The sequence below is a fragment of the Ailuropoda melanoleuca genome, chromosome 10 (assembly GCF_002007445.2).
Source record: "Ailuropoda melanoleuca isolate Jingjing chromosome 10, ASM200744v2, whole genome shotgun sequence".
NCBI classification, from domain to species: Eukaryota; Metazoa; Chordata; class Mammalia; order Carnivora; family Ursidae; genus Ailuropoda; species Ailuropoda melanoleuca.
In genome coordinates, this window is record NC_048227.1 from 62,775,293 (window position 1) to 62,847,381 (window position 72,089).

General features: G+C 40.1%; 2 long non-coding RNA genes across 6 annotated transcripts; one reads left to right on the forward strand and one right to left on the reverse strand.

Annotated features, from left to right (window-relative positions):
* The first annotated feature begins 7,642 nt into the window (after positions 1–7,642).
* Positions 7,643–31,004, forward strand: LOC117803966. Of its 3 annotated transcripts, XR_004628096.1 has the most exons (6): positions 7,643–7,782; positions 12,934–13,158; positions 19,636–19,793; positions 26,503–26,553; positions 28,903–29,137; positions 29,229–31,004. It is a non-coding gene; the product is annotated as an uncharacterized LOC117803966 (long non-coding RNA). The 3 variants fall into 3 exon arrangements; XR_004628094.1 differs by lacking the exon at positions 19,636–19,793; XR_004628095.1 differs by lacking the exons at positions 12,934–13,158; positions 19,636–19,793.
* Positions 17,892–42,298, reverse strand: LOC117803967. 3 transcript variants are annotated; one of them, XR_004628100.1, is made up of 6 exons: positions 42,224–42,298; positions 39,012–39,216; positions 27,562–27,621; positions 26,501–27,061; positions 21,103–21,815; positions 17,892–18,952 (listed from the first exon to the last, which is right to left on the reverse strand). It is a non-coding gene; the product is annotated as an uncharacterized LOC117803967 (long non-coding RNA). The 3 variants fall into 3 exon arrangements; XR_004628098.1 differs by having other exon boundaries at positions 26,501–27,621; XR_004628097.1 differs by having other exon boundaries at positions 26,501–27,621; positions 39,008–39,216.
* Positions 42,299–72,089: the final 29,791 nt, after the last annotated feature.

Consider the following 72,089-nt stretch of genomic DNA (forward strand, 5'->3'; position numbering starts at 1 on the left):
GTTGCACCCCCAGAGTTTCTGCTACAGTTGGGCAGATTTAGAGTCCAGGAATCTGCATTTCTAACAAGTTCCCAAGTGATGCTGTTGATACCGATCTGGAGACTGTGTTTGGCTGTTCTGCTGGGAACGTAAACTCACGTACTGTGCACAGATGAAGCTGGCTTTGCTCCATCAGTCCACCCATCCTTAGACTCCAGGCGGAGAAAGAGGACGGATGGACCATTCCCCTTCTGGGAGAGAGTAGAGAATGACACCTCCCACCAGTCCCAGTGAGATGGAGGAATTGGGTTGGCCTTCTCTGAGCAATTCTGCTCTGGAGTGATATGTACTACACAGGCTGGAGTATATGTCTGTTACTTACTCCCAGCCATCTGGAAAAGAGAGCCCTAGGAAACTCCTTTTAATGGCTTTTATGAAAAATAAGGGGCTGGTTTCCCAAGCACAAATAATAGAACAAATTTTCTAAATTATATTACCGTAAGTCAATCATAATCTTGTATTTCAAACATTTGCACATAAACTCAAATTTCTAGATTATAACTAAATTATTAGCATCTTGCTTGTATCTTAAAGCCTATAAGTTCTAACTGATTTAGGAGACAGTCTGTTGATCAAAGAGACAAAGTCTAGTTATCAAATGGCATTTGCATAATAGATCCAAACCCCAGAAGAGGGTTATGCAAGGGGCCTCTTCCTATACTGGAAGAAAAGAACATCAGCCCCAAACACTATTACGTATATAGCTCACGTATATAAGTATGCCTTATTATTCATATGCAATCTGATCTGATACCAGATACTCAACTATTTTCTAGGTCCAAAGACATATTCATTTGTCACTATCCAGAGCCATCGAATCATTTATTAAGCCAATCTTGAACTAAGCAGCATGAATAGAGCCCTGATGGCCATTCTAATCCACGCCCTCATCATTTCATTATGCCAGGATTCATGCAAAATTCCCTTCGTAGACTTTAACTGGCCAAGATTACTCCTATTTTAAAAGTCTTTCCATGATTCCTGAACTTCATAATATGGCCTCCCCATATATTTCCAGCATCATCTCTCACTACCCACCCAACCACTGCCCAAGAATACGCATCCCAACAACACAGCAATTCTCCCCAATATTAATCCAGATTAATATTCCTAAAGCAACAATTTTTTTTTTGTCATGTCAGTAATGACCTTACTGAAAAATCTACAGTGATCCCTCATGGCCTCTGGGGCTAAGCTCAAATTCCTCTGTTTCTGATGAAGAGAAAGCTCACTGTTTGACCTGATTCACCTTATCTCATTTGTTCCCTAGCCTCCCACTGCCCCCACCACACACACACACACACACCACACACACACAAACACATGCTTGTGTTCCTATACGGAACCTAGAGTGACAGGGTACTCCTGTAGGAGCGCCTGACGTTCAGGGCATAGCTCAATCTGAGCTTGCCTGGCTGAATAACACATGGGGATTTTCCTGCTAATCTGACCTCCTGGAGCAGCTCCACGTGCAGAGGGATCTGCAGGAGAGTAGCACACCGTAACCTCGAACTGGTCTGCAATGAGAGAAGTATAGAAATTAAGAGGAAGCCTTTAGAAATTTTTTTTATGTTTTTTTTTATTATATTATGTTAGTCACCATACAGTACATCCCCAGATTCCGATTCAAAGTTCCATGCTTCATTAGTTGCGTATAACACCCAGTGCACCATGCAATACGTGCCCTCCTTACTACCCATCACCAGTCTATCCCATTCCCCCACCCCCTCCCCTCTGAAATCTTCAGTTTGTTTCTCATAGTCCATAGTCTCTCATGTTTCATTCCCCCTTCTGATCACCCCCCCTTTCTTTATCCTTTTCTTCCCCTACCGATCATCCTAGTTCTTATGTTCCATAGATGAGAGAAATCATATGATAATTGTCTTTCTCTGCTTGACTTATTTCACTTAGCATTATCTCCTCCAGTGCCGTCCATGTTGCAGCAAATGTTGAGAATTCGTTCTTTCTGATAGCTGAGTAATATTCCATTGTATATATGGACCACAGCTTCTTAATCCAGTCATCTGTTGAAGGGCATCTCGGCTCCTTCCATGATTTGGCTATTGTGGACAATGCAGCTATGAACATTGGGGTGCATATGGCCCTTCTCTTTACTACGTCTGTATCTTTGGGGTAAACACCCAGTAGTGCAATGGCTGGGTCATAGGGTAGTTCAATTTTTAACTTTTTAAGGGACCTCCACACTGTTTTCCAGAGTGGGCTGTACCAACTTGCATTCCCACCAACAATGTAGGAGGGATCCCCTTTCTCCACATCCTCTCCAACAATTGTTGAAGCCTTTAGAAATTTTTACCACAATGTGACCAAGAAAACGCATGCCTTCAAATCTAATGAAAAAAATGGGGATTTGAATTTTATATGCCTCTGTGAGTCAGGGTCCTCCAGAGAAACAGAGCCAATAGGACATGTACACACATATAGAAAGAGATTTATTATAAGAAACTGGCTCAGGTGATTATGGAGTTTGGCAAGTCTAAACCTGTAGTGTAAGCTGGCAGGCTCCAGACCCAGGAGAGCTAATGGTGCAGTTCTAGTTCACAGTGGTCTGGTGGAGAACTCCTGCTTTTTCGGAGAGGCCAATCTTTGTTCCTGCCAGGACTTCAACTGATTACATGAGGCCCACCCACATTATGGAGAGCAATCTGCTTTACTGAAAGTTCACCAGATTGAATGTTAATATCATATATAAACACCCCCCAACTACATAAAATTAAGCATTACAATGCCTTTGGGTTTTTTTCCCCCTAGTAATTAATTTTTATTGGATTCTATAAAAATATCTGTTGGAGTTGGATTGGGAGGTAAACACCATTCACAAATGGTTAAAGAGGAGGTATAGGGCTGTGTCGGTAGCCTACAGTCTATAAGCCAAAGCTGGGCTGTGCCCTGTGTTTGTTTGACCAGAAAGCTAAGAATGCTTTTTACATTTTTAAAAGATCATACAAAAAGATGAAGAAGTAGAGAAAGAAGAAGAAATAGGAGGAGAAGAAGGAGGAGGAAGAGGAGAAGGAGGAGGAGGAAAAGGAGTAGGAGAAACAGAGACCATATGTGGCCCACAAGCTTAAAGTAGACCCTGTGTGGCTTTTACTTCTACAGCAAGTTGGCCGACTCTGTTCCCATGTGGTCTCTCTATACCAGTTTAAGTGCTGCATATTAATGTGAACTCTTATACTATCATTTCATTTCTATCTGTCTCACCTTCCTAAATCGACGTGCACTTTCTGTGTGAGTGGAGACCAGAAGACAACTTCACACAGAACAGAGACTATCCTACACATTAGGCCTTGATAAATGCTGATTTAATGGAACTGGCTCAGCTGCTGTTGGTGTTCTCAGAAGCAAATTTCTCAGAAATTGGTCTTCTCACATGTACCTCCCATTGTTTACTTTTTTCTGCTTAGGAAAAGACAAATTAGCTCTGCTTTAGAATTACCAACAGCATTCTTTTGATCTCACCAAGTAGTTAATTTAGGGAACCTAAATGTCTGTTTGTATTTAGTGATCAAGAGTACCCACAGACAGGAAGGTTTCTGTGTTGGACTGGTGGTCAGTAGCCTCTAAGACAGTCCCCCAGTGAACCCTCCTGTAGTCAACCCTCGAGCAATCCTGCTCCTTGAACGTGGACTGATACTAGTAACCCACTTCTTTGCTTTTTTTTTTTAATTCCAGTATAGTTAATGAACACTGTTATATTAGTTTCAGGTGTGCAATATAGTGAGTCAACACCTCCATACATTCCCTGGTGCTTGTCACAAGTGCTCTCCTTAATCCCCATCACCTAGTTAACCCATCCCCTCACCCACCTCCCCTCTGGTAACCATCAGTTTGTTCTCTATAGTTGAGAATCTGGTTCTTGGTTTGTCTCTCTTTTTTCTCTGCTCATTTGTTTTGCTTCATGAGTGAAATCATATGGTATTTGTCTTTCTCTGACTGACTTATTTCACTTAGCATAATACTCTCTAGCTCTATCTGTGTTGTTGCAAATGGTGAGATTTCATTCTTTTTATGGCTGAGTAATATTCCATTCTATATATACACACACACACACATACACCCCACATCGTCTTTATCCATTCATCAATCAATGGACACTTGGGCTGCTTTCCATAATTTGGCTATTGTAAACAATGCTACAATAAAATAGGGTGCATGGACCTCTTTGAGTTAGCGTTTTTGTATTTTTTGGGTAAATATCCAGTAGTGGGACTGCTGGATCATAGGGTAGTTCTATTTTTAACTTTTTGAGGAAGCTCTGAACTACTTTCCACAATGGCTGCGCCAGACTGTGTTCTCACCAACATTGCCCAAGGATTCCTTTCTCCACATCCTTGTCAACACTTGTTGTTTCTTGCGTAGTGGATTTTAGCCATTTTGACAGGACCTAGTAACTCACTTCTCATGAACAGAATATAGCAGAAGTCATGGGTGTCATTCCTGAGATCAGGGGATAAAATGTTTGCCCTCCGTCTTGGAGGCTTTCCCCTCTCTTGGATCACATGCTCAGGGAAGCCGACTGCCTTTGTAAGGCAGCCCTGTTGAGAGGTCCACATAAGTGAGCTGGGAAGCGGATCTTCTCAGGCCTCTCAATAGTCACAGAAATAAGCTTGGTTGGAGATCCTCCCCCAGCTGAGCCTTGGGAGGACTGAGGCTCTGGCCAAGGTTTTAACTGTAGCCTTTCAGAGCTGCTGAGCCAGAATCCTCAGCTAAGCCATTTCTGGACAGAAATTTTGGGATAATAAATGTTTACTGTTTTAATCCTCTTAAGTTTTTGAGAGTTATTAGTTATATAGTTCTAGATAACCAATACAGGGCTATAATTTGTGCCTCAGACTAAAAATTGTATATTGCCTGCTAGAACACATAAAAACTTAATTTTTGCAGGAACCCACTTAAAATAATAGTGGTGGGCACTAGACTTCTTTTTGATAGACTAAATTGTTAAAAGAGGTCACATTTAGTCTCATATCTGAATGTAATAACCACAAAGGAGGGCTGGGTTTTTTAAGGATGGCCTAGATATGCCTGGAATTTTCTCTTGGTAACTCTAAAATAATTGTGGAAGAAGAACTTTTCTAAGGCTAACCTGGGGTCAAGAGAAACAACAACTGTTTAAATAAAGGTTGTCCAGCTCCTCACACTGCTAAAAGATAGCTTAGCAACAGAGCCCTCAACTCTGGAGGGAACTGATACCTCCCCGCGGAATAATTTTTCTAAAACTCTACCCTGGTGTCACACACACACACACACACACACACACACACACACACCCATTCTGTTTCACATAATCTCAGGCCCAAACAAATACACTCACACCCACCATTAAATCAGGAATCCACAAACAAAAAGGCTGTGCTCTCAGCTTCTAGGGGCTGGGCCTGTCCAGGAAGCCTCGGTGCATGGGTGTCCTCATCTGTTCACCATCAAGCTCCCTGGTTAGAACCTACTCTCCCACCACAACTTCACACCCAGAAATGTCACTACCAAGCAATACTAACGTTTCAAAAGCAAGTATTCTTCTTATTGATGTTCTCTCCAGGGAGGTCCAGGTCTGCTGCACCACTCTCTAGCTACCAGCCCTCTGAAACCTCAAACCCTCATTTTGGGGCCTGCTAGGTGGGTCCCCCGCAGAAATGAATCCGGACAAACCATGTCGGGCAGGAAGTGAGCTGCAAGAACACAAGCTCTAGATCCACCCAGAGCTGCAGCGAGAACTAAATGATATGATGTGTTCAGTGCCAACCACCAAGGACCAAACACCAAAAACCTTCTACGCCGATGTTGGTGATGTCACCATTCCCTTCAGAGACGTGACCTCCCTCCTCCTCCCTTCCCACCCCCTTCTCTTTCTCTCTCTCCTTCCTGTCCTCCTCCTCTTCTTCCTCCACTCACTGCCACCTTAGTGCTGGCTTCTTGCTCTTTACTTCCTACGCTCTGGAAAAATGTGTTCTCACATCCTTTGGCCAAACTCAAGTGATTGAAAGACAATGTTAAGTACATTTCCCCAAAAACATTGATGCAGTAATGGGTATTAATTGGGCATTCTCTCCCAGACATCGGGAGCCATGTATGTGTCCTGGTGTTATCTGCAGCCTCAGGAGTCAGACTACCTCAACTCAAATTCCGCCTCTTCCACTTATTACTCTGAGACCTGAGGCAAAGGAATTAGCACCTCTACCTTTATACCCTCCTCATCTATAAAATAAAGCCATTCTCCCAGCACTGTGATAAAAATAAGAGAAAATCTGAGTGAGTTCCTTAGAGAAGCTCTGGACACTTGAATGGAAGCTTCGTGAAGGCAGAGAATGTCTGCTGGGGTCATGGTTCTGCCTATGACCTGGTACAAAGTGCAGTGTAAAGTAGAGCCTCAAATACTTGTTGAATGAATGAATGGGCACAGGGCTACGCCTGCAGATACTATGATATTTATTAGGCTTTTTAATACAAAGATATGCCAAAAAGAAAACAGATTGTCTAGTTGCCTTTTTAAAAATGAAAACAATTCATTCATAAAGTTAGAAAGTTCAACCTATTATGCTTCAATTTTAAGTTTATTTTGAAAGTCCAACCTGCAGAACCAACAAAATAAAAAATAAGAGCCAACCATTCATTCCATTTTTCCAGACCTTTGCCCCAGCGGATACTATGATACTAAGTTTCTTGTAAATGCCTTATGCATATATGATAAACAACCATGGAGATGTAAAGACAAAGATTGAAGCTCTGATGGAAAATTTCAGGAGTCAGAGAACACAGAGTAGAATTTGGGAGAGAAGGATTTGAAGATTTGGGAAAATACTGTAGGGTTTTCCATGGCCCCTGAGATCAGACAGTATTGATACTTGGTGCAAGCAAGTGGCAAGTTGATCCCCTAGGCATACTTCTTTTTTTTCTTTTTCCCTGACCAAAAAGGTACTAGAACTGGAATAGGTTCATTTTATATACCACCCCATCTTCTTGGAGTGCATGATGTGGCCCCTTCCAACACGCCGAGCTCACCATACCGAAGGATTAGTAATGTCTATGGTGGGCCCAAGAAAAATGATATTGCAGATACTGCTCCAGAGTCTATTTTCTGAAATGAATAATGAAGTCATTTGATTGACTCTGGGATCCTTGGGATACACTTAGAATGCCTCTGTGATTTATTATCCTTCTCTTTGTCAAATAAGACTTGACTCAGTTGCAAGTGAGAGAAATGCATTGCAAAGAGACATAAGAGAAAAAACACAATTTTGGTTCACATAATTCAGAAGTCCAGGGCAAAGTCATGGCTGGATCTACACTCTCAGACAGTTTCATTAGGACTATGTCTCCATCGTCAGTTCTGATTAACTCAGGACTTTCACAGTGAGATCACCCCTGCAGTGGCAAGATTGTCCTCAACAGTTTTAGGCCTATGTCCTACTCTCTTAGCAACCAGAAGAAAGGCTATCTCTTCCCCAGTTATGCCAGTAAATGATGTAGAGCAAACATATTGGTATCTTGGATCATCCATCTCTCGAGCGTCACCAGTGCCAGACAGATGAACCACACAGGATGTCCAGATGTGAGACATAGGCCCAACCCTGACCAGGAAGTGAGATCTGCATTTTCTGAACAACATGGTCTAGGACAAGGGTGACTCCCCAAAGAACAATCTGGATGTGGCTACCAGAAGAAAGAAGAGTGGATATCGGGCAGCAAAATAATAGATACACACAACTGGGTCCTGCGACTAAAGAGGTAAGAAGAAGCAGTAGCGGGGGCACGTGGCTCAGCCCCAGTTTGCATAGATGCTTCATTGGATGGGCTGACCCAACCTAGGGAGCAAAAATTCACGGCAATGTGAGGTCAGTAGCACTGGCATGATGGGGTATTTGGAAAGAAGTCAACTTCTTTGTTTTAAAAGAGGAAGTTGCTGCCATTCAAATGCCCAGAAATAGAACACATCTATCTCTGGGTATACTCTGCACTGTACTTGTTAAAGCTTATTATAGATTGAAAGAGAAAAGCAAAGCAAAGACACACAAATGTCAACCTTATATAGAAAAGATGATATGTAGGAATTGATTTTTAAATAAATAAATACAAAAATAAATGTCGTCAAGTTAAAATATGTAAGGCAATAGGTGTTTATTCAAGGTAAATAAATTTATTTAGATCTATCTGGTAAAGATGGCTTTGGAAGAGACCAGATATTTACTTCCATGTTGCGTTATTCTCTCTTTACTCTGGCTGTAAAATGTCAAAGTCCAAACGGCCCAAGACTTCCCATCTTAAAGAGTCCTTGGGTCACTCTCAGAAACTTCTACCACAGAGTTTACAGAGATTGTCAAAACCAAGAGGACTTGAACCACCATGTAAAACACCATAGCAAATGTCCTAGGTGGCATCACCTTTCATGCATCAGTGCTGTAAATTAGAAAAGTGAGCAGCTAGCAACAGAGGGCCTGGATGTTAGGCCTTATATAATGAATATTGGGACTAGAAATTTTTTTAAATAAGATAGTTGACTTTTTCTAATAGTTTTAGCTTTATTTTGATAGGAGGGTGCCTCTGTACCTGAAAGAAACCATCTTAGTTCTCATGGTCAGGGCTGAGGAAGATGGCAGTGCCCATCAAAAGTGATCATGTAATAATTGAATCTTGAGGAGTCAATAGGCCCCTCCTCCAATTTCAGAATCGGCCTTCGTTTAAGAATCACAGATAGCTAGAGAACCCATGCTGTTTTTAAAGTACTCTTGGCGGTGCCTGGGTGGCTCAGTTGGTTAAGTGTCTGACTCCTGATCTCAGCTCAGGTCATGACCTCAGGGCGGTGAGTTGGAGCCCTGAGCTGGGCGTAGAGACTGCTAAAAAAAACACTCTTAAATGAAGAGGTAATTCATGATTACCTTTAGTGTTCTGTTACAGTATTTAACAACCTTTTTTCTTAGAGAAGAAAAGTTGTTTGATGTCTACGTATTTATTAATCTTTTACTTATTCAGACTTCAGACATAATGTTCAGGAATTCCCACTGTGGAAAGGAAGAGACTTTATTACATAAATATTTGTGCAAAACAAGAAGTTTTGCAATAATTTCAACCCTCTAACTACTTTCCCCATTCTCCTCTGGCCACGCTGTGATCTGCTTTCTGGCCTGAACGCTCCCTCGCCGTGTGCAGTGTCTCAGGTGTGGGAGCATCAGGAACGTTGTCCCCTACAATTTGCCTCTTGAGAAGGTAACTCCAGTGTCATGGTAATGAAAGTACAGCGAGTTCTTGGAATCCTTTTTAGAGTGTCCTTTGTTTAGTCAATATTTACCTTCTTTGTTTTTCCTGTGTACATAGAACAATAGAGAGACAGTGAAATAATGAGAGTGGTGAACTGGGTGTGTGGGTCTGAGATTTAGCAACGGCCTTTGTCACACACACTAGATACTAACTTACCTTGTAATTGAACCTCCTCATTCTGGAATGCACCGTACCTTTTCTTGTCACAATGTTGAACCCAAGGCCTTTTTCATTGTCAGCAAATACCTCATGACAGAGGTTCTGCTTACGTATTTTCAATTTTCATCTCTTGCTTTTCAAACTCATTGGTGGTGGAACACTATAGCATAGTCCCATCAACTGTGTATTTTCTACTATCATTCACAAACTGGGTTCTATTAAGAAGAGTACACTGTGCACGATATTGAAGACCAAAGATGAATTAATAGCCCAGAGGCTGGAAAGAAAAATAAAGGAAGAAAGTGCACTTATCCCCGTGTGCTGAGAGAAATGTCAGTTCTCTCTCCTGGCTACTAAGAAAGCAGCATGGCATGGAGGAAGGTAAGGTAGATAGATCAGCAATGACATCTTTTTTTTTTTTTTATGATTTTGTTTATTTATTTGACAGAGAAAGACAGCCAGCGAGAGAGGGAACACAAAGCAGGGGGAGTGGGAGAGGAAGAAGCAGGCTCCCAGCGGAGGAGCCTGATGTGGGGCTTGATCCCAGAATGCCGGGATCACACCCTGAGCCGAAGGCAGACGCTTAACAACGGAGCCACCCAGGCGCCCCAATCAGCAATGACATCTTGGCTCCAACTCTTAAGAAGTTGTGTGACCATAAACAAGTCACTTAACCTCTCTGTACTAGTTTTCCATTGCTGCCAGAACAAGTTTCCACAAACTTAGTAATTTAAACAATACAGATCTATTACCTCACAGCTCAGGTCTCTGGTGAGACTCAGGCTAAAATTAAATTGTTGACAGGTCTGTGTTCCTTCTGGAAGCTCTAGTGAAGAATCTGTTTCCTTCTCTTTTCCAGCTTCTAGGGTTGCCTGCATTTTTTTCCTTGTAGTCTCTTCCTTGATTCCAAAGCTAGCAACTTTCCTCTTCATCACATTTCTCTCTAACCCAGCCAGGAAAGGTTTTCTGTCTCTAAGGATTCATGTGATTAGATTGGACCCACCCAGATAACCCTTCAAAGATCTCCCCCTCTCAAGGTCCAAACCTTAATGGCAGCCACAAAGTCCCTTTTACCATGTAAGGTAAAACATGTTTCGTGTTCTGGAGATTAGTGTGGACGCCTTTGGGGGCCGTGATTTGGCCAACTACTCTGTCTTAGCTTCAGTTTCCTATCTGTAAAACTTGTAGGTTGTTGTAAATCCAGTACAAGCCATAGAGACAGGGCCTAAAACTCTGTCCAGAATGAGGTCTTGATAAGACATGTTAAGATAACAGGGAGGAGGAGATGAAGGAGACAGTAGGAATAGACTATTGTCAAATGGGCAAGAAAAACCTAAAATTACCAACATAGGACTGCAAATGTATAGAAAGCAATCCACAGGCCACTCAGAAAACAGGAATGTATTGTGAAAACTGAAATTAGAATTTAAGATGCTTTGACTTGATAAGAGACAATGAGAGATTTTAGTTCCCTTGAATTTTTTTTTTCTGAAACTACAACAAAAAAAAATTTAAGAAGACAAATACAAAGAATCATGCTATGGGAAATGTTTATGGTTTAATAATAAAGAAGCAAACATTCTTCAGGATCTAGTCAAGGAAGAGACTATCTTCCCAGGCATTTGACATAGGCAGGCAAAGAGAGAGAAGAAAAGAAAGAATTTTGGTGTGATAAAAACACCCGTGTTTCAATTTTTAGCTGAAAACTTATACAGTGGATTATTCTAAGAAATACATGACTTTCCATGAAAGTGATTTGGAAAACAACAGAAATGGTAAAGGAGGGCAGGAAAATTGTCCGTTTCTTTCTTTCATCAAAGAATATAAAATATCACGTTTCTTCTGTTATTATAACTTGCATGAAAGTATGTTAGTTCAGTAGATCCTGAAGATTTTCAACCTCTTTTACTCCCATTTCCTCTCCACCCAATATGCCCTATTTGAATCTAAGTCCAATACCAAAGCATTTCAAGGAATTCTTAAAAGCTAAACCACCCACATAATTTAAACTGCTCACCACAATTTATGTATTTAAGGTAAGTGTTACAGGAACCGCTTTCCTGTTTCCTGCAAGCTAAAGTCCCCAAAGAGGTCTGTAAGTGGATTCTTATCACGCCCCGGCATCAACATCAATGTGAAAATTGAAGTCACTGGGGACCGGGATTCAGGAGGAAACAAGCGTGTCATTTACCTAAGAATTGTGTCAGTTCTTAAACACTGTTCTATACATTATCAAATATTAAAACAAACTGTAGAGATAGCATCTAAGCAAAGTTTAAAATAGATAAATGTAAACAATGGCAAATGATGAGAGAGCATTGCATTAGAATAGATTGAGTCACATTAGTTGACCTTTCTGAACTTATAATGAAAAGTGCTATAGAAAGGTGTCCTCAAAACTGGTTGAACCATGAAAATTTCAGTCAAACGACTTACTGTGACTGTCACATAGGTCAAATTCACCAACCTGGCTGCTTTAAAACCATTGTACTTGTTTTGCTTCATTTCTACTAAATTCAGTGGGATGCGAATTTAGGTAAGTAAGTGTGTGGAAAAAGCTGAAATGTCATTTGTATGTTTAAACATCAAGTTCATGTGTTGAAAACGTAGCAGATTTCCTCAAGACAGAAAGCAAGAGTGGGCTAAGGTCTACAGCGAGGAGGTGCTTGCCTCAAGGTGGTCACCTGGTAACTCAGACGTCCACCTGCCACAGCACTGGATATGGAGAGCAGGACCGGATTCCTGGAAAACTGCTAAGAAAAGCACATTCAACCCCAGGGAATATTTTATTTGTGAATTCTGGAAATACAACAATCAAAAGAGCATCCGAACTTGGAGAATAACAGCAAAGTCCCTTCAACAGCACACTTAAAAATGAGTCAAAGAGACCCCCTCACTCCCCGCTTTAATTTTAATGAAAATCATGTCACCAAAATGGAGTTACTTGATGACTTAACAAATCGTGCCATTAGGGGAGATTGAAAGTTTACTCGGCGTTTTAGAAAAAATATAAATCATTGAAAATGAACATAAAAAAGAAAACAAACATTATTAAAAATTTTAAGAAATGCACAGGGGTTAAACAACCATCTCTGAGTGGAAGATTCACAATTTTAGGAAACTTGCCATGTCTGTTAAAGCCAATAGAGCCCAATTGAACCAATTAAAATATCCATCCATATTTTAAACAATATGGATTCCAGAAGTAAAGCAGTTGAGGAGTATACTGTTTCTCAAAGCGAGCAATAATACAGTTGACACAACAAAGGAAACCATGAGACAATCCAGTTATTTCAGTTACTTAAACATCTGAATCATTCTGGCCACACAGCCATCTGAGTGATGTCATGGCACCTGGCATCCTGCTGCCTTTGAAACCTGTGTTCAAACGAAAATGTCTCTACTGATTGACTCAAATGCTGGATCTGTACCCCCATTTTTTAAAAAAGAATTTATTTATTTCAGACAGAGTGAGTGAGAGAGAGAGAGGATGAGCTGGGGCAGAGGGAGAGGGAGAAGCAGACTCCCTGCTGAGTGGGGAGCCTGACATGGTGCTGGATCCCAGGACCGGGAGATCATGACCTGAGCCAAAGGCAGACGCGTAAGGGACTGAGCCACCCAGGTGCCCCTGGATGTGTATGCTTTGACAAAGACAAGCCAATAACACAAAGCACCTGAATACAATTGACGGTAAGTGCTCTAGCTGTAAAAACTTTTGTTGTTGTTGTTGACAAATGCTGAATGTAATTGAGTAAAAGGCACTGAGCCAGCACAATGTCATTGCTAATCAAAGACATACAACTATAAATAAAACCCCCAACTAATATATATTTGTCAGGTATCTATTAAGCTCTGGAAGACCTCGCCCGTATGCAGTCTAAGTCTTGTTTCATACAAATCATCTAAAACAATTTGAACAACAATGTAAGCTAATGCTCAATAAGTTGGCGCATCCAAGGGGTGCAGCCACGATTCAGAGAAGGCTGACATAGCGGTGACCTGATGTCTTCAGGGACGTCCACAGACAAGGTGAAACCTGAGTCCGGGGCAGAATCCCCCCGGGTGGAATAAGAGGGGCTTGAGAGTCAGGAAGGGAAAAGGAGGTAAAGTGAGTGTGCTGAGTAAGGAAAGAGATGCTGAAGAAGGAGAAAATCAGTCTGAATAAAGTGCTGCCTTCTTGTAGAAGAGCTGAGAGGCGAGCTTGAATACGTGAAGAATCGTCCTCTCCCCTGCTGGTTTGTTCTGTTACGAGGGCTGGGAAGCACACTTCCAAGAACCAAGTTGCCCTCTCTCTGAAAACCTCTGTCTTTGAATTAAAACTACCCCTGGGACCAAAAAAAATTCGTATGACTTGCCTTTGTGGAGGGATGGGAATGAACAAACATAATGGAAGATTTGTCCTAAAAGAAGGGTGCTTTGTTTTGCTTTTTTAAAGATTTATTTATTTATTTGAAAGAGAGAGCTCACGCGCGCACACACACACACACACACACACACACATGAACAAGTGGGGGAGGGGCAGAGGGAGAGAGAGAATCCTAAACAGACTCCCTGCTGAGCACAGAACCCCACGCGGGGCGGGGCTGGATCCCACAACCCCAAACCCATGACCTGAACTGAAACCAAGAGTCAGAAGCTCAACCAGCTGAGCCACCCGAGTGCCCCTAGAAAGGTGTTTGGTTTTTTGTTTTGTTTTTTTAAAGATTTTATGTATTTGTTCATGAAAGCCAGAGAGAGAGGCAGTGGCAGAGAGAGAAGCAGGCTTCCCAATGCAAGACTTGATCCCAGGACCCTGGGATCATGACCTGAGCTGAAGGCAGACTCTTAACCAACTGAGCCACCCAGGCGCCCTAGAAAGGTTTTTAATAATCAAATTTCTTATATGTGATGTAGTGTGTTTGTGTAGGAAAATGCTCTGATGCCTGAAAGATGTATGCTGGAGCACTTAAGGGTGGAGGGTTATGATGTCTTAAATTTATTTTCAGATGGTTCAACAGAAAAGTAGATGTATACAATGAATATTAGCAATAATTATTAACCACCGATGAATGTTAACAATTGGTGAACCTGGGAAAAGAGTACATCAGTGTTTGCTGTCTATTATCTCAACTTTAATGTATATTTGAAAATTCTCAAATTAAAAAGTTGAAGTGTAGTGCTTCTACCTTACGAAGGGAGAGGAAACCCTGCAAGTAAGTTTTGGAAATTAAATTGTATGCAAAAGATAGATACATAGATAGATAAAAGTAAATGCATTTCTCTTACACTTTACGCAATGAAACTATTTCGCATCTTCCTCGAGTTGTAGAAATTTTAAGAAGAAAATGCAGAATATATTTTACATAGTAGCTGTCATTATCGAGTTCTTATATACTGTATACTGGGCATTTTCTATTCCTTAATGTAATCAGTCTTCTCAGTTGCCCTGCAAGATAGCCATTATTACCCCTCTTCTGCAGATAAAGACACAGAGGGTCAAAGAAGTTAAATAGCCCCAAATCACACAGTTCCCTCTGGCAGAACTAGAATTCAAACCAAGTTTTCAGTGATTCCCAAGTCCTTGTTCATTTCACTTTGTGCCCCTGTCTAGCAGGTTCTCAAAGCATGGCAAAGGCATTGTTTGGCTTTTTAGGTTGCATGTGCAACAGATGAATGTCTGCATCCCCTCCAAATTCATTATGTTGAAATCCTAACTCCTAATGGGAGGGTATTAGAAGAGAGGGCATTTAGGAACTGATTTGGTTTTGAGTGCAGAACCTAATAAATGAGACTGATGCCTATATATATATGTATATATATTTTTTAAAGATTTATTTATTTATTTGAGAACAGAGAGAGAGAGTGTGTGGCGGGGGGAGGGGAGAGGGAGAGATGGAATCTCACTGAGCTCGGATCCCTATGCAGGGCTTGAATTCAAGATCCTGAGATCATGACCCTGAGACCATAATCTGAGCTGAAATCAAGAGTCAGACACTTAACCAAATGAGCCACCCAGGTGCCCCTTGATTGCCCTTATAAAAGAGGCTTCAGAGAGCTTCCTTGTCCCCTTCCATCATGTGAGAACCCTGAGAATTGGAACCAGGAAGTGAGTCCTCAGGACACATGGTATCTGCAAGTGCCTTGATCTTGGATTTCCCAGCCTCTGGAACTGTGAGAAACAAATTTCTTTGGTTTAGAAGCAATCCAGTCTATGGTATTTCTGATATAGCAGATCAAACAGATGGACACCGTGTTTAACCAATGACTATTCTTTCAGCAAAGCTTGAAGTAGAAAGTGCCTGAACGGAGTATGATTCTTCCAAAGGACCTATGTCAGTGAAGATTATAATTGAGGCAGTTGCAAGAAGGCATATAGAAGAGAAAACTTTAAGAGTTACCATGAAGAAAGGCTATTAAGTTTTGCTTTAAAATAATTCTACAATGCCACAAACTTACAGGATGTACGGTATATAATTTGCTCTCAGCAACTGAAGCAGTAAGTACACTTGTTCTAAAAATAATTATACAGCATGATATTTGAACACAGCGAAATAATACTTGGCATGGAAAAGAAGACAAAAGAAAATCAACAATTCAGAGACAGTCTGAGTAACTAGAAGCCAATATAATAGGGAAAAAAAATACCACGGCTAGATAATCTACATAATTATTAAATAAAGACTGGTGTAGGGGCACCCAGCTGGCTCAGTTGGTGCAGTGTGCAACTCTTGATGTCAGGGTTGTGGGGTTTGAACCCCACGTTGGGTATAGAGATTTACTTAAAAAAAAAAAAAACCAGAAAGAAAGAAAGAAAGAAAGAAGAAAGAAAGAGAGGAAGAAAAGAAAGATGAAAGAAGAGGAAGGAAGGAAGAAAGAAAGAAAGAAAGAAAGAAAGAAAGAAAGAAAGAAAGAAAAAGAAAGAGGAAGGAAGGAAGGAAAAGAAAGAAAGAGAAAGAAAGAGAAAAAGAAAGAGGAAGAAAAGAAAGAAGAAGAAGAAAGCAAGAAAGCAAGAAAGAAAGAGGAAGGAAGGAAAAGAGAAAGAAAGAAAGAAAGAAAGAAAAGAAAGAAAAGAAAGAAAGAAAGAAAGAAAGAAAGAAAGAAAGAAAGAAAAAGAAAGAGGAAGGAAGGAAGGAAAAGAAAGAAAGAGAAAGAAAGAGAAAAAGAAAGAGGAAGAAAAGAAAGAAGAAGAAAGCAAGAAAGCAAGAAAGAAAGAGGAAGGAAGGAAGGAAAAGAGAAAGAAAGAAAGAAAGAAAGAAAGAAAGAAAGAAAGAAAGAAAGAAAGAAAAGAAAGAGAAAGAAAGAAAAAGAAAGAAAAGGAGGGAAGAAAAAGTCTGGTGTCTAGAAGTAATTGAAAAGACAACCTAAAAAGCTGAATCAACTGGCTGGAGAGGCAGACCCTGCCTACACACCCCCGGGGCACACTGGCTCAGCTTTAGGCGCAAGCAAGCACACACTTTCCAGTCCTTCTGGACCCTCACACAGCAGAACACAGGAGACCTTGGGGCTACTTGGAGCTGCCTGTCTTGCAGAGCCTGCTACTTCCTGTTTGCTTCGTGACTCCAAAGCTGATTGAGGATGTTTCCTACAGATAGAAGAATTCCTTCATCCAGCTGACTTTTATGAGCATCCACTATGTTTTAACTAGTGACAGTATCCAGACCTGCTATATAAGTTGTGGGGCCCAATGCAAAGTGAAAATGCAGAGAGGAGACGAGGGTCTTTTGTTCAGTAATTATTAAGAATTTCAAAATGACAACAATAGAGCGTTAAACCAAGCAGAGTGACCTTCCAAGGGCCGGGCTCTGTGTGAAGGCACAGGCAGCATGCCCATGAAGCTAGGGTCCTGCATCGGTTCTCTCCTCAAAGATCACACAGCTTGCTGGTCACGAGTTTGCATGGTCTCGTAAACCCCTAGTCCCAGGATCCCTCAGGCACTACATGCAGATCCACAGCGGTGATCCCCGGCCTGGATTTGTGGTAACCCTTAGATTCGACTCCCTGAGATTTCTCAAATTCCTTTGCTTCTCTCCCTCAACGCTGCCACCACCCCAATTCCAACCACCATCCTCTCTTCCTGGATGACTACAACAGCTTCTCTTTAGTCTCCCCCTCTGATCCATTATCTCTACCGCAGGCCAGAAGAATCTTTAAAAAGCACATTTGATCCCATCACTCCCCTGCTTCAATTCATACAAGAGCTCGCCATAGGTCTCATGATGAAGTCCAAACTCTAACATTGCTTTCAAGCCCCTGTGACCTACCCCAGATGATTTACAGGAATATTTCTTGTTCCGCTCACCTCTCCCTCCTCTGTGTACCAGCCTTACTGTTTGTTTACCTTTCATGCCACTTGGCAATTTTTTCCCTCTATTTTCTGTTTAGACAGTATTTCCTCTAGAAATCCAATCTTTTTCTTTTTTTTCTTTCTTTTCTTCTTCTTTCTTTTTTTTTTTTTTTTTTTTTTTTTCTTTTTTTTTTTTTTTTTTTTTTTTTTGGAAAGCCTATTTTGACCCTCTCTTCTAACCTAATCTTTATCAGGTAACCCTATCATGTGTTGTGATGGTCTCTATCACAAAGGTTGTACTTGACTGTTTATTTTACAATAACACCCACAAGGTCTTTTTTTGTGATCATTGACCTTGAATATATAGTCCAACTTCTGATAAATAGGAGAATCTTGAATATTTGTTCATTAAATGGAGACCCGTACATTAAAAATCTCCATTTAGTATACAACTACATTTCTGAAATCTTTGTGAGAATGTCATTCACTAGTAAGAAAAAAAGAGAGAGAGAGAGAAATAGTAACTTTTTTGAGCTCATATGTCCCCAGACAATTCCACCTATGAGCTATTGTACCGGTTGACCTCCCTGGGTTTCAGCTGCAGATCTTCTTGGCTTGTCCACCATGTAGCCTGAACTCAGACAGCATCCACCAAATTAGCAGCTCGTGCATATGGCTCTTAACCCAATGATCTGAGTATTTACCTGATGACTGATCACATGCATTCAAACATTTCTTCTTCCTCGGGTAATTATTAATTTTTTAAAGAAACTGGTAGGGTGCTTAAAATTTTTCTTTGGAAAAATCACTCAAAAATAGAGTTTCTTCACTCATTTATTTAATAAATATTGACTAGACACAGACCATATGCCCAACCTTATGTTAGAAAATAAAGATAAATTAATGAACAAGACAGACACTCTTTTTGCCAGGAGATAAAAACTTGAAATAAGGGTTCCTAAACAAAATAAGCAAACATTATTACCCGATTTTCAACAACTAAAGCTCCAGTTTCCACAAGGGTGAATCATCAGCTGAGGAGGTGATGTTCAGGCTGGCTTCATAAATATCATAACACTGAAACAGCAGAGTTATCAGGAGAGAAAACATAGCAACTGAAATTAAAGGCATGGCAGTTGGAGTGTCTTCATTGAAGATGATGAAAGAAGTCACACAGGCTTGTCATTGGCAATTGCTATATCCAGAGTGACTGCAAAATGTCTGGATAAAGAGAATTAACATTTATTTTCCAGCACCTGTTTATATTTCCCCATTTAATCGTCACAGCTACCAGGAGGTAGCTAGAGCAAACACACCCACAATACCCGTTGTAGAGTTTAGGAAATTAAGGCACATAGGATTCAACTGACTTGCTTTTCTTCATTTTATAAATTAGTGGCAGAATCAGAATTGGAATCCACATCTCTAGTCCCTGACTCTGGACTTTATGCCAACAAAGAAACAAAAGGGATTTGGTGAGCTGCACAGGGTCTGGTTTAAGAATAGAGCACAGGCTTCTCAGCTGCCATGACCCTGGCTTCTATGTCTTTCACAAAGCTGTAGAAAACATAGCTGGGCAAAGGTACCTAGAGTGTTTAGCCACAGTAAGTGATCTCTCCGAACTCTTTGTTTGGTTTTAATATAGATTCTAATTACTGCCATTGGAAGATATCCTTTTATTCTGGAAACCATTTTATAAAGTTTATTGAAGTACTTATGACAGAACATCTGTGATCTCGCTGGGATTATTTATTATTCTCAGCTTTACGCATGATTCTTTCACTACAATCGCTTGTCTAGGTTTCTGTGTCACTAGAGAAGTTTAAAGACCTCTCTGTTCACTGGTGTAGTTACAGAAAATAGACAAATATATATGATACAGTGGATTATTTTGCTTCCTTCAGAAGCAGAGCATGCTGCCAGCATGGCCGCCACTCCTTCCTTCTAGAGACAACTTCCTTCCTTCCTGAGGAGACAACGGCTGTACACCAGACACAGTGTCAGGACTTGTGAGAAACATCCAAAAAAATTCAGTGTTGGTCCCGAAAGAGTTCCCAGATGGGTAAGGAAGCCTTGACATGAACCAAGCACCTGTGACATTGATAATTCCTTCGACATACATTTCTATGGGCCTACTGTATACTTGCTCATTGCTAAGTGCTGCGGATAAAAAAAAAAAAATGATTGAGACACTGTCCCTACACTCTAGTAGAAAGAAATCTAAAAGCTTTACAGTTAGAATTTACAAGTATCTCTGCTTTTGTGACATTATTTCCTTTAGTCCTTATAATCACTGTGAGGTATTATCATCCCATTTCATGGGTGAGAAACCTGAGGTTCAGAAAAGACAAGTCACTTTCCTGAGATCACAAAGGTGATCACAAAAGAGTGGCCAGTCAAGACTCAAACACATCTTTAGACCCAAAGTCTCTCCATAATTCTCTCCATAATTGTGTTAAGGAAGTTTATTCTAATAATTATGCCTTCATGATATTTTATGTAAGCAAATCCTTTCAGATGAAAACAGATTGTTGATTATTTAGAAGTTATCTGATGCTAGAAAGACAACAAAAAACAGAGAGACATTCAGTACTCAAGTTTGTAAAATGGGGAGAGGATGGGAAGCGAGTCAGAGCACAAAGGCAGCCAAAACCTGTTTGTTTAGAGAAAAGGTGAGGGGAACACATTTTTAAAATTCTTTCCCCTTAATTCACTATCATGCCTTCTGTAGAACTCAACTGGAAACAGTAAATTAAAAGAACAAGGCTGAATTTTGATCATAAAAAATGTTCTCCTTGTAATGTTTCTCTCACAAGACCCTTCCTATAAAGATGCCAGGCAGGTGGCTCTAGAAATACCCCTACCAAAGGGAGAAACAAGCAAACATTTGTTTCTCAAGAATCAAGAGCATTTCTTACTTATCAATATCCGTTTCCTCTTTCTATATTCAGCCACTGATATTTATAACAGTTTTTTTAAACTGAATGACTAATGGAAAAGCAGTAAGACATTTTTCTAACTCTGCTTTAGGCACAAACATGTCCAGTACACTATGGTTTACTATCAGTCTTCTTTTGCCTTTTTCAATATGCACCCTGCTGAGCACTAAGTAAGCTAAGACAAGCCCCTCAATTAGATGGAAACAAACTAAATGTATTCCCAAGAAAGGAGTTAAATACCATTAAGTAGAATCAGTAGCAGTGAATTTCACATTATCATCTATATAATGCTAGTCTAGGTAATTATTTTCATTTGTCCAAAGTACTCAACTATATTTTCAAACAATGTAGGCTCCATACACTTTGATTAAATATTCATGACTTAAATATGATGGTCATTCCTGAACAGAGAGGAAATCAGAGTATACCAACCTGCTTGTTTTCTCCAAAATAGTTCAGACAAACCAGGGTCACTCTTCCCATCAGGAAAGTGGGCACTGGTTCTCTAAGAAGAGAGAAGTTACGTAGCAGGATAATGTTTTCCCTAGATCTTCATATTTGCCATTCTTCTACACCAAATTAGAGCCAAGAATTGAGTCGGAGACTGACGTCAGCAGCACCCAATCAGAACCAATCCTCTGGGTAGCAGTCCATAACAAATACAAATTCTAAACTCACTGTCACACTTCTTTTAAGTATCAATGAGGCTTCATCTGATTTTCTATTCCCTATCTTTACAGCAAGCCTGGATCAGAAAAGGTAACTGGAAACTCTGGAAATGAAATGCTTGCTCATCTCTTAGCCATCATGCCGTTCTATACCTCCAACCTGCCCTACAGAGCTAACACATTTCAATCAAAATATTCATCTGGGCTTTAAAATAATTTCATTCAATATACTTTAGATAAATGCAAAGAACCTTGATCATTTTTGTTAACATTACCTAACAGATCATCTTAGGATATTATCATCTGATTCAATGGTTACAAATATTACATCATCTCAGACTAAGGACAGATCTTCACATTTATTCAATATTTACTCAACAAACATTTGAGTGACTACTATGTGCCAGGCTTACCTTGAATTTGGCTCCGAGGTTCTGGTTGTGAGTCACTGTCTATCACTCCCAAGGAGCTCATAACCTAGTGAAGAAGACAGATGTGCAAAGACAAAGCTATGATCCAAGGTGGTGGGTACCTCTGAGCTATACCCAAAGTGTGCTGCTTAAAAAGAGCACAGGCAGATCAGAAAGTATTTCCTAGAGGAGCTAAGGTATAAAGATGGAGAGGCGTTCATGAGGAAAAGAAAAGGGTAACCATGTAGAGATCTCAGCAGGACCAAAGGTGTGGATGTGAGAAAGAGGATGGTATGTTTAGGGACCCCTATCTTCTACTCTGTAGTTTTTTAGCATCTATTATCTAGAACAACAATAAACATGGCTGTGGCTACATGAGGCAAGTATTTCCAACTGCACTGTGTTCTTTGGCTCAAAACACCAGTCCCCATCTGTTTTATTTGTCTAGAGTACACAAAGGACATGAAAGATAAGGTGGGAACTTGTCCGGGTGAGGCCATTAACTACCCAAACAAGGCCTTTGTCTAGAAGCCTCCCTTCAGAGTGGTAGAAAAAGGGGTTTGGAACAAAGGTTTAATGAAATAAAGAAAGAAAGAAAGAAAGAAAGAAAGAAAGAAAGAAAGAAAGAAAGAAAGAAAAAGAAAAGAAAAGAAAAGAAAAGAAAAGAAAAGAAAAGAAAAGAAAAGAAAAAAGAAAAGAAAAGAAAAGAAGGAAAATGAAGGAAAAAGGAAATGATTTGTCAGCAAAGACCCACCATCAACTCCAGTGAAACAATTAATTTTATCTCAATATATTTGGGTCTTTCTTCTGTTGTCAATCACAACTCTCAAACACAACTGCCTCAGAAATAATAATATATACTTCATTTATTGTTGTGGATAATAATATGAAATAGGCTATAAACCAACGAAATGAGCAAACCTTTGTAATCCACTTCTTTTCTTTCTCCTCACTGATTATACACGAGAAGGAAGTGGTTCATATTGGTTTGCCATTGTTAAAGGAAATAATAACATTAGCCCAAAATGTCTAATGACAACTGCATATATCAGTCAAGTGCCAGAAAATTAGACTATCATTAATTTAGATCCAGCAGTAACATGAATAAAAATTGAAATGAATACAATGTGACTCTTTTTCTACTTTATTTTCACCTCTCAGACAGGGTGTAGAATAGCATGGCATTTGGAAATCAAATCTTAGTTCGGCCCCTGTGTAAGTCTATAAGCTTGAGTAAGCCACTTCACCTCTCTAAGCAGATTTCATCATCTGTAAATAAGCTTAATAATAATATTCAACACACAGTTAAATCATACAAGGCCATGGCCCTAGAGCTCACTGATGAGCCTAGTCTCTGAACTGACCATCATTTCTTTAAATCCTTTGTCAGGAACATGCTGGCAATTGTTAATATTAATACATCTATGGAGGTGCTAAGGGAGCTCAAAGTCTGGGTACTTACCTCAGGAGAAGAAGGCAAAAGTTAGACAAATAGAGAAGGGTAGATATAGATATGAAAACAACCTGTGAAAAGAACTGAATGTCTTCCAGTCTGGCCAATTCGGAAAATTTCAGGTCATTCATTAATTCATCCATCCATCCATCCATCCATCCATCCTTTCATTCATTAACTCAACATTCATTACATAAGGAATTACTCAACATTCAACTTATTCAACATATACATATTAAGACATAGTATGTATAAGGCATATATGATATCCAGGACATATGATATCCACATGTTCCCAAGGGGCTTTCAGGCTAGTAGGCAAGCTGGTCAATTAAATAAATGAGAAAAAATGATGTAATCCATACTATGGCCATGACACGCATATATGGTGATGGGAAGCACAGAGGGAAAAAGGGCACTTAACCCAGTCTGGCTCATCAGGACGCTTCCCCAGGGCTGACTTTGAAGAAAGTCTAGGGGTTAATCAGATGAATCAGAGGAGGAGAATGAGAAGTGGCTAAGGAGTGAGAGCCATGTGTGGGCTGGTATAGAAAATAAGAAACTTTCAAGAAAATCCGAGTGTGATTTGTAGTGGGGAGTGGTAGGAGTTAACTATGAGGAGATAGTGGAGAGCCTGACCAGGAAGCACTCCACGCACCACACTATGGAGGCAGACCTGACCGTGAACTTGGCAGGCAGCCACTGAAGGATTTAAATTGGACTCAGTCAAGATTAGATTTGCATTTTGAGAACTTCATTTAGCTCTGAGTGGATCAGGGAAATTGTGATCCAGTCAATATATGATGAAGCCACGAGTATAGATGGAGGTAATGCCTTTTAGAAAATTTTAGAAGCTTGAATCAATAGCACTTTGCGCATAGTTGTATCATGGAATTTAATTATAAAGAGAAGAGGGTCTAAAACAACTCCAAGCTTCTGGCTACGGCAATTAGGAAAACATTTAGAAAAGCCTTACACATAGTAAATGTTTTCTACATACCGGGCATTGTGCTAGTTGTACATATCCATGACCTTATTTAATTCTCGTAATAACGCTGTGATATAGGTATTATTACCTCCACTTCAGAGGAAAAATAGACCAGAGATTTAATTTTCACAAGAGCACCCAAAATGGTAAAGAAGTTTTGAAGCCAGGTATGTCCAATTGCCTTGCCCATTAGACAACATCGTACCATCCATACCAACATGGGTGGATGGGTCCTGACACTGAGACAGCAAATTCTGAATGAAAAGCAGGTTTGAGAGGCAACCCAACATGGAAGGATTGAAGAAAGATGAATATCCATGAGGTGAAGAACATGAATGAATGAATGAATGAATATCCATGAGGTGAACAAACACTGAACGTTAACACGGGAGCCCGGGGATTGAGTGAGTGAGCAACAGCATTGACAGCCTGTGGACAGACAAGACACTGATTGATAGTGTTTGTTGGATTTGGCGATAAGAATGTTGGTGGTTTGTAATCTTGAAAATAAGAATTTTGGGGAAGTAACAGGGACAAAACCATATGCAACAGTTGGAAAATGGCTATGTAGAAAAAAACTAAATCCAACTTGAACTTTAAGTGCTGAGGGGGTGAAAAAGAATGAATTATTTCCAGGGGGTGAGCCTGGTCAGGGAAGGCTGCCTGTTGGACTATCCTGGGAAGCATAGATTCATGGCATCTTGACCCCTCAATAAAGTGTTGATATTAATCTTAAAGGTAATGTGGAAAGATTGCTGGTTCTATACAACTAAGGAACTACAAGTATGTCAGACATAGTAAATTTATCCCAAGAACCTGTCACCAAATATCAGCCCAAAATTCTTCCTCCTCAACTCTTATATGCGCTATACTCCATGGAATCCCAGGGAAGAAATGTGTGATCAAGTTCACAACATGTGTGTAGAGAATCACAAAAAATGCTGATTATAGAAAAAAGAAAAAGTACATAATTGCATGTCTATATATCTACATTTATGTACATAAACACCTATTTATATCTACATTTATGTACATAAACACCTATTTATTACCTTAGTTCACAGGTGACAATCCTTCAAATAAGTATTACTTTAACACTTCAAACCTCCTGTGCTATTTGGATCTCCTCCAAATATCTCTAAAGTTTTGAGTTTCCTAAACTCTGCCCAATCTAACACCAGGCACACACGAAGAAAATAAGGAAGTTGTGTGACAAGTAGTATTACTTTTGGTTCTTTTATAGACGTTAATGAAGGGACTGCTTTATAACCAAACACTAAAAGGCTTACCTTTTAACTATGAAAATTTCAAATAGGTTTACAAATAAGGATAACCATCTTATCTACTAAGGCCTATTTAAATTATGAAGGATATAAAATATCCAAATATTTCAAAACATCTTGTTCAGAAATTGAGCTCTAGAAATTGTGACAGCTTTGTCTTAAAACTGTTGTTGGTAATATGTCTTGAAATATCTCCAATTTTAATCATTTCTATTGGGTCACCTGAGATTAGTGTCTTTAATCTTAATTTTAACAAATTATACTGAGAATTTTAAACTACATTTGCTGAGATTTCACTTTAAGAACATAAAGTAACACTAAGCTCTATGGCTTGTTTTATAAGAAATGAATTGTGTGACAAACGACAATAAAGCTGGCAAGAAAAAATTTTAAGTTGGTAATATCTGATGTAAGAGGAAACCCTAATTATAGTCAGGAAAAACAATTCCATTTGTGTGACATTCCTGTTGTTAGATTGTTAAATATATGCATACTGTGAACTCTGCCATATATATAATGGGTGTTTGTATATACGTGTGTGCGTGTCTGTGTGTCTAGTGTCTATAGATATATTACACCTCACACACACATGCACACGAAGTCAGAAAAAATGACAGAATAACCAATTCCATACAATGTTTTCATAATATAAATTTTCTGATTAATTTATGAAGGACCTTTTTAGATGATAGGTAGGTTTCATACAAAGATAATAAACAGGAAAGATATTAAATTAAGATTTTCCTAGGTTTAGTCTTTATTCTAATTTTAATACTAAATCATGTTCATTTTGTCCTAAAGATATTGAGCTAGTTTTTTTGTGGGGTTTTTTGTTTGTTTTTGCTTTGTTTTTGTAATTTATTACCTCAACCTGAGCTAGTTCCTTATCCTTTCTTGAATAACTCGAAAATGTAACTGAACACTTTCCCACAGGGTACTGGGCAGACCCTATGTCCTAGTCCATTCTGGCTGCTATAACAAAAATACCAGAGACTGGGTGGTTTCAACAACAAACATTTATTTCTTACAGTTCTTCAGGCTGGGAAGCCCAAGGTCAAGGCACCAGAAGATCTGATGTCTGGTGAGAGCCCGCTCCGACTTGCAGATGGCTGTCTTCCCATATGTATCCTCCTGTGACAGAAAGCAGAGAGAAGAAGCAAGCTCTCTTCTTACACAGGACACTAATTCCATTCATGAGGGCTCCGCTTTCATGACCTGATCACCTCCCAAAGCCCCCCGCCCCCCAACACCATTCTATTGGAGATTAGGATTTCAACATATTAATTTAGGGGAATACAAACATTCAGTTCATAACACCCTACATCAATTTTGCTTTATTTTGAATGACTTTAAAAAGTGGCCTAAAGCCCCTAGGGGCCCAGCATCGTGTAGATTTGCCAGACTTGCTTAGTGACTCTCATCCAACCCTGTCACCTCAGAAAGCGCCAGGAAAGCTGAAAAGCTTTCATTCTTCGTTTTGTCACCTTAACGTCCTCTTGTGCTTGTTGGTTCCTCCAGGGAGAGGTGATTCTGAGACCTCGGTGGAGGCTGCAAGCATTCCTCTGCAGGAGAGCTAACTCTGCTGTTGTCTGAGTCAACACAGGGGACAGCCTCGTTAGACCCTGGGCTGACACCCCTTTAATTCCTTATGAGCATGAGAGGCCCAGGAGAGACTGAGATTCAGGACACTTACAAGCTAAATGGCATGCCGCCTAGCTTTCTTTGCCATAGCGTCCCAACCCCTTGTCTTTAAACTCACTCCCCCAGAGCAATGGGGATGTGACAGAGACCCCCACTCCACACTACATTCCCAGGGGGTGACTGCAGCTCTAGCCCTGAAGTGGTAACCAGGGTTCCATGGGGAGGGCTTTCTTAGTCTCATAAACACAATTTTTTAAAAATTTCTTAACTCTGTTCTTCCCAGTTTTTGAGAATTTTCTATTAATTTATCTTATTTTGTTTTTGAAAAAGAATGGAGAATGTGGCTTTCAATATTTATAAATATTGGTTCCCAGAAACCTAATGGGGATTTTAAAGATAGCTGGTCAGCTGATTTAATGATGCCCATGAGGGAGTGACCAGAACTGACCTGACACTGGAGAAGAGGTGTCTTCAAATTTCTGTTTCCAACTTGTCACTTTCCAAGCATCTAGGAGATGTGGCAATTATAGACATAACAATATAGAAAAGGATAAAAGTTCATTTGGGTCACAGACTAATCCGATCAGTTTCCAAGTGAGACAGTATATTACCACCATGTTTTTCAAATATTCATTGGTTTTCTGTATCTCAGGATGTTTTTCTTTTCCAGTTTCCAACAAGCTCAAAATGAGTAGTCATGGGCTTTTGTATTTTCCTACTGAGCTCATTTGGCACACTTTCTAAAGCACAAGTCTTCTCCCAGATTCTGACTTCTCTTTGGCATTAATAGCCACATTGCAAGAGGTTTGGTTTCCTTAACTTTTTTTATGTATTTATTTCCGTCTTCGCCTTTACTTTCTCATTTCACCCGCCTCTGGCTATCTGTGCTACTAGACCACACCCTAACCTAGCTGTAGAATGTTATCTACAAGATACACTGCCATTCACAGATTCACAATTTAATTAAACCAGTTTGCATATTGTGATTACTCAGAGTCTGGTAAGAAGTGTCTAGAACACACTGCAAAACACCAAGAGACAAGATCCCTCCCCTGAGGAGCTTAAGATCTAGGTACCAAGGTCAGACAAGAACTAGAGCGGCTAACAAGCAAAGCAGAGTTGCAGAAGATTTAACAGATTAATCTTAGAATGCTGTGAAAAAGAGACTACTGACCATGAAAACACAGCTACCTTTTCTATGAGTAATATAAAAACAAAGCATGAAGAATATATGAAAAATACTCTCCAAAGCCAACATAAGGGCAAAAAATTAGAAATGAAATAGATCAATTTGGATTTCAGATTGCTCAAAGACTGCTAACAAAATCACTGAACTCAGTTTAGAAAAAAAAAAAGTGAGTTAAAGAAGCATGTCATGGAGAACAGTAACAACATTTGACTTGTGGGGGAAATATGGCACGGTTAACATGGGGTTTTTGATCGATTTCAATGTAAAAGTTTAGAGGTTGAAAATTGACAGCTTAAATCAATTTAAAACTGCTTTTATCTCATTGTAGCATAATATAGTTTTAGATAACTTTTAATTGTCCAGATTCCATAGATTGTGGCATATATCTACAGTGGTAAATATACAAGGAAACATTAATGAAATAAAAATCACCATAAAATTTTATGATTCTATCCTATCAATGGTACAAAATTCCTTGGTAATTAAAACACCTTTCCTCATTAGGATTCTTTTTAAAAACTATTTTAGAATTGTTTTACATTGGATAGAACATATTTTACTTTTGAAATTCAGCTGTTTTTTTCTCTTTTTGTTTTACAGACTTGCAGACTTTGGCCCTTGGTTTCTTTCTTTTTAATTTCAATTATCCCACACTGAAGTTGGCAGAAAAACCAAGTCCATGGCTTCTAAACACAGATAAAGTGCCGTAGAGTAAATAACACACAATGAGAACACCCCGCAATTTACTGCTAAAATCCAGGGTTAGCCTGTGAAAGCTCGTGTCGGCTCCAGGATGACGCTCTCCTGAAGAGTTGCTTAGCTCTGTGTGTTCAAGGTGGGGCTGAAGGGGCGTGGGTCAGGTGGGACTCGGGTCCGCCCCTGGGCTGGGAAAATTACTCATTAAACGTCTGCCTCTCCCCCAGCAGAGTCTGAAAGGAGCTGTTAACTGGATTTGTCAGAGGGAAGATTTTTCTACCAATTTGCCTTTGGCAATGATGGCGGCTGCACTCCTGGCCGCTCTGTCTGTGATTTCCCAAAGTAGAAAGTCACCATTTTCTAGCCTCTTCTCTGTGGAGTGAGGAATGAGTCTCCTCTGGCCACCACAGAGAGCTGCGAAGGACAGAGAGAACGGCTGTCCTCTCGGTGCCTCAGTAACCAGTGCCAGGCTCTTCCCTGTGGGAGAGGCTCAGCAGCCATTGCTACACCTACAGAGGGGCTGAACACTTACCTGGTATCTAAGATCATCGGCCGTAAAGAAGATCTGAAAGATGGCTGTTACGAGGCTGAATTATGTCCCCTCACCCTTCTCCCAATATTCCTGTGTTGAAGTCCTAACCCCCAGTACCTTGGAATGTGACCTTACATGGAGATAAGGTCTTTACAGAGGTAATTGAGTTAGAGTGAGGCCACTGGAACAAGCCCTAACCCAGTATGATTGGTGTCCTTATCAAGAGGAAAGTTTGAGCACAGAGACATGCATAGAAGGCAGAAGACATGAAGACACACAGGGAGAAGACATCCATCCACAAGCCACAGAGAGAGGCCTGGAATGCACCCTTCCCTTGCAGCCCTCAGAGTCAACCAACCCAGCTAACACCTTGATTTCAGACTTCCAGCTTCCAAAACTGTGAGGAAATCAATTCCCGTTGTTTGAGGGGCCCGTCTGTGGTACATTGTTACAGCTGCCCTAACCAACTAATTCAACCGCTGCATAAAAGATCGCCTAATAGAACTCTCTTGATTCTAGCTAAAGGGGAGCCAGTAGGATAGAAAAATGAGCTGACGCACAATCTGTCAACATCCCTGATGCCCAACTCAGTGTGCCTTCACCTGTAAGCAACTCCACTATGAGGAGGCCACGGGCGGTCACTTCTAATGGAGCAGAGGTAATACTGAAGGACCCACGTTCACTCAACACCTCTGCACCATGATGGGGGTTGAGTGGGGCAGTCCCGAGTCTCATCTACAAGGTGGATCCTCTGGGCTCTCAGCACTTCATTCACCATCACATGGCGAGGCACCAATAGTTGAAGCCCTTTGGTGTGAATCTCGGTATGATGGAGCTATGGGGGAGGCTTTAAAAAATCAACGCGGGTATGGTTGATTTTCACACTCCTATTTCAGATGCCTCAACTCTAGGGCCAAGGACCAAGCTTCGATTAGCATAATGTGAGCAATCTCGTTTCATCCTTCCCAACTCTGTGCGGGAAGCTGTAGGGGCATTAGCTTGTTCCAGATACCTTGAGGATGAAGGGTCCAAGAGGAAAAGCTTCCTGATGGTGTCCAAATTTCCCAACTAACACGTGTCTGTATGGTGGGCAGCTAAGAGGTCTAGAAGAAGTCAAGCACCTAACACAATCCCAAGGCAAATAAGAATAGCACCTTTGTGTGTCTGCGGCTTTGCCATGTGCCGTATGCAGTAGATTTTTTCCTCTAATTCATTAGGAAGAAATTTCTTAGGAGTGACATACTTTAACTGGGAAGCAAGAGAAGTTTTCATGTGACTGCCATCTACCTCTTTGTAGAACAGAAATCTTCAGCTGGGATTTGAATTCAGGCTATACACAATTCAAGGTTAGAATTCAGGGAGCTCATGAAATCAGATAAGGAAAAAAGTCCCATCTTTATTATCCCTAACTTCTAACTAACATTTAGCATTTTCTTCTATTTTATATGGAAATAAACCAGTTGTATTAGCAATACCAATAGTAGAAACAGAAATCATTAATAGAATCATAGATATATCAATTATTAAAGACATCAAAATTTCATTTATTCTCATCACGGCTTTGAAAGTTTGATAATTATTACAGCTACCACTAAGTATTATTATTTTGTATATTCACTTAAAAAGGCAGATATGACATTTTTTCTTTGATGACTGCATTTCAATATCATTTATTTTCTTGGTAATCTTATGTGGCTTTTTTTAAATTTAAATTCAATTAGCCAACATATAGTACATCATTAGTTTCTGATGTAGTGTTCAATGATTCATTAGTTATGTGTAACACCCAGTGCTCATCACATCACATGCCTCCCTTAATGCCCATCACCCAGCTACCCCATCCCCCCAAGCACCTCCCTTCCAGCAACCCTCAGTTTGTTTCCCAGAATCTAGAGTCTCTCATGGTTTCTCTTCCTCCCTGACTTCTTTCCATTCAGTTTTCCCTCCCTGCCTCTATGATCCTCTGTGCTATTTCTTATATTCCACATATGAGTGAAACCGTATGATAATTGTCTTTCTCTGATTGACTTATTTCTCTTCGCATAATACCCTCCAGTTCCATCCATGTCGATGTAAATGGTAGGTATTTATTCATTTATAAGGGTTATTCTAAAAAAAGCTCCATAAGCTTACCAGACTCCCAGTGGGGTGCATGGAACACAAAAGGTTAGGAGTCCCCACTGCGCCAGCCAGGACAGTCACTGGGGAAAATCTTGGCTGCGGGGAACTGTGGTTTGTTCCAGCACAACATTTACAATCAGAAAAGAACAGAAAGATTACAATCCCCCACTGAATGATACAAAGCTGATATTAAAAATGCAGATAATCGCAGTCTATTCCCAGAGAGTTGACTTCAGGTGGTCTTGGGTGTTCGTTTGTTTTTTAAAGAGATTTTGAAGCAGGTGGTCTGAAGCCCATATTTTGAAAAACACTGATGTTTATGTTCCACTAGCCTGATCATTTGAGGTTAACACTTAATATCCATCCTGCATTGATTATTTCTTTCCCATCCCTGACTTCTAAATCCATGATTAAATGACTTGACCCCCGCCAACCCCCCTCCACACACACATCACTTTTTTACTTCACTTTTAGCAACAAAAATCATTTTAAAAGTATTTTTACAAGTAACACAGTTTAGAATAGCATTTATACCTCAGCACTTTTTAAAGGTAGAAGCAATCAATGTCTAAAAAAAGGGCAGGGGCGCCTGGGTGGCACAGCGCTAAGGCGTCTGCCTTCGGCTCATGCCGTGATCCCGGCGTTATGGGATCTAGTCCCACATCAGGCTCTTCCGCTATGAGCCTGCTTCTTCCTCTCCCATTCCCCCTGCTTGTGTTCCCTCTCTCGCTGGCTTTCTCTATCTCTGTCGAATGAATAAATAAATAAAATCTTTAAAAAAAATAAAAAAATAAAAATAAATTAAAAAAGGGCAATTTAGAAAATTGTATACAGGTTTGGGGAACTAAAAAGGATTTACACGTTCCCTGAGCATCATGTACTTTGCTGACGTGAAGGATGAAGGAAACAACAGCTATACTTGCAGGCTTGTTCAGCTCCTGGAAGGTCTGCTTTTGCAAACACCTCTACCTTTCTTGAGTTACGTGATTCATCCTGTGTCCACATTGACAGCTGACTGCCATTTTGTCAAGAAGTTGAACAATTTGCAAAGCAACAATTGACATCTCTCCTAGAGAGGTGCACAGCCCTTAAGTGAAGCCGGCTTCAGTTAGGAGCCCTGTAAACTCTGCCTTAAGAGTCCGAGTAAACAGACCTGTTACAATGGTGACGGGAGGACCGGCGTGTTTGCTCTGGGGTGTGGAGCAAGCCTTGTTTTCTCAAACCTACTAAAGACCTCTGAAGGCCTCCTATCTCACTATGGTGGGAAGTCTCAGAAGTTATAAAATAAGCTTTAAAAAAAAGATTTTCATATTGTATATCCTTTTACCTTGGTCTGTTTTTAATTGTACATCATTACATCTGGGACAAACATTCAGACAGTAGTTAAGAAAATTCAAATTATAAACCTTTTTCCCAACTTACTTTGTTGGTAGCTGTATTATAGAACTCATTTGAGCCTACCTCATATTATAGTTATTATATATTATTCTTTCTCCCTGGATTAAAACCCACTGGAGGGCAGGAACAGCAACATTTGAGGGCCAGCTTGGCTCAGACCTTTCCTGACACTCCTCTTGAGGTTACAGACTTCCCCACAGCAGGTCCTTGGGAGGAGTGACCGAGGATGTCACTTGGGCTCTGTCCTTCTGGCATGGCGTCTTGATCTACCAGGAAGAGTGGAGCCCGGGGTTGAAGTCCCGGTTCTGCCACTTACATACCACTGGGCTGGCAAGTTACTTCAGTTTCCTGTGCTGTATAGAGGAGATAGTAACAGCATCTTCCTCTCAGATTTGTTGCAAGAATTCAAGGAGTTGATGTATGTTAAGTACTTGGGACAGCATCTGGGAAGTGCTCCGGAATTGTTAGCTATTATTATTCTCAACCAAAAACTTGGACAAAACGTAAAAATTATGCTCCTGTGAATTCTTGAAACAAGGAAGCCTCAGATAATGGTTGTCAATGGCAATCAACAACTTGAGTAATAGAACCACGTGACAGAGTAGCTCTGAGCCAGAGCCACTCGGAATCGTCCAGAGAGCTTCCTCGACATTCTAATAAGCCAGAGATCTCATGAAGCTGTGAGAAGCCCTCACCTTTTGAACACTTAGGTCTTTGTGGTGATGACCCTGGAGCAGTGTTTCTGGGAAGACGGTGTTGAGGGAGTCTGGGATCTAGAAGGCCCCTGGGAACCACAGGGCACCTGGCTGCTGATGGGAGTCTCTTAAGACTGGTTAATGATTTGCTGCTCATTTACAGAAGAATCCCTTTCCAGCGAGTGTTTTCAACTGTTTTTTTTTATATTCCATAGATTTATTTTCAGATTCATATTGTCAGCAAGAGTTAAGTCACAAAATTCTTCTATAAAAAATAATTTTAAAAAACTCTCTGTTCAGTGAGTTAAAATAGTTAAAATGGCAACTATTATGTAATAGATAACTTACCACAATTTTTAAAAATGAATGATAGAGCATACCAAAACCCAAATATACTTTAAATGGGTTTATTGTATGGAATTATATCTGCATAAAGCTGTTTTTAAGCATCTCTATTCAAAATAGGGAAAATTTCCCCATATTTTCTATAGAAAGGAGCCCCAACAAATGTCTTTGTTCTTTAGAAAGAGCTCATAACTAGCTTTCTTTATGCATGTTTTCAGCCAGAGCAGAACTTCTGTTCACTTGGGATTCAGGGATTTTCCTTAGAAAATACTGACTTAGGTTCCCCAAGAAGAATAATTAAAAAAAAAAGGGAAAAGGGAAACTAAAAATAAATATATATGTATCAGTGTTTCTTTTCTGTCTAGCTCAGTGATCCTACCTTTATCTTTAGGAAATAGCGAAATAACCTGATTTTGCCATTATTGTTCTCCAATATCCTTTCCCCCTCAATTTTGCTTTCTCTTCCCTAAAATAATAAGGACCTTCCTTGGGATGCCCTTGGGGAAAACAGAATTTGCATCATCTCCCCACTCTGGCTGCCCTTTCCTTAGTACGGTTAGTTCTCATTGTCTACTTTCAACAAAGTCACACTAAGGTGTGAGGGGTTGATAGAGCTACTGCGTGTTACTGTTCCGAGAGATGGTTCTATCTGAAAAGTTTAGCTCGTTAAGAAGGATGAATCTCTGGGGACTGTACATATCCAAGATGATGTTAGTCCAGTGGGCTTTTCCATCCTTCTCAAATGCAAGCACAGTACACCGTGTCTGAGCCTGAGGCCACCCCCATCTATCTTTCTCATGCAGCGACAATCCTCCATTCTGAGTGAATGCCAATAAGATGAATGGTGTCGTCGGTTTTGTCTTCAAACTCAGCCTGCTTGGCCTCAAGACGGTCCTTTAGAAAATCCCTTTCGCTGAAGAAACAACAAAGCCATCTGCAAAGCATGTGTCCATGCCCTTCACTGTTTACAAAGCAGGGATAGGAGATTATAAATCTTTAAAATTCATTGCACTCAGAAAAAAACATTCCAGTATTTTAAAAGAGATTTGTCTATAGTCAACTGGCCAACTGATGGCAAACAAAGCTGGAGAGGGAAACACCTCCATTACTCGAGTCCTCAAATCACTACCTGGGCTTTAATCTCCTTATCTGCCGCAAAAAGGATTATCTGACTCTCGAGGTTCCTCCTAGGTCTAGGCTGCAAATTTACTGAAGGGAAAGTCTCCTCAGGTTAGTGACAGATTAGCCAACATTGCCCCTCCTAAGGGTGACTCAGGGTCATTCTACTTTTTTATCTGGGCTGGTGTGGCCAACCATCCCTCTCCTGAGTACAACATTATATAATACAAATGCACAGGTTAGAATCTATGATCATCATAAAAGAAAGTCCAACAAACAATTCAAATGTGTAGCGTATCGTAATGTCATTTGTGCTAGGGCACGTTGAGAATGTCTGTGCGGTAGCCATGACAGTCTGGTGGTTAGCCGAGAACGGGGATTATGGCCAGCTCTTCTTTCCCCCAGTCTACGCCAGCGTCCCCTTGGGCATCCTCCACTTGCATCAGAACAGGGTCTGCAGGGGCGCCTGGGTGGCACAGTCGTTAAGCGTCTGCCTTCGGCTCAGGGCGTGATCCCGGCATTATGGGATTGAGCCCCACATCAGGCTCCTCCGCTATGAGCCTGCTTCTTCCTCTCCCACTCCCCCTGCTTGTGTTCCATCTCTCGCTGGCTGTCTCTGTCAAATAAATAAATAAAATCTTAAAAAAAAAAAAAAAAAAAGAACAGGGTCTGCATGCTCTGTTTTCAGCCTGAGAAAGTGTAGAGCTTTGGAACCAGCCCAGCCTGGTTCTCTTAGATCAGGAACCCTACTTGAAAATTGCCCAGCTTTCCCCCACCCATCACCTCATTTACTCATATTTATCTTTTGAGCTTGTCCACTGATGTCTCCAACTCATCCTGTCTTCCTTAGGCTCCCCTCCAGCCCCCGCACAGCTCCCGCTGCACCCTGTGCCTCCCTGCTTCCCCCTTGCCAGGTGCTAACTACTATTACCCTCCTTTTATAGGAGGAAAAGGAGGCACAGAGCCAGTCTGGTGATAATGACTTGAAACAGGAGTGGAGATTCATTTCTTTAAACAAAAATTTTACTTATTTATTTGTTAGATGGAGAAGGTGAGAGGGAGAGAGAGAGAGGCAGACAGAGGGAGAAGAAGGCTCCTCGCTGAGCAAGAAGCCTGACACAGGACTCGATCTCACGACCCTGGGATCATGACCTGAGCCAAAGGCAGACACTTAACCAATTGAACCACCCAGGCACCCCAAGAGTGGAGATTTAGAAGTGGAAGCAAGACTAAGGAGACTGTGAACAGCAAGAACTCCTTAAGGAAGCTGACCCAGGGTTGCAAGAAAGAGGAAGGAAACTTTCTTCTGGCCTTTTCTCCACAAGACTTACTCTGCCTAAGGATCTGGAACTCAGGATCCTTGAAAAGCTTCAGTCAGTCAGTTTAGAAATCATGGACAGAATCTCTTTTATGTTGCATGACCCACATGAAAATGGGAATTAGGAAATTTGCTAATTCCACACTTTTTTTTTAATCATTCAGGGCTTCGAGATGCTGCTTTGGGCCCCTGTGTCATAGGAGACAGACCCACATACTGCTCCGTTCTTTGCCTCCTGCTATCAATATTCCCAGAGATGTGTAGAGCATAGCAGCCCCTGGGTGATGTTTGCCCAAACAAACTCCCATAAAATGGAGATTTAAAAAGGAAAAAAACCCACCACCCATCAACCTGTATATGAAACCAAAACTACCTGATCCATGGTCCTTCAGTATTAAATTAGCATCGTAACTTTTATTTATGAAATCCTGAGGATAATTCAAGTGAGAGATAAATTAGCTTTTTCCTGTCATATCACCTTTGAATACGGACTTTGCTACTTGCATATTGTGTAATCTATGCTAGTTAAACTTTCTGAGCCTCAGTTTTCTTATATATACACTGGGAATAATAGCACTTTCAGCTCCCAGGTTGGGAAAATGAAATGAGTAAATACATATAAACTGCATAGGACAGAGTCTAGTCCATAGTAACAATCAAATATTGCTAGTGTTACATCACCTCTTAAATATACATGTATTTAGTATCTTAATATCTTCCAAGGACAGTGCTACCTTAAGCCCTAGGAAACATGGATAAATTCTTTTCTTATTAAACCCTCTACCTTGTTTAAATTTTTTTTCAGCTGTATTACAAAGTCAATAATGCTGTCAGATAACAGGAATTAGAGGTAGACAAGATAAATAAGACCAAGAGAGCGAGAAGAAGGGCCAACATGAAGGCAGGAAAACTCCTTTGCTGAAGGGTCACATACTTGCTTAGGGTGGGCCACCTTTCTGCCTCTGGACTTCCCTGCCGCCAACAGGAAGCTGCAAAGTTGAACAAGAGAAGATTTCCGACCTCAGGGAGCTCTGAGTCCAGTTGAGGAAACAGATGTGTAAACAAACAATTACAGTGCAATGTGATGAATGCAAAAATGGAAGTTCTCTGGCAGGCTTTGCAGAGGAAGTGATATTTGATCCTGGTTTTAAAGGCTGGAAAAGGTTGTAGAGAATAACCGGGAAAGGGAACGGCACAGATCAAGCCTTGGAGCCTTGAAGAGCCTTGGAAAATGTGGTATCATTTGCTAGAGTCTCATCAGAGAAGTTGTAGAAGGCATACAGGTGTGCAATAAACTTTTTTTTTCCCAGTGAAATAATAGGGCTCATGATAAGTGTTCCATGGCAGCAAGGGCAATAAACATAGCTTCAAAGAAATCAGAATGAACTTAAGAAATCAGGCAGAATGCCAAGAAAGAAAAAAAAAAAAAAGGAAACTAAAACTCTACCTCTGTTACTATTTGTCCATTACAACCTGAATTTCCTCGGGAATCTTTTGGGAAGCAAGAGAACTCCAGGCTCAGATATAAATATTGAGTAGTTCACAGTCACCTAAAAATAGCATCTGAAACAGTCAACTAGCAGAATCTTGAAACTGTTTCAGATCATTAGAAATTATAAAATCCCATGCTCTATTTTAATTTAAAAAAGGATAAGTTATTTCTTCAAAAAAGCCTGAGAGTGGTAAAAAGTTGGGACAAGACCAAAGTGTTTCCTACTTTCATTTTGAGTCCTTTCCTACTTGACCACATGGACTGTCCCAATTCAGTGACAGCACTTTGAGATCTGATATACTGTATTTCTTCAAAAATGCAAGAGTGACACAGGGCAGAAAACAGGAGAGAGTAGCTTAAAATCAGAGAACCTGATTCAAATTCCAACGGTCAAAAATATCTGCTACAATATGTGAGAGGTGATTAAATACATGAAGAATTCTATAGAGGGGTTGTATATTTGAACATAGAGGAAACGTTTGTCTGCATTACGATTTCTTTTTTTCAAAATTCTCCCAGCTTGACATAAACATATCCTCGTATCTACAGGTACCCAACTAGAAAATAACTTCTTTTCAATAAAGAACAAATGACTGAAACTTGATAGAAGTTTTATTTTTGCATATTGCAATTCTATTGCCCCCACTGGCTTAGTCGTCTTTCCAGAAATCCTTTATCTTCTTGGCCGAGGGCTCATCTTTTCACAGTGAATCCCAACGCTGCCTCGTGGGCTGTTTCTATCTGGCTCTCCGTCAAGTGGCTCATCATCTCTGAGCACATGCGTAAGAGCACTGAGACGGTTCCAGATTCAAAGAAACTCTTTGTTGAAATTTTTTAGTAAAGCAAAGATAAATAACTACTCCCCTCATTGTACTCTTTTAGCAGCTCTGTTTACATATCTTGGACTGCATTGTTTTGTTTTAAAAGGGATCACCTGTTTCTTTTTCAAAGCGCCCTCGATTTTCCTGGTGGGAAGGACCGGCACGTACTCACTGTGCTGATGTGGCGGGTGATCTAGATGATACAGCGCCCTCCTCACCAGGCCCAGACCCTGCTTCCCAGGGAAGCTTCTCGGCGGCACTAAAGCCCTTCCTGGCCCGGTAGCTGGCTCCACAATTCCAGGATGGGGGTCACTGTGTCCAAAGTGTTACCGCCAGTGCCAACACAGTATCTGACTGGAGGAGCACTGGGTAAAACTCTGGTGAACAAACGGAATCACAAACGGTCAACACCAGGGCGACATGGGTAATATGGGATGTGTATCTTCAGCAATTCCCAACTTCCTTCTCAATCTTTTGGGGTGTTTTTTCTCCACCCCGCTCCCCGAGATATCAATTACACATGGCCCATACCTGTCCAAAGCCTCCACTTTTGCTCTCACTCTGACAAGTGTCAACCACTATACATTATTATTAGCGTTATTACCATACACTTCTTCACAGTGTTAGAAGGTCCTTTCTGTTATCCTTTTGGATCCACAAGACAGAGATTGTTACCAAGACATACACACAAAGAAGGTAAGAGTGAGAAGACTGACCGTTCGCACAGGTATTACGTGGCATCCCCATTCCCCCAAGACCCTTTGCCCTGCCTCACATTGTCCCATTGTCCCTGTTCTACAGAAGTAGCTCTCATTCCATGCACTTCTTTCACTCCCCATCAAAATGCCCATAGCTCACCTCAGTCATTCAGGAGGCTTTTATGTAAGGAGGTAAAGCTTGGCTTCCAATCCAGTTTCTACCCACAGACCAAATTGCTCAACCTCCCTGAATCTCAGTGGTCTCCTGTGTGAATTGGGTTCATACATAATTCCCTTTACAATGAACATGTATTCATTCATCATTCTATACAATTAAAAACTTCTGAAACAAACATAAGTAAACGACAGTTCGGTGACATGACATGTATAAAGCAGCTGGGAGGGAATAGGCCCTAATGTCTGCTCCCTTTCCTTAGCAGTTTGCTTACCTAATTAGCAAGATGGATACATTTCACGACATTTGTTGTAAAAAGATGCCCACAGCTTTGTGATTTTCTGGTTGGTACAATGTGTGAGAAATGAGCTCAAAGGCACTCCCTCCTATCCTGCCCTCTCTGGCATGTGGGGTGGGTGTCCAGGGAACCGCGGCTCCCCTGCGTGTGGTGAGGCACCGGGATAGAACTGAGCTCCGGCAAAACAGCATGGAGGGGATGTTTGCCTTGTGCTTTCACTTCCCTCTCTGAATACCTTGTCACATTTGGGTTTTTCCTCACCACTTCCCTCCATCCACTTTTCTAGATCTTGTATTTTAGCATTCCCCTCTCAAACTCATGCTTGTTTGTTTTTAAGGCTAACAATTCCATTGTAATAAATATCCCTGTGCCGAAAAAAAAACTTATCCTTGGTCACAAATAACTTTTTTATAGCTAATGATTATACTTACAGAGCTTCAAGACCCATTCTCCTTCAGAAGGATATATCCCCATATACTTTAGGAATGTACAGAGAGCTTTTATTTATCATAGATAATTATCCTTGTCTCTCCCCGCTGGGGTGGCAATCAGGAAGCTATGCTCTGCTATGTCCCAGGGCCAGGAATTTTACTGATTCTTCCACGGCATTTTGACTTCCATTAAACAGCAAGGCCACCCATTTTTCACAGAACACAGAGATACATAAACATACAAGTAAGCATGCAAACACACACGCATACAAATGTACACACACACACACACACACACACACGCACACACACACACATTAACCCCAAAGTAAGATTTCCTCCTTTCTCTAGTTGGAAAGATACATCCTCCAAAGTAGAAAAGTTGGAGAAGAGAGGGTATTGCTTCCACTTGGTTGTTTTTTAGTGACCGTCAATTGAACCATACCTTTGACTCACAATATGGTATCTAAACTTTATAGATGTAAATTTTTTTATACACAAGACCTGGATAGGAGAGCCTATCCAGATCCAAGAAGGGTTGAAACATTCTTTGCAGTTTCTAAATGTGGAAGAATTGGCCCCAAAACAGTGGACTGTCTAAATCTAAATGCCGTCCAAGATGGCAGCCACTAGCCATATGTTGCTGCTGACCCCTTGTCTGAGTTAAAATGCAGTATAAAACACACACTCTAAGTATCAAATGCACAGTGGGTTTTGAAGATATAGCATGAAAAAGAGTATGTAAAGTTATAATTTAATTTAAGTACATGTCAAAATGATAATATTTGGATATATCAGGTAAAATTATATTATTAAGTTGACTTCCAGCTGTTGCTTTTTCCTTCTTAATGCAGGTGTGGCTTATACCTATAGGTCACATTATATATCTATTGGACAGCATTAGTCTAGATGTTAATTCAGTTGTGAAAAAGGAATGTTTTCTTATTCTAGAGTATATGGGACCAGCTGAGCAGAGATCTCCAGCAGCCATGTAACAGCTGACATATCATATATTTACTTACTCATCTGTTTATTATCTCTCTCTCTCCTCTGCCACTAGAAAATAAAGTTCATATAAATAAAAGCTTATGGGTTGTAACCCCACAGTGTGTGAAATAACTGAAAATTCAAAATCCGTTTGCCCTCCTCCGTCATGAGTTGAGCTTTGTAGGAAGGCCTTTTCTGCTTTGGCTCCTTGAGAACTGTGGGTTTTGTGCACATGGATGTGTGCCTTGAGGCCGTGAAGGGTGCCGTGTGGGGGTCTGACTACTGTTACTTTTTGGAAGAAGTACCACCTCTCACAGAGTGTCTGGGAAATTTGGGAGCCTACTTTGGAGATTAGGATGTGGCTTTGATTTATGGCTTCCCTACTGTCCCCTTCCTTTCCTTCTTCCTTCCTGGTGCTTAAACTGAAAACCACCAAGTTATTCTTGACTCTTTTCCTCTCACTATGTACTTCTAATTCATTGCTAAATGCTGTTGGATCTTTCTTCAAAACATGCCAAACTCTGTTCCTTCTTCCCACTCTGCCACTGCCACCTGGGCCCAAGTCATCTTCATCTACGCAAACAGAACTCAGATCATGGTGCTCCTCTCTTTAAACCACCCAGTGTCTCCATTTCAGTAAAAGTAAAAGTCAAAGTTCTTACAGCGATTTAAAGGCTTATCCTACTCCCATCCCCCAAATTCTCAAACCTCAATCCCCTAATCTCCTCCCCCTGGCTCACTCTAATCAAGCCTTCGGGGTCTCCCAGTTGTTCCTCACACTCCGCATACTCTTACCTCAGGGCCTTTGCACTTCCTGTTCCTGTTGCTTGATATGTTCTCCCTCCAAATCTTTGCATGATTTGTTTCTTCACTTCCTTCTAGTGTCTGTTTGAATGCCCTGCCTTCTTCTTCTCCTTCTCCTCTTCCTTCTCCTCCTCCTTCCTCCTCCTCCTCCCTCTTCTCCTTCTTCTCCTTCTCCTCTTCCTCCCCCACCTCCTCCTCCTTCTTCTTTTTGCTCTATCTTCTTTAACCACCTATATAAAATACTATCTTTTTCTTCTTATCTAATTAATTTTTCTCCATCCATCTTATCAGCATCTGACATATATCTACCTGATCACGTGTTTATCATCTCTTACAGTTAGAACTTTAGCTCCAGGACAGTGAGGATTTTGCTTTGTTCATTGTTGTATACCCAGTGCCTTATATCTTAGGTCCTCAATAGATATTTGTTAAAAGAACTCATGAAAAATAAATATTTCAAAGCTTTGTAAATAACTCCCAAATTTCAAATTTCAAACACTCATACCTACATTAGCTAAGTACGCCAGAAGTTTTCCCCAGAAGTCTGGAGAACAACTCATTCCTTTTAATGTTCTTCCCCTCCGTTGATGATCTGATAAATTATTTCACAGAGAAACAATATTTATGATGGTGTTTCAGTTACAATTCATATATATATGAATGTTAATTGTACTGTCAAAGTTACACTTATATGTTAGATCTCTGTGGGTTAGTTAGAAAATATATCACAGCTTGAACTTTCCAGCCTTAACTCCTCTTGTTCTCTGGACCTGGAGCACCCCTTCCATGGGTTGGAATCCCATCCATTCTTCATGGAAACCATAATATACCACATTCTCCATGAAATCCTCTCTGACCCTCCAACAAATAGTACATTTTCTATGTTGTGAAGCCCAAGATACTTTTTCAAATACATGTTGACTGTGGGACTTAACCTTATTTTGCCCTGCAATAGAGGTGGGCATGGGCCTACTCTTTTCTACCTCCATATTTTGCAGTTAGTCTATAAACATCTCAAGAAGTTTCTCTCTTATTCATCTTTATTCCCTGCATTTACTAGCATAATTCTTTGAACATAATAGGCTCTCAGTTGTATTTGTTGTATAGAATTTAAGTACAACGATATTTCTAGAGAAAAAAAAAAGCTTCATCATTTTTGAACCCCCTTGAAGCAAACTTTGAAAGCAGAAATCATTTCTAAGTTCAAGTCGGCACCATATAAGCTGGCTGTGTCAATTAAGTTGAACCTGTCAATTTAAAGTTCCCACTGGAGATAAGCACTTTCTTCATCTCTACTCTCAGCATCTCTTCTGAGGGCTTAGCACCTCCAGCCTAGAGCCCCTTTAACCAGTTTGTTTTCTTTCCCTTAGAAGACGTGTTTAGTGAGACTCTGCTGTATGCCACACAGCCTCACAGTGTCTGGGGCTGAGCTAAGATGTGTGCTTCAACATGGAAGAGTGTTTTCAAATTGCCTTCCTTCCTTACCCATCCCCACCCTACCCAGTACAATAAAGTAGATTTTTTTTTTTAATCCTAAAGGGGAAAAAATAGCTCTAGAGAAGAACCTACTTCTTTATTTTTGTTATTTGGAAGAACTGGGGAAAAAAAGTAACTGTCATCCCATCAAGGTCTTCATTTGTTAAAATTGTTCTGCAGATAGGAAATTTAAGGATTTTGTAAAGTACCTTTCCAGAATTGCTTTTGCTTAAGAGAAAGTAAAAATGATTCCCAGCCACCTCTCATTGTCTTACCCATCATTCAGGCTTTCTAATTTCATCTCATCACCACCTTGAAATGAAACAAGCTTCTATGAATGACATGTCACTGGTCTAACAGGAAAAAAACCTTTATAGACAGGATTTTAAAATTTGTTCTCTCATTGGATAAATGCTGGAAGAGTACACTGAGGTCTTTCAGCTTAGCTGGAATCAATTTATCTGGCAAGTAATGAATCTAATTGTTATGCTGGCTTCCATGTAAGCAAAATAACAGATGTACAGTATAATAGAGAAGAAAAAAGTTGCTTTGGGATTGTTAGAGCAGGTGTTACATAAAAAAAAAAAAAGAAAAAATCACATGGAGCTTTCTCAAGTGCATTTGGAAACAGTTGGAAACTAGCCAGGAGCAACGTTCTCCTAAAATCCCTTGGACATCCAGTTGTGGGCTGGGATTAAGCCCCTGAACAGCTGAGTCAGGAGACACTGACACCTTGTCACTTCTTCAAGCTCTTTATTCCTCCCTCACCCTCCAACAAAAGGACCAGAGATTACCCTCCCCCAACTAGACACACATACACACACATACACACACAGAAGTCCAGCTGCCAGATATGGCTTTCAGAGAACAGTAGACAGCGCTGAGTCCAGGCAAGTTACCATGGTTCTTTGGCTATTATTACGTCCAGCACATCAGGGAATGGAAATAAATGTGCACATGTTCTAAAAGGCCCTTTGGAAAAGATCAGTGGGGCTGCATGGGGGACACAATGGCAGGCTTTGTCGCAGAGAAAGGATTTGGTCTGGCAGGCAGCAGCAGTCCTGCTGGACACAGGGTTTGTCTGCAAGTGCAGTGTGGGAAAACCATGTTCAGGTTTACAGAACATCCTCATTAGGAAAAGTAGGGCATTTAGCATAATTAAAAGTCATCCTGAAGACATCAGGTAAGAGCCTGCTGTTTTTAATTAATTGCTTCCGTGATCCTGTGACTTTAAAAGGGGTGCCACTCATAGAAGTTTAGAATTACTCCAGAAACACAGATGCGGGCAGGACAGAGAGTATGTGAAAGTTTGATAAAACCAGAAGAGGAAAGAGAGAAGGAAAAGTATGGGAGAGTGAGAAAGAATTGAAAATTATGATCAGTCACCCATCTATAATTTGCTGAAATAATCCTGTTCTCTTTCCATGCTCTGTGCCTCAACATCTTCACATTCAAAGTACAGCTCCCCGCTGATCTGCATCCTGCCTTGGTATATAAATTATTTGGGGAAAAAATTCTCAGAGTCGAGGTTAACAGAAAACAGCTGGAAAATAAACCGGAGAGCCATGTGTCATAGATTTCTCTAAGTAGATAGCTGTTTTGTTTTGTTTGTTTTGTTTTGTTTTGTTTTGTTTTGTTTTAACTCTACTTTGAAAAGTCAGCATGTCCAGAACAAACAGGGTGAACCAAGGACTTTACATGGTCTCCATGCTCATGAAAAAAAATATACTGAAGACTCTGTAATTGTGTTAGTAAGGAAAGAGGAGAGGACTGGACAACACAATCAATCTGATCTAAAATATTTTTTCGGGGCGCCTGGGTGGCACAGCGGTTAAGCATCTGCCTTCGGCTCAGGGCGTGATCCCGGTGCTATGGGTTCGAGCCCCACATCAGGCTCCTCTGCTATGAGCCTGCTTTCTTCCTCTCCCACTCCCCCTGTTTGTGTTCCCTCTCTCGCTGGCTGTCTCTATCTCTGTCAAATAAATAAATAAATAAATAAAATCTTAAAAAAAAAATAAAAAAAAAATAAAATATTCTTTCTTTCTCAATTGTAAAATATCCAACCTAAATTATCTAAGTGATTGTTTTTGTTTTTGTTTTGAGAGAGAGAAAGAGAGGGAGAGGGAGAGAGAGAAAACAAGCCAGGAGGAGGGTCAGAGAGAGGGAGAAGCAGACTGTCTGCTGAGCAGGGAGCCCGATTTGGGACTCCATCCCCGGACCTTGGGATCATGACCTGAGCTGAAGGCAGACACTTAACGGACTGAGTCACCCAGGTGCCTGAGAAATGGCTCCATTTTAAATACTTTTATTTAGACTTCATAAACTGTAAAGTACATTCTATAAAGTAATATCTGAACATGAAAGAGAATTTGATTATACTATAGGTTAGAAAGGAAAAATATCATTGATTCACTGCCTAAATCAAAATGTGTTTTTTTTTTGAAGTTGTATGTTTTCTTCTGATTTTCTCCTGCTGTTTTGTGTTGTAAGAAATTGTATTCTACTTTTCTCAAGAAAGCAAATGTCTCCCCATGACAGTGTATTGGGCATTCCGTGCAAGATGCCTGAAAATTATACCTCTTTCTTTTTGGAAGCCACAGAGTTTTCACCAAGCTCATACCTCTTTGTGTGTGTGTGTGTGAGGGTGTGTGCACGTGTGCTTGTGTGTGCTTGTGTGTCTGTGTGTGTGTCTGTGTGTGTGTGTAGCCAGGCTCTGTGACGTGTGGCCCTGCTTCCCTAGGCTAATTCAGGACCAGGGTTGACATTGTACTTCATGCAGACACTGTTCTCCTCAGACTTGTTGAATCTGTCAGATTTTGTCACAGGTTACAGAGAGTAAGAGCTGGGGGTTGATGGAGTGCTGAGGAAACCCAGAGAAAACCACAGAAAGGGTAATAAAGCAGGAATCATGAGGCAATCAAGATCATGAGAGAGAGTGGAGTAGAGAGAAAGTATGGCTCACTGACTGACATTGAGCTGAGTTACTGGAACATGAAACCACTGTCAAGAGCCAATAGTTACTTTCAACAAATGATCAAATAATTGAGTCAGTAGAGAAACGTTAAATCCTCTGTAAGAATAGTTAACATGTAAATCACCTTAATGTGCGTCAGGCATTGTTCTCTGTTCTCTACATCTAACCTCATCAACCCTAAGGTGTGGGTTCTATTATCATCCCCATCTCAAAAATGGGAAAACAGAGGAGCAAAGCTGTTCAGTGACTTGCCAAAGATTCAAACCCAGGTGGGCTGTTTCCATGGCTGTGATATTGCTTTTTTTTTTTTTTTTTAAGAAATATATATTTGGTCTTCATGCTGGTTCTGGCACTGGGCTCCTAAACCCCTTGGAATCTCCTAAGTGATAAGCATGTTAAAAGTGCCTTGATATTCACAATAAACCCCTTTCGACCACACCTAGGTTTATGTTAATGAAGTGACTCTGTATGTATACATATATATTATCTGTGCATAAATGGATATGTGTGCATGTAGGTGTGTATATGCATGTGTATATATGTTTATATTGACTACATATATAAATACATATATACACATCCAGTGTCTATACCAGTGTTCACATAGTCCATCACCATTCCAGAGAGATAGAAAGTTATTAAGTGGTTGCCAGGGATGGAGATTGGGAAGAATGAGGAGTGACTACTAATAGGTTTGGGATTTCTTTGTGGGTGATGAAACTGTTTTAAATTAATAATGATAATGATTGTGCAATTCTTTAAATAGACTAAAATCCACTGAATTGCATACTTCAAAAGATGTGTTTCATGTATCTAAATTATATCTGAATAAATTATTATTTTAAAAAGTCATGCTATGCAACTATATGTCCTATAAACAACGTTCCCTATCTCTGAATTTTAAGCCATATTGGAAAAAGGAGACATCTTGAGAGGTCATCTACTTGCCTTCAGGCAATCAACTTCTCAATTTCTGGCAGAATTCTACAATCCTATCAACTGTTAGAATAGCGTCAAACAAGATTTATCTTTTATCCTAGTCGCTCTTTAGTGAAATTTTCACCTCATAATTTGGGTAAAAGGAAGAAAATAATTCTGCTCAAGTTAAGCTCCCTAAAAAAATTCTCTCTAGATTTACAGCATATACGTGTGTGTGTGTATTATATATATATATATATATAATATGTATGTATGTTTATGTATATATTATATAATATATATATATATATAATAGCCCCTCCATGTAGGGCTACAAGCTATGAGCTCTAAAGTTGACTTAAACAATTTGTCTCCAAAGAAGAGAGGGCAAATATTAACTAATGGTTCATTTTATTACCCCCCATCTGTCCTTCATCAGATGGAAGGACAGAGCTGGGATGGCAGGAGAAATTTAAAAGCATAATGTCTAGGGAACTGATCAAATGGCTTATTAGTGTAACCTTGTTCCAGCCACCAGAAACACATCACAGGCCTTTAGTCACATCACCCTTTAGTGGGTAGTATGTCATCCACTAGCTTGTCACAGGATTCAGCTATCCCTTGCACAGAATTTTATATCATATGTTTATGTTAAAACAACAAAAGAATATCAACGGAGGGGCACCTGGGTGGCTCAGTCCGTTGAGCATCCGCCTCTTGGTTTCAGCTCAGGTCATGATCTCAGGGTTGTGGGATGGAGCCCCAAGTTGGGCTCCGTACTCAGCAAGGAGTCTGCTTAGGATTCTCTCTCTCTCCCTGACTCTCCCCCCACCTCACCCTGCCCACTCTCTCTCTCTGGAATAAATAAATCTTTTTTTAAAAAAAGAATATCAAACTAAGTTTTCTTCAAAAGAAAAATCACCTAAAATTTCCCCGCCAAACTATTCTCATTTTTTTGTTCTGTTGTGGTTTTTCTCAATATGCATATTTTGCATGGTTGTAATCACAGTGAACATGTCCTTTCATATTCCTTCTTTCTCTTTTTCTTAGCAAAATATCATGACTGTTTTGCCATGATTCCATAATTACCTCAATTTTTTATTGTATCAAAGCACCATGCATTACGAAACCAATCCCCTAATATTGAATACTTAGGTCATTTGTTGATCATTGATTGCTGCTGCACTATGAATAATACAGCAAGGATCGTCCTAGCTCACAGATTTTTTTTTTCTATTGAATTATTTGTTTTAGAATGAATTTCCAGGATTGGAATGACTGGGTCAAAGGGAAAGAACATTTTTATAGTGATTCCCATATATTACCATTATTATCCTAAACAGTTATACCTACTCAACACGCCTCTAACAACTTACGAGAATCTTGTAGTTTTGCACCACCTTTTTTCTGATGAAGTTCACATTCTGAATTCTATTTTTGTGATCAAATATGGCAAAAGTAATGTGATTTAGCATAATGGACCCTTGCAATGATATTTTGTCTTTCAGCAAGATTAAAGAATTCTCTCCAGTCAAAAGCAAATGTCCTGGAAAGTTTACCATAAACAAGATCTTAGATGAATGATTGACCAGTAAAGAACCAAGCATTTTGTAGGACCATTCTTGGGAATTTTTACAGAAATAAAGACTAATGGGGACGTCCGGCTGGCTCAGCCAAAAGAGCATGTGATTCTTCATCTCAGGGTTGTGAGTTCAAGCCCCAGATTGGGTTAGAGATTACTTAAAAATTAATTAATTAAAAAAAAGAAAGAAAGACTTCTGCTAAGAAGTTCAAAGAAATGAAAAGACAAGACTCAGAGCCCTGGGCTACACAGCATTTATTTAGTTATGCAATCATTCAACACATTTAGTGAGAACTTATTATTTCCTTTGATTGTTAAAGGCAAATAAGTCCCCGCAGCGAGGCATTTAAAAGCTGGCGGGAACCCAGTGGAGGATGCAAAAAACTACAAGGGACACAGGGAAGATATGACCGAGACTGCTGCTGTCTACTCCGCTGTCCCATTTTCACCAGATTGAACCTGTCCACCTCTCCAATTACAATAGAATTCCCAAATTTAGCTGGGCATAGGTTAGGTCAGGATAGACCAGTCATTTCCCAGCCTTCCCTGTAGATGAGATGTGACCATATGACTAGTTCATGGCCAGTGATAGATAAGGGAAATGTTGAGCGGCAGCTTCAACAAAATTTATTTTAAAACAGCTAATGCATGTATTTCACCCCTCTTTTCCTCCAACTTTCATTTTGCTGCCTGGAATCAGTTGTGAAGTCTGGTGCTCTGGCTGACATCTTAGACTTTGAGCAAGGGACCCACAGTCAGAGCAGTAAGCTAGAAGAAACTGCCTACAAGACTTTTTGTAACATATTCATAATAACAGAATGAATGGACTACCTCCAGTATTCTTTAACACAAAGGCTCACTACTTCTGTTTAAGCCATTGCTGATTGGGGTTCTTTAGTCACATACACTCAATGTCCAGTGATAGAGAGACTTCTATAAACTGGGTCTTGAAGTCTGATAAAGAGTGTGCCAGATAGAGAATGTGGACAAGGGATTCCAGGTATATATAGTCATAAATGGAACAAGGAAGGAGATCCACAGGCGCAAAGAACCTGCTTGGCAAGAAATGGCATGAGATGTATTAAGACCAAGAAAGATTTGCCTTATTCTATAAAATATGTATTTTAACACCAGATCCTCAGGGGTCTTGGTGTTCTATACCAGTAGGTAGATTAATTACCTATGCTAAATAATAAATCACCCCAAATTTAGAAGCATAAACTATAGTAAATATTTGTTATCTTTTTCTGTTTGTGAAGGTCAGAAATCTGGCTCATTTGGGCTCAGAATCTCTCAAAGGTTGCAGTTAAAATGTTGATGAGCTTGCAGTCATCTGAAGGCCCTGTAGGCTCAAAGTTCACTTCCAAAATGGCCCCTTCATATGCCTGGTTGTTGACAGACAAGCCTCATTTTACTCACCACGCAGACCTCTCCGTAAGACTGCTTGAGTGTCCATACAATATGGCAGCCAGCTTCCCCCAGAGTGAGTGATCCAAGGGAACAAGGTGAAGCCATTATATCTTTTGTGACTTAGCCTCAGAAACCATCACTTTTTCAATATTCTATTGTTTACACTATATGTTATTGTTTATATAGTTCTATTCTGTAAGAGAAGGGAAGACAAGGGTAAGAATACCAGGACATGAGAATTACTGGGGGACATCTTATTTTCGTATACTTGAAAAAAAAGACCAGCCAGAAATGTCCAGTATCTGGTTAAGGATGAGTGTCTTTCTTCTGAGCATGAAAATATCTTTCTGTAGAACTAAAGATATAGAATCAAGTGAACTAGAATAAATTTTGTAAAATTTTAGCACTACTGTTCTGTCTCCCTGAAACTGACTTTCCTTTCCTCTGTGACTATCAGTCCCTGTAAGTGCCATTCAGGATGACGTTCCCTGAAGGATCATTTAGTAACTCAAACAAAAGCTTAAAGTTGTTAAATTAATCAAACAAGGAGGCATTTGGGCTGAGGTGGCTCTTAGGCCTTAGCAGCCTAGGCAAGCAAACCAGAGCTGTAGCCTGTAACCGCTTCAGGGTTAAGAAAGCAAAACCTATGGAAAACCAATCACAAACAGAGAAGTAGGCTTTCCCAGCTAAGGCAACAGCTTAACCAAATAATGTCCTTGCTTTGCTCCCCTGTCTTCTCATGCTCCTAGCTCCTATGAGTAGAGCAGTCTTACTTCTGATTTAAAGCTGCCCAATTTAAATCAATGTGTGCTCAAATAAACTCTAAAAATTATTAATATGCCTCACTTTATCTTTTAACAAAGTAAAACATAGCGGTCTGTGAAATATTAATGGGTGTTCTTCAGAACAAAACAAAGCAAACCTCTGCATTAGCAGTATTTCCTCTGAAATTATTCTAGAGCACGTATGAGAAGAGTATCAAACCCACATGTACCTATTTTTATCTTTCGTGTTAATTTTCCTTTAAAAGCAGTGTGGCGAGAATGTCCAGTAGTCACTGGCAGGATGATAGAACATACATAGACCATGTGATGTGAGGTCCGCCATTGCTCCACAGTCCACCACAGCTGGTGCCACACTCTGCCTTCTATTGCTATCACTAGTCTATGGTTGTATCTCATTTTATAATTTCAGCATGTATTTGTAATGTTTTTCAACATCAATTGGATATTTGTATATAATCAAATGTTGATAGTTTCTAATCACAACTAACTTTTCCTTCAGATCCTTTTATGGTTTCTGATTTCAGATCCTTTTACGATTCCAGTTCTATATCTCATGAGCTCCAGTTGCTGTCCTATCACTATAGTCTATGTTTAAAAGTACTGTATTGCCAACCGAATTTGGGAAATTTAGACCCAAACATGCAAGAACATTTGTGCTTAGAGAATCCAACCAGTTTGGTTTCAAATCCAAACTCCATCACTCACCACCTGGTAAAATGAGATAATCTAATTAACTATAACCAGCTAAATTTGTCATTCATCATATCCTAGGCACTCACAGGAACAGAGACAGAATGCAGAGCCCTGCCATAAGGTAATTGCGGTCCAGAGGCAGCATTCTTTTCTTCGGACAACAAACTGAAACAACTGTTTTCCAGAATCATAGAACTCCAGAACAGAAAGGATGATGGATATCCTAAAGGAGGGGACTTAAGGTTCCCCATGTAGTAGCTGAATATCAGATAGTGTGTTGTGTTGCATATTCAAGAAGCAGTGATAAAGTTATGATTTTAGGATGGATTATATCACTGTTCCCAATATTCACTTCCTTTCCCTATGAAAGGATTAATGAATTCCACCCACTGCCATATAACGTGCCTCGTACAAAAAAGGTGCATATTTCTACCCTATTGACATTGGTCTTGGCCATGGGCTTTGTCTGGCCATTGGCATGTGAGGGGACATTGCAAGTGCCACGGGCAAGCAGAAGCTTTAACAGTCATCATGTGGTTTTGCCAACGCCCTATTCTTTTCCCTCTGCCACAATGTCTTGGAGGGAACAGCTCCTGGGGGGGACAGCTCTTTCAATGTGGAACAAGAAGGATACTTGAAGTGGACATGCATCTGATCCATCTTCTCACATATTAAGAGTATAAAAATCAAACTCTGTTTATTCTTTGTTGTTGTAAGCCACAGAGACTTTATAGTTATTCATTACTAGAACAAAGCTGGATAATTTAGAACACAAAACCAAAAAGGATAAGTGATTTGCTCAGGTTTGTACAACGAGTTAGCTCTTTTAATCTCCAGCCCAAAACCACAGCAATATTCTCTCAGTCCAGTTGTCTCTCAATATTTCTTAAATGACAAATGTAAATATCTACACAGCACATTTTACTGAGATATTTAGAACATCCCCAAAAGCAGTTTACTGCATGGCTACAGCTTTGTCTAATTAATTTTTCCTTATATGCTGAGGGCAACTGACAGTCTACTAACAATCCTTGAAACTTTCACTCATTGCGGTCGTTACTGTCCATACCGACCAGGAGCCATCCTTCCTGATGTGAACTGGGTGGCGTGGAGTTGGGGATTGAGTGAGGTTTGCCCTTTTCCATCTGTTCTTGTTGGCCTGGTCATCTTCAAGTGCCTGTTATCTGGGCCAAGATAGAGGATTCTAGCAACAGCTCCATTGTATGGTCTTATCTTAGGAACATATGGGCTCCTTCACACTTGGTTTCCACACTTGATTTTATTTGCCTTTAAAAGTGATGGCGAATTCTGTCAATACTTTACACCTGTTTTGTGTCCTCTGTCCAGGAGGTTCAAGAAACTCATTCTACCATGGGGCTACTTCTTGTCACTGTTTCACTTACTTCTGTAGGCACTTTCAGCCAGAAGTACCGTCAAAATTAATGTCTTCAATAAATTTGAAGTTAAACCATAACAAATTTGAAGTTAAACTAATAAATTTGAAGTCAAAACTAGAATCTTCCATCTATGGATTACAGCACCCTTTGGACCCTTATAACCCATTTAAACTATATGACCTACATTTTCTATATCCAACTCAGTATCTGCTCTGTATTCACTTTAAGGTGATTCTTGGTCTTGCCATCATATTAGACTATTAAAATTTGAATGTGGAACTCACACCAAGTAATTTATTATCTAGAGCTATGGACCATTAAAGGCATTCAGTATATGCTGGATTATACTAATCGGGCTTGCCTCACAAGCGGTCACTCCTCTGTGTTAATTCAAGGTTGGAATCTTGAGTTTGGGAAAGTTGGAAGATATACAGATAATATAAACTGAAGGGTATTTTTGATAGAGTAATCATTGTAGACTACCAATATGAACCGTTCATTTCATGCAGCTTTTATTTCAAATTATATAAAGATTTTATTTTAGTTTTCCCGATTATGTTGAAAGATAATTCATTGATCTATATCTGATGCTGTACACCAAGATAAACTTCAAAGGGATCAGAGATTTAAATATAAAATATTAAAACATAGAATATTTAGAAGAAAAAGAGACTTTTTAACCTTGAAGTACTGAAAGCTTTTCTAAATAGGAGTCAAAATTTAGAGGCCATAAAAGTAAAAGTTGGTAAGTCCAAAAGCATTTAAAAGAACTTTTGAAATATACACTTACATGCACGTGCACACATACACACACACACACACACAAGCAGGGCATAACAAATTGGCAAAAATAATTTTTTCAACTTAAACAGCAAAATGCTAATTTTCCAAATATATAAAGAGCTACTAAAAATCAATGATAAAAAGAATGACAACCAAAGGTGGGAAAATTATATGAAGAGAGTATTCAAAAAGTGGAAAATTAAATGACTCATACATATAAAGAGACACTGACCTCACTCATGATAAGAGTGACAAAAATTAAAATTATACTTAGGTATTATTTTTCATCTAGAAGACTGGGATAAGTTCAAAGGTTTAAAAATATGCGTATGGGGAAACAACCAATCTCTGATGTTGGGAATGTAAATTTAGACAGTCCCTATGAAAATAATTTGTCAATATTAACAAATTCATAAGTATACACAGAAATTGTTCCAGTAATTCTACTTTTGAGGATTTATTTGACCAATACACTTGCTTATTTGAAAAATCACATTTCTATAAATACATTTATTGAATCATTATTTACAATAGCAAAATACTACTGGAAACAACCTAAATGTATACCAATATAAGACTGGTTATATTAATTATGGTATATCCTTACAGCCAAATACTCTGTAGCTATAAAAGAGAATGAGAAAACTCTTAATGTGCAATATAAAGGAATGTTGTTTAGTGAAAAAAAAGATAGAAATGGGGGGTCAGGCAGGTAAGTAATAAGGGTGGAAGAGTTATCTCTGAATAGTTTTTATACCTTTGTCTATGACCATATCACCCTGAACCCTCCCAGTCTCGTCTGATCTCAGAAGTTTTTATACCTTTCAGTTTTACAACCACGAAATAATATTACCTAGTCAAAAATTTTAGTACAAAAAAAAAGCGACCATTTTAAGGGTCAGTGGAGTTAAACAGAATAGGAAATCAAATTAGTTAAGTTGGTTTTCAAAGTCTACTAGGGATTAGTATGAGTAGAGCCTTAGACAATTTTATTCTTTTTTTCCTTTTTAAAACTCACTCTGGAGAAATGGTGTGGGCTAAATCGATATTGCATCTCACAGTGTTGCTAAACAAAATCCCAATGAAGCGTGTTCTAACACAGTTGAAACATAGAGGCCCTAAGCACTATTTCCTGGCACCTTCTTAAGAGTAAGTACGTGAGAAGAATTTGGGGATGTAGTAATTTATATTTGGGTATTCTGATACATTTTCTATGGTGTCTGAAGAAATAATGGCATATTGCATTCCTTTGTTTTGGCAAAAGCCATACTGGTTAATCTATTAATCTATTTCCAAACATCTGGTTTCACATTTGATGGCTATAGAAGGAAGGTAGGGTTGTGTTTCTTTGAAAATTATTGCAGATCCATGACACAAAGTATTTTAAACACTAAGAGTAGGGTTTTTTCTAATCGGATCATTACCCAGACACCTTCTGGGAGGAACTATTAAGTAAAAAAGGCGGAAAAAAAAAGGGGGGGCCTGACAATAAATGTTCATTGAATAAATGAATAAATAGAATAAATAGATGAGCTATATGTCTTGGTTCTCTACAGTGTGCAAGGCAGACTGGTAAACACAAAGAGAAATAGAGTAATAGAATGATTCTTCCTTCAAAGAGCTTAAATGTAATACAGTAAATAAGATATTACATATAGTTCATCGAAATAGCACTTGGAATGTCGTAAGGCATTAAGAAGCAGATTTATGGAGCACCTTCACCTGGACAGTCGCAATGTCAAGAAAAAACAAGAAATGAACACTAAAAATTTTTTAGCATTTCTTCACCACTTGTAAGGAAGAGAGACCTTCTGAGGACTAAGGAAGATAAGACAGTTTTCCACCGCCCAGACAAAATAGCCCCCAAGCTCCGCCAGCTTCTATTGTACATGGGGATTCTGTTCTCCCTGAGAAGCCTTCTGATTACTGACGTAGGCTGTCTTGGGGTCAAGACTTCTTTGTAGCAGTCCAGTTTCAACGACGGTCTCTCTCTATTTCGTACTACAAATTCCTCCCTATGAACAAGTCTCTCACAGGTAGATTACCAAAGCCCAATCAAGCCTGTGTGAACAGAAACCATCCCATTTCAGAACCTGCTGAGATGAGCGCCAGGCACAAGGTCTGCTGGGAAATGGGGACACCAGGAGCAGCTCAGTGAGGAACAGGCCGCCGCCCTCAGCCGCCTCCTCAACATCTCTTCAGCCGGCAGCAAATTTTAATACTTTTGGAAACCAAGACTTGGTAGGCCAATAAACATGAAAAAAGTAAAGTATTTTCTGAAGCCAATGCATGCTTTTACAACAATGTGAGCAAGGCTGTTGTAACAAGTCCCAGGGCAGACACTCTAAAATATTTGCCAGAAGACTGTCCAACTTAAAAACGCGATTTGGCCAAGTTTCATTTTTACAGCCAATCATTAAATATGGATAACTAGCTTCAGGTTGTCTGAGGGTTTGGGGGTTTTTTTTTTTTTGGTTTCGTTTTGTTTTGTTTTCATCAGCACATATAACCTCATAGAAAAGTATAGCTTAACCAGAAATTTCACAGATTTCGATGACCGCGAAACACCTCTAAAATTGTAATACAGTGAATTAGGAAGTAACAAAGAAATTAATTCTTGGATTAAAGCAGAATGCAACCCAAAAAGTCTGAATTCATTTTTAAAATAAAAGGCATACCGCTGTGTCCAGTGTAATCTCACTTCTAACCACAGCATCATTCATATGGGTACTTTTGACATTTATGTCCCAGTACTAGCCTTCTTATCTTTGAACATGTCTGGAGGACACTGGGGGGATAGCGCAATTCTTCTGCAGGGACCCGAATCTTCTCCAGAGAGCTGGTTCTCCTTTCCTCCCCGTGCCCTTGTCTCCCTGCCATCCCTCTGCTCTCACTCCATTCACACTGCTCTTGCAGTGGCCGAATTATGAATCCTTGAACTACACTTCAATTTTTTTAGCAATAGTTTTATTATTTGGTCTCTGACTGTACACCCTGCTCAGAGTTACATTTTCATTAAAGAGTAAAGCTTACCAAAGTTCAACATGTGTTTGGCATTATTTTAAAAGGCATTACTCCCTGGGAAGCTACAGAGAAAATGTAGTACTGCAAACCTGGAAGCTAGCAACCAAAAGCAGACACTCCATGGATTTGCTGCTTTCTTGCAATAGAAATCTTCACTTTCTTACAGCAGGCGTATTTCCTCCTGATTTGGGTTAGATCAGCTTAAAATAAGAAAGGACCCACAATGCTATCACCAAAAACAAATCTCAGTTATAAACTGAGCGCTGTACTTATGCAAGATGTGGTCTCTGCTCTCCAAGAAGGCAGACAGCATCAAAATGCTTCATCCTAAAAGATCAGAGAAAATCCTAGAGTCGAGCTGGGAGGATTCTAAACTCTTAAGAATGTTTAGAGGAAGGAAGTTTGGATTCCAAGGTCTAATATGAAACAGGGAATCCATTTTCATTTTGGCCCTAGTATAATTTTTTTTTTTAATTGTGCCATCCTGGTATAGTCTTTTCCTTTAGCCAGAGGCAAATCACTAAGTGACTTAAACTCACTCTACCCTCCCACTGGCTCTCCCAATCCCCACCGGGCGTGTGTGTGTGTGTGTGTGTGTGTGTGTGTGTGTGTGTCCCTCTTGCTCTCCCTCTTTAACTTTTCTCCCTGTTTTAATAATACTTAGTTACCCCAAAGTGTTGCTGGAAGGATTCATAAGTATGTTAAGTGCTTTGAAGATGAAAAGCAATATATAAATGCTTAAGTATTACTATAAAAGTTCAAGTAAATGAGCTTATAGCATGTGATTTAAATGGAATGCATGTGAATACACAATCCACAGATAACCAAAGAACTAAAGAAGCTTCGGCTAAGACTCATAACCCACATGATACTAAGCCTTTAATATCATAGAATGTTTTCAGAGCTGAAAAGCTCTCAGAGACCATTTAGTACAAGTCCTTTATGTTACAGATGGAGAAAAGGGGAAGTCACAAATGACCAGTCCAAGGCACAGATGTGGATCAAAACAGGCATGGGACAAGAAAACAAGTCTTTTTTAAGTGCCCACCAATGCCTCTTACACCACTCCCTGCTACCTACAAGACGTCATATATGTGGACAGCATGTTCAAATACTCAAATTTCAACAGTATGTTGAAACATCGGTATTTGTTGCCACACATCTGGATATTGGTAAATACACTGATTTCAGATTGAATTCTTTTTCATTCAGAACAAGTGTCCTCCTGTAAACATATCTTTACTCTTATTTGTATATTTGAAGCTATTTTTCCATTATAAGAGTAGTTGCAAGGATCTATACCTGTATCTACATCATGTTCTATTGATCCTCAAAAAATAGTCAAGGGCTACTCTGCAAAATAGGTAAACGTGGTGGGAGAGGAGATGAGAATATCTTCAATAGACCCCAACGGCAACTGCGGGAGCTGGCGGGAACGCGTCAATGACCACTGACCCCAGTCCCGAAACTGGCAGCTGTTCTTAGCAAACTTCTTAAATGAGACTCTCTCTGCTACTTTGGAATTATATCTTTTTAAAAGAGACATGTCAAAGTATCTATTAGCAGGGTAATAATACCCAGAACCATTTGGAATGTCACATAGCCAGTGAGTTCTGGCTCTGGATACTGGTAAGGACTTCATCTTATTACCAACCCAGTAGATCTGTTTTGGTTTAATGAGGCTGCCTGAAATTCTCTTCAAGTAAATTGGGCCCCTCAAAGGTTTAGTGGGCATCAGAATCACAGGGAGGGGCTTGTTAAAACAGATTTCTGGCTCCATTCCCAGAGTTTGTGATTCAATAGAGCTGGGATGGGTCATCTGAAATATGCCTATTTGGGGTGGGCAAGCCTAATGTGCATTTCTAACAAGTTTCCAGATGATGATGATGTGATTTAGGACCACACCTTGAGAAACAGTAGATTAAAGAAAAACCATGCAAATAGGAGTCAACAAAGTTTTGGCCCCACTTTGATTAGCTGCCTGGGTAGAAATATGCCCTGAGTGCAATGAGGAGCTGGTAATTAACCAGGTAAAATTAATCCCCGAAGGCTGGAGTTTACAGATTAGCAAGGCCAGATCTGGTCACAGGTGTTTTGTTTGACTCACGTAGTATTATTTTTTTTAATTGAATTTGTTGTCAACATTTAAAATTCATGATATTCCATATAAAAATCCAAGTCCTGGTTTTTCTCAATAAATCAGCTATCCAGATCAGGGACATCGATGACCCTGCTAGACAGGGTGCCATGTCAGGGGACCTCAGTCTCCACCTGACCTGTTTCCTTTGCTTACACTGACTACTGCTCTTGACTTTGGGCTTCTGTGCAGATAGTAAGTCCAAATATTTCAAGCTTCCAAATAATTTTTTCAGGTTAGTTATCGACTATACATGGCTTTATTAAATAAACCAGACATGTCACCACTCATTCCATTTCACTGTATTCTGTTTGCAATCTATATACATAAGGAAGAACAAAATAAAATCTCACATCATTGGCTGGCATCCCTAGGATTGGCCAAGCAATTGTCCATTTTTATTTCCTTTTAGAATAGCTAAATATTATAATACTTAAGATTCAAAGCAATTCAGAAATGAGAAAAAGCTCATATATATATGTTATTTATCAAAATTATATTTAAGAAATATGTGAAAATGAAATATTGATAAATAATTCTGAAATGAATATTTGAATTTTAATTTGAAATGAATAATAATTTTGATAAATAATAAAATATGTTTTCTTTATCTTTTTAAAATAGTTCATTTCTATGTGTATGTGATGTTTGAATTTTGCTACTAAACTCTTACTTGTCACCCAAATTTTCTTACCTTTATTTACTTAAAAATGTGATCAATTATGTACACATTCAGAGATTGTTCAAATCCATTTTGAAATGAAACAAAATAATACTAAATTAAATACTCACATTAGTCCTAATACACTTATAATGAGCTTTTTGGGGAGAGCAGTTCAAGTTCTACATTAGTTTGCTATGGTTTCAATGTAACTGAACTAACCTGAGTCCGCTTGCTGGGTGAGTCCCAAGTAGAAAGCACCCCAGGTGAGCTGTCATCCAAAGGAAACTCTATTTGCAGCAAACAAGGAGATAACAGGGAATAACTTCCAAAGTTGTGACTCCAGGAGCAAGGGCGAGTGGGTTCCTCTTATTTAGGGTTGGGTGAATATTTAGATGGGGAGCCCTGTCATCACGTGTAGAGGCAGGCATGAGGCGGCCATGCAGCTTCAGGAAACGTGCCCACGCACACATTGTCTGTTACGTGTATGAGGCTTGAGCTCCTCCTTGGGCGCAGACTGTAGTATTATGACGAGATAAACATAACTGTCCGTCATTCCATGGGTCACTCCATAGCCCACCCCAGAGGCAGGAGAGTCGGGGGTTGACCTCCAACGGGTCTGGGTGGTCTGGCCGCCAGAGCTTTTCATCCAGGCAGTCGTGATCGCTTGAGGGCTAGTTTCAGCTCCCATCACAGATGCTACACCCGGGGGTCTTTTGTCTGAGTTAAGAGATAAACTGGAAAGAAAAGCCTAAAGAAAAATGCAAGAAAAGGTCAGTGAGTACAAACAGGTGAACAGTAAAGGAGATCTTGGGGTCCAGCTGGAGATACCAAGACCAGCATCACCTGGAAACTCACTAGAAATGCAACTGTTGGATCCCACCCCAGAAATTCCAAGAAGGGGGTCCAGCAATTTGGATTTTACCAAGATCCTTGGTTAATTTGGATGCACGTTAAAGTTTGAGAACCACTTGCAGACGTCAAATAGATATGGTAGATAATTGAGCTCATGCACAGAGTCAAGTGTAAAGCGAAAGGACTTTGTGAACATGATTCCTGAATAATTTTCAAGTACACTTTTTTGGTCAATGTTGTTCTTCTCTTTTCAGGACATAGAGATTTTTCTTTTACATTTTTCGGAAGCAACTTTTATGTTTTAGAACTTGCTTCCATCACTAGCGTTGAGAACTGTAAAGCATATTTTATTTTCAACTGATAGAGGAGGCCACAATACCAGTGAAAAAGGCCAGAAGGTAAGCTTACACTGTCGTTTTGCTTCATCTATTGTCAGTATTCTTAAAATGTCAAATGTCTAGGGATCATTTGTGCAACTGAGCTAACGTATTCCCCATCTTTTTTATACTTCCCATCATCAACATGAGGATACCCAAGATGAGTCAAATGATTCTTAACCATGGATGCTTTCAAGTCACTGGGGAGCTTTTAGAAAATATCCTGATCCTTCATCCCGAGAGATCTTTTGTTGGTTGGCCTTAGATGGGACCCGGGCCACTGGGGTGCTTTTAAAAGCCCCCCAGGTGATGCTCATGTGCAGTGGAGGCTGAGAAGCCCTGCTTAAATCCTCCCCAGTATTGGCAGTGACGTAAAAGCCAAATTTCTGATCTCAGCCCTTCTGTCCCTGTGGATCATGCTTGAAGCTACCTCTCATGATATTCGAATAGCTAGGTCTAGTAACTAAATAACCTTGAATAATTATCAACTGAAATGGCCTAAACACAGTCACTCTGTTTATATCAAGCCAAGATAAGAATTTGTGTAAATAATTCAGGTTTCCAAACACTTTTAGATAATTAAGGCCAAATTACTTTTTCTTTGGCCTGGAATTTTGGATAATTGGCTTAACTCTGCACATTGCTCTTGGGTGTAGACATAACCCATAGTGAAAATAGTGCATTCTGTTGTTCGCTTGGCCTCAGAGGAGGAGGCAGCAATCAGTCCTTAATTTTACTTCGTGGGTGGAGTGTTGATACAACCAAACCCAAATGCCTCAGTCTTTGGCTGGATTGTTACTTCTGAAAACATTAGATTGGGATCAGGATTCAGAAACAAAATATTAATTCCTTCTCTGCATCCCCTTCAAAACTCTCCCGTTTGTTTGTATGTTTGTTTGTTTGTTTATTTTCGCAGCTCCTGGTAATTTTGTGATGATGCGCTCTTCCCACTATTTCCTCACAACAAGCTAAAGGATCTTTGATTTTTGACCTTCTCATATAAAAACATGCATTTCAGCCATGCTTTTGTGGGTTTTTTTTTTTTCTTTAATTTAGGGAAGTGGACGAATGTGTGAAACAATCACAAAGTTCACATTTCCTCTTAAAAACAAATGAAAAGGGCAACTCACCCAAGTTCCTCGCTGACTTCAGGGACATTTTCTTTAAAATGAACGAGAGAGAGAGAGACAAGAAAATCTAGAAAATATTTAATTCTATCATATCCACAAAGACCATGACATCGGGAAGATCCAACATTTATTTTCAATGTCTCAGCAGAATTGCCCTATTGTGTTTAGCAGCGTAAAGATCTGAGAAGGCATCTTAGTTCCATACACAAACTAATTACCTAACTTCCCTAAACTTTGTTTTGTCTTCTGTAAAATGATCTCCCAGGGTTCTTATGTAGATTGAACCAGATCATATCTATAAACTTTTGCACAGTGCCTTGGCAAGGAGTACAGAGTCGATAAATGGTAACTCGCCCTTTGCAGCACTCTAGGCAGATTCCCTGAGGGCTGGCTTGGCTACCCTCAAACTCTTCTCACCAACCTGGGGTATATTAAACAATTAAGAGAAGGTGATGTGAACTGTTGCCGCAGTAGATAAAGTTATAAGAACAAGGAGAGAACTAGCAAACCCCAAACCCACAGGGTATGTGAGGACGGCCTAAGCAGGCTTCGATAATGTCCTTCAGAGAAAGGACCCGTATGTATGAGGCCAATCAATCCAATGGATCAGTAATTCCCGAACTTGAGGCTTTGCGTTAAGAAGAAACCGAGGGGAGCATCTTTCGTGCTCTCTTCCTGGGTTCTGGAATGATGGGACTTTGCCGAAGCCCTGGTCACTTCTGCAGGCAGTCCAGGTTGAGCCGGTGCAGGCTTGCAGACGCCTTCTTGGGCACCATCATCTCTTGGAGAAGTAGGCCCTCGGCTGACCTATTGACTGGGAACCGCGATGGCACCACCCTTGACCAGCAGCAACCCCACTTCCGGCTGCACTGAGATTCCTCCCCAGGGGTTTGCATTCCAGGCCTGGCCGGTTTTCCCTCCCAGGCACTCCTCCAGGCTCACAGCCTGAGGAATTCTATAGCTGTAAGAAGACGCTCCAAGGGGATTGAGGATGGGAACTATTTTAACTCGCAAACAAATCTGAAAGGGGGCTGTGGCTGTGTACTCCCAGATGAAAGAGATTTAGGCTTGTGAATCACTCAAAATAGCAGGAAATCAGACAAGAAGGGCCTTGTCCCGGAGTAACAGCCTCACTCAGAAATTAAAATAGGTCTGACCTTTGTCTATGGGACTGTGTTGTCGCCGTCCTATTTAGCCGCTCCAGCTGAGGACTTCTGAAACCCTCCATCTGCATGTGGGGAAACCGCATCTCTGGGTCAGGAGGGGGTCTCTCCCTGAGAACAGAGGAGCCACTCATTCAGGGTGGCACTTCACTGGAGCTTGGGGCTTCTAAACCAAGAAAATGGAGCTCACTGAAATTCCGATTTTCTCTTTTTCTGCTCAAATTAAGTTAGAAACAGTAAAATACGACAGAGAAACTGAGGTTCTCCAACCGACACTGAAGTCACCTTACTGTCATCCACCTAGTCACTTATCTCTGAGGGGACCTGCGAAGACCCCATCTCTTTGTGTGGCTTCCCTACTATGAAGCTTGTGAAGGGAGCCACCACTGTTGCGGTGTTTGGGGACTTTGGGGTATAGCTTCATTGAGCAGGGTCAACAGAATAGAAAGCAAGCCGTTCATATCCAGAAGGCCCCTAGGTCAGGAAAAAGAAGACTGTTTTCTACTTCTATCCCTGCCAGTGAGTCACTGCCTCAAACTCAAATTATTTCTCTGTGCCTCAGTTTCACCTTCTATAAAGTGGGGATAATAATAGCCATTCCTCCCTACTTTCTTAGTAGATTGTGGGTAGAAATTATTGCATATGTGAGCCCTGGGGAGGAAAGGCTTAAATCAAAGCATCATTATTGCTCTCTCTTCTCGGCAAATAGTCTGCAAGGTAATCATAGCTTTCTTTTACTTTACTAAGAACCCATGCTACCTCTGGCCTGGTAACCTAAATGTCAAAAGATGGACATCACATTACAGCTTTTGAAGGCCTCTGCTCTTTAAAACTTTGCTCTCAATTCACATAACATCTAATTTTGCTTAGAGTCATTGACTTTATTTTGCCAAAAACTAATCTGTGTGAGCGACCTCAACTAAGATACAAGAGCTAAAGTGAACATTGTGATCGTTAAATGGGATAGAGATGAGTTTGAGATGTACACTCAATCTCAGAGCATAACCGTCCCATGAGACAGTGGTGCCCATTGCCTTTTCTGATCTGCTCTTCTGTTGGTCTCTTTGACCTGGAAAGACTAAGGTGGCACCGCTCAAATCCGGGTCCTACTTGAACCCCACCCACGACGAAGCATCCAACCTTGCCATTCATGCCATCGGATTCAAACTCCCCCCAAACTATTCTTTTTTATTTAATATTCAGAGTGACATATAACAATCAAACTTGAAATTCTACTTTTAAATTGATCTTTTATTGCGGTAAAATACACAGAATTATTTTTCCCACGTGGTTTTCTGGGATTAAGGTGCATAACTATTATCAGATTCTCTCTCTCTCTTTTCTATTTTTTTTTTTTTTTTGGCTGTGGTAAAACACACAGAACATTAGATTTATCGTCTTAACCATTTTTAAGGTTGTAGTTCAGTAGTGTTACGTATAACCACGTTGTTGTGCATGAGCTAAATTGTGCGTTAACCATCTTCCAGTGCACAGTTCAGTGGCTTTAAGTACATTCATATGGTTATGCAGTCATCACCACCATCCATCTCTAAAACTTTTTCATCTTCCCAAACTGAAATTTTATACCCAGTAGGTAACATCTCTCCATTTTCCACTTCCCCCAGCTCCTGGCAATCACTGTTCTACTTTCTGTCTCTATTAATTTGGACACTTCAGGTGTCCTATATAAATGAAATTATACAACATTTGTCCTTTTGTAACTGTCTTATTTCACTTAGTATAATGTCCTCAAGATTCGTCCGCAGTGTAACATGTGTCAGAATGTCCTTCCTTTTTAAGGTTGTCTAATATTTCATTGGACATTTATATTACATTCTATGTATCCATTTGTCCATCACTGGATACTTGGCAACTTCCACCTCTTGGTTATTAAGAATAAAACAGCTACATACATGGGTATTCATATCTCCTCGCGACCCTGCTTTCAGTTCTTTTGGGTATATGCCCAGAAGTGGGATTGCTGGATCATATATTAATTCTATTTTTAATTTTTTTGAGGACCCGCTATACTGTTTTCCATAGTGGCTGCCCCATTTTACATTCTCACCAAGGGCGCCCAAGCGTTCTGATTTCTCTTCTTGCCAACACTTGTTATTTTCTGGTTTTGCTTTTGTTTTGTTTTTTATAGTAGCCATCCTAATGGGAATGTTGAAATTCTATTTTTGATAAGAGAGTAGTATAGAGGGGCTAAGATCAAACATGATCCAGGGAATTCTCATATATTTGTACAAGACTTCTCTTAATAAAGCAGAATGGCCAAGGGCCATCTCAAAGAATTGTACTGCTTGGTTACCCTCGCTCCAGCTGGAGGGGAAGTGCATCAAAGGCCCACAAAGGACGGTGGGGGTTTCCCTGCCAACTCTTACATCAGCGAGAGCAAACAGAACCTGAGAAGAGAAGGAAGGCAGAGAGAATTGAATGCAGATTCCTCCCTACTTGCACCATGCACGAGGCATACAAATCTTCTGGTGACCTTGAGATGCACTTTAGTGCTTCACTGTTTTGCACACTTTTCACTATGGGATTGCCTGACAGAAGCAGATAAGCCCCAGAAGGAAGAATGGGAGGGGTCTTCTCAGGAACTGGGCGACAGAAAGGGGAAAACATGTATGGCTAACCCTGGTCAAAGGTAGAAATTAAAAGAATAAGATGGGAAGTTAAGCCTAGAAAAACTGACTTCCTTCTGCTCTTCCCACCGCCAGTCCAAGATGATCTCCAACAGAACGTAACATCAGTTCTTTGTTCTACTGCTCACTTCCCTTTCTGAATTGCTGATGTGTCTCACCCTTCTGTCCCTGGGGGCCTAATGCTTGGCCTGCTATGCTCTGACTGACTGCAGGCCCCTTCTGCGAGATTTCACCCATCCTCCACCCTCTCTTTTACTTAGGCATCCAAAAAATATTTATTGGATACCTGTAAATGGTCGAAGTCAATCCATAGTGGATCACTTGAGACTTTTAACAACTTTTTACCTAAAATTGTGTTCAAAGCAAAAGTAAGCTCTCCCCCAGTGGTATACCAAGTGAAGGGCAACGGCAGTGGTCTGTCCCAAGTACAAGCAATTCATCATTGTCTGTAGAGAATTTCAAAAATTAAAAATAAGAAGAAGAATTTTAAATAATAAACTAAAATAAATGATGTACTCAAAGGCATGTGGCTTTTTATTTTCCCCATGCTCTGTCAACCCTAAACAATGTCAGGGATAAAATACTCCTCCCACCCAAAATATTGGGCAGGTCCAAGTTCTAAACAATCGCTGTGGTTACTGTTAAGTTTTAGTGATACATACGTAACCTTCAAATATCTAAAGAATATACTATTCTTTAATAAACATTATATTATATTATATGCAGACATGAAATCAAAGAATTCCCATTTGTACACCCAGGGATTCAGCTGCCCACATTTGTTTTTAGAGTAAGTTTAAAATGGTTTGGAACCCTTTGAGCTTGCCTGAGGGGCCGTCAGTGTCACCAACCCCTGGGGTATTTCAGCCTCGAATGTTCAAAACAATAGATTTTTCCAAAAAACAAACAAACAATGACTATGAAGAGAAGGAAAACCTGAGTCACTTCAATTCTGCCTCTAGAAGTAATGGAACAAAATAAAATATTTTCCCTTTTCTCAAGAAATCATTAATGTATTATCTACTAACTTATATACATACAGCTAAAATATTTTTGACGTTGTGTAATATTTTTTATTTTGATTTTTCTGTTTGCATGGTTATATCTATTAAATTTTGTTAATTATGTTTCTTTCCTGACTGCTCTCAGTCATTTTGTATCACAGTTGTTCTGAAGCACATCTTTTATCTGGGGGAATTAGAAGTGATGAGGGCTGGGTGTCGAAAGTAGTAGATAGGTGACTGCTCTTACTACTTTTTTCTAATTGGTACGTGATTCACTATTCAGTTATCCAACAAATCATCTGATGTCTGCCAGGCACTAGGCTCAGCCACAGACATAAAAGAACCAATAAAGCACAGATCAAGGCTTGAGGTCAGTGTTTCTGGGATACAGCAAATTGGAAAGGCCCTGGGTATAGCTAGAATATGAGGCTGAACTGAACATACTGATACAAGTCTAACTCAATGGAGAACAAATTCTAGAAAGCCCAGGACCAAACTGATCAGGTCACTTATTTCATTCATTTACCCATAAATAAGAGGCCTGGTATATACCCAAAAGAAGGGGCCTGATATTTGTTACACCTCCTTATAAAGATACTTATGAGCCTTTTCTAACCCAGTTCTGTGATTATGTTTAAGAAATGCCCACTATCATAATATCCCTTCACGCCATGTCAATAAACATGCAATAAATAACTCAGGCTTATGCAAATCAGATGTGAATGGAGGCGGTTCTCCCTAATTATTTTCAGTGTTCTGTGTTGAAAGGTGCAAAGGTATAGATGAAAAGCTTCCTCTTGTTCTTGCTATCTCAATGATCAGAAAGGATGAGAGAGGGAACAAAAAAATTAAAAAGTTAAAGGGAACACAGAGCCAAAGGAAGTTTTCAATATATTTTTATTTTTGCCATGCAACTCACATACACACACACACACACCCATATACCCCTCAAGCCTATGGAAACCAGAATTCCCTCAATTCTTCAGAAAAAAAGAATCATTCAACTGAATCTAAACTACAAGAGGGCTGATTACTGCTGAACAACTAAGGTCTAAGAATTTTCTCTTCAAAATGCTCTGCTGTAGCTATGATTGACCTGAGACTCCATATTTTTTTTTCCTTTTTCCTTAATGGACTTTGGCAGAGGGTTGCATTTCCTACCAAACAGAATACCTTACAATCTTCTGTGAGAAACTGTATAGGTGGTCCAAGGGGTAAGGAATGAAATTGAGCAAAAGAAATTTTCAGTTGAAAATCAAGGAAAAAATATACCTGCAGCAAGTCCCATTATTCTGTAGAATAATCTCCCAGGGGAATCGGTAATGGCTCCATCACTCATGTAATTCTAAACGAGCACAGAAAAATATTTGAGAGTATTTTATAAGGAAACAGCCTGTATTGGAAAAGAAGAGAGAAAATGACCTAATTTTCCTTCTGTAATTTTCCTGATTCTGCCTTGAATGGCCTCTTCACACATAATATCTGACAATTTGGGTATGCGAGACTAAAAAACACAAAAATGATCTTCGGCCAACTCTTCAAGGCAAGAGTTAAAGAACTTTAAAAGGAAACAGTCTTGACAATAAAGATCAGACTTCAAGTTACGATAAGGTACTCATACTTCTTTCATACACATTTATATACTTATTCAGTGTGTGCAGTTTATTCTAAGATCAAAATTCAAATGTGTTTCCCTGTACTAGTCACTGTTTCAACATCTCTGTCACTGCAGCTGATCCTGATACTGACGCTTCCCGTTAGGAGTCAAATCCCATTTTTTTTAAAACTGAGACAGGAAATACCACTCGGTGCTGGAATACACAAGAAAATCAGAACACTTTCAAAGATGTAATACAGGAAATCAACCAGAGAATATTCAAATAGTCACAATGTGCTTAACATTTTAAACATTTTCTTCCTCTTTTAAACAAATGCTGAGCAAAGCTTCCTGTGTTTCAAAAGGGAAATCAATGGACGCTCAAAATGGCAAGTCCCACATAGTTATTATTCCTTCTCTTCACGCTTAATTTCCCTGGCTTTCCAGGAGGTTTCCAGGACGTTGAAGAGCGCCCGTGGAGCACTTCTGTGCATTTACATTTCAAGTCTTGTCTTCATGAAGGAGATGGAAAGTAGTATCAGTCCTTGACATCAACAATTTGCTCCTTTGAGTTCCTACTATATGTGGGGAAATTAAGATCCCAAGAAGTTAAGAAACCTGTTTCTATTTCTTGAGAAACTTACAAGTTAGGCGGGAAGGGGTGATGCAATGCTAATAACATAAATAACAATACAATGTTATCTGTGTTTCCTTACCTATAAAACACAGATTACCGTACTTACCAGGTGGTAACAAATAGAAAAATGATTATTGCAAAGCACTCGGCACAGTGCTTGACACACAGAAGTGTTCTGTCAAAGGTTATTATCATTACAGAAAAATTGCCAGATAAGTAAATTTTTAAAATAAAGGCAAGCTTAGAAGCAGAGGTCAAGGGAAGGTGAGGCAGGCTGTGGCAACCCAGGAAAGTTTCTTGGACAAAGCAGGATTTACCCTGGGCTTTGAAAAATGAGGAAGACCAGCCAAAATGCAAAAAAAAAAAAAAAAAGTCCCTGTTCACTTCCCGAAATGGCAATTGGCAGGACTACCACGTTGATGACACATTCTCTCAAACTTCTTTCTTGAGTGATCCCATGGCCTCGTTTCCTCTATCTTTTAAACCTGTTTTACCAGGTAAGTGAAAACAGACATCAGAGCATTAGTTCATTTACAATCCAGTCCTAATCTAATTTGGTCCCATTTCAAACCCCTCCATAGCACAACCCAAGAGCACACACCAGCCAATACTTCCTGGAAAATATCTATGGGGAACACCCAAAGACCCTTGGGGAACAACAGGGAATGGGGTTTCAGAGTGGACCTAAGCTACAATTTCAACATAAGTCAAAACTAACCAGGTGATTCCTTTCTAGTCAGGATGGACCAGTGAAAGCCCACACCCTTTGAGTCAAGGGGAAATAGTTTCTTAACTCACTTTTGGGAAATGTTGCCAGTGATTCAACACTACAGGCTGGCTCACTGGGACATCATAAAGGATATTTCCCTCAACAGCTTCCCCACCTCCTTGGTAAGAGATGAGTTTCCCAGGCTATAGCATTACCCATAAGCATCCCTGCTATGATTAGGAGAGAGTATCAGAAGTCTGGGGCAGTCTTTTCTTTATCAACATTACTGAGACTCTAGAATGCTCCTTGAGTAGATACTTTATAATTTATTATCCAAACTGGAAACCTTTTGAGAATATGTGAGATTAATAATTGTGCCAAAAAAGCAGACGTAGACAAGGAATGTTCCAGGCAAATCAGTATATATGGTCACCTTGTCTCAAGGTTTTGGAGCCCTGACTTCTAAGAATAAAGGTAATCATTCGTCAAGCATTGATTAACCAAATACTATGTACCAGACACTATGATGTATGCTAGAAATAATATATTAACTCTTGGCCCTAGAGGTCTCAGGCTAGTAGGGGAGACAAACACATAAATAGGCATTTAAAAAGCACTGTAGAGGGGCACCTGGGTGGCTCAGTCGTTAAGCGTCTGCCTTCGGCTCAGGGCATGATCCCAGAGTCCTGGGCGAGCCCCACATCGGGCTCTCCTGCTGGGAGCCTGCTTCTTCCTCTCCCACTCCCCCAGCTTGTGTTCACTCTCTCACTGGCTGTCTCTCTCTCTGTCAAATTAAAAAAAAAAAAAAAAAAGCACTGTAGAGTTCTGGGAATCTGGGGAGTACCTAAGTCAAATTGAAGAGTGAGAGAAGACTTCCTGAAAGAGGTGCTGACCTGCCTTCATCTTCAACAGACAATGAGTAACAGTAACTAAGTTCCAGGCTGAAATGTCACTGCAAACCAAAAGTATTTTATATTTATCAACCATTTACTGTATATCAACCACTTTGTATATAATACCTCATTTAAGTCATACTTCTAGTATTTCCATTTTTGAGACAAGAAAAATGAACACAGATATAGTAAGTAATCTTCAAGGTGTGACAGTTTTGAAACAGTGAAAGGAACTATGTCCCCTTCCCATGAATCTTGTTTCCACCAATAGAGCACAGAGAAATGTGACTTCTGAGGCCAGGTGTTAAGAAGCCAAGCAACTGCCACCTGGGTTGCTGAAACACCTGTGTTGGATCCCTGAACTGCTAATCACAGACCCCACAACCTGGTGATTGCCAGGCTGGAGCGGCCACGTGGACTCATGTTGGCAGATAGTACCAGCTGAGCGTATCCTTCAGCCATCCCAGCCCAGACATCAGATAGATGTGTAAGAAGTCATCTTAGAAGTGGATCCTCCAGGGGCACCTGGGTGGCTTAGTCACTTAAGTGTCCAACTCTTCATTCAGCTTAGGTCTCCATCTCAGAGTTGAGAGACTGAGCCCTGCGTCAGGCTCAGTGCAGAGTCTGCTTGAGACTCTCTCTCTCCCTCTCCCTCTGCCACTCCCCACCAATAAATAAATAAATCTTAAAAAGGGGGGGTGGTACCTGGGTGGCTCAGTTGTTAAGCATCTGCCTTCGGCTCAGGTTATGATCCCAGGGTCCTGGGACTGAGCCCCACATTGGGCTCCCTGTTCAGCGGGGAGCCTGCTTCTCCTTCTCCCTCTACCTGCCGCTCCCCCTGCTTGTGCTCTCTTCCCTCTCTCTCTCAAATAAATAAATAAAAATCTTAAAAAAAAAAAAAAAAGAATTGGATCTTCCAGACCCAGCATAGAAGAACTGTCCATAGTGGCCCTTTTCTGAATCCAGACCGACAGAATTTGTGGCCTTAAAATGGTTTATTTTGT